This window comes from Euphorbia lathyris, chromosome 6 (assembly GCF_963576675.1).
Source record: "Euphorbia lathyris chromosome 6, ddEupLath1.1, whole genome shotgun sequence".
NCBI classification, from domain to species: domain Eukaryota; kingdom Viridiplantae; phylum Streptophyta; class Magnoliopsida; order Malpighiales; family Euphorbiaceae; genus Euphorbia; species Euphorbia lathyris.
Window position 1 is genome coordinate 22,886,087 of NC_088915.1, and position 71,094 is coordinate 22,957,180.

Consider the following 71,094-nt stretch of genomic DNA (forward strand, 5'->3'; position numbering starts at 1 on the left):
CATGCTTGCAATTGCTGCTCATTTTGATTATGAGATTTGGCAAATGGATGTGAAAACAGCTTTCCTAAATGGAAACCTGCTTGAGGATGTATACATGATGCAGCCTGAAGGTTTCATATCGAAGGATGCAAACAAAGTTTGCAAACTTCAGAGATCCATTTATGGACTCAAGCAAGCATCTAGAAGCTGGAATAAGCGTTTTGACGAAACCATAAAACAATTTGGTTTCGAACAAAATTGCGAAGAAGCTTGCATTTACAAGAAAGCAAGTGGGAGCTCTATAGCATTTCTCATACTATATGTGGACGATAGACTGTTAATGGGAAATGACATTGCTCTATTACAGTCGGTGAAAGTATGGTTATCCGGTAACTTCTCAATGAAAGACCTTGGTGAAGCAGCTTATATACTTGGTATAAAGATCTATAGAGATAGATCGCGAAGACTGCTTGGTCTTTCACAGGCTACATACATTGAAAAGGTACTAAATCGGTTTAGCATGCTTGAATCGAAACGAGGTAACTTACCCATGGTACATGGAGTAAAGTTAAACAATCATCAATGTCCTAAAACTGATGATGACAAACGACGTATGGCTGTAGTCCCGTACGCCAACGCGATCGGTTCGATTATGTATGCTATGCTATGCACTAGACTTGACGTAGCATTCGCGTTATCTGTAACGAGTCGTTACCAAGGGAATCCGGGAGACGAGCATTGGATTGCCGTCAAGAATATTCTTAAGTACTTGAGGACTAAAGATATGTTCCTAGTGTACGGAGAAGGAGATCTGAAAATTGAAGGATTTTCAGACGCTAGTCATCTCACGGATGAGAATGATTTTAAATCCCAATCAGGATACCTGTTTATCTTGAATGGGGGCGCGGTCAGTTGGAAAAGTTCCAAGCAGGGAAGCGTAGCTTTCTCTACGACCGAGTCAGAGTACATCGCTGCTGCGGAAGCAGCAAAGGAAGCAGTTTGGATTAGAAAGTTCATTACAGAACTAGGTGTGGTGCCTGACATTGTCAATCCCATTACTCTGTACTGTGATAACAATGGAGCCATTACGCAAGCAAAGGAACCACGGTCTCATAATGCATCCAAGCACTACCTAAAGCGATACCACATCATTAGAGAGATTGTGGCTAGAGGAGATGTGAGAATAGAAAGAGTACCTACAGAGGACAATGTTGTAGATCCATTGACAAAGCCTTTAACCCAGAAAGTACATGATCATCATTTAACTTCTACTGGGATAAGTTTTAGAAACAATTGGCATTAGTCCAAGTGGGAGTATGTTGGGGTTTGGTGTCCTATAGACAATTGTTCAGGATACAAACTTAATGTAAATGAATTGTTCTTTATATCATTTGTTTTAATGAGATATATGTTTTATAACTATATAAAGGCAATCCATTTTATGAACTGAATAAAGTCTAATAAAAGGAAATCCGTAAGTTTGTTTAAAGTGATTATAAAGTGTTCATACAAGCATGAAGTGAGACTAAACTTTATGATAAACTAATAAACTTAAAACCACCCCAAGTCAAGTAATATGTTTAGGATTGACATATCACTGTTGAGACTTGTATGTAACAATGTCTTCTGTCCGACAGAAAGCTGATCTCACAAGCTTCATATATATACAGATATATGGACAGTTACATAGATCCGATGAAAGGAGTTCATTAGGATTGGGGATCCGATTTGAGATAACAGGATGGGTAGATTCATCCTTGTCACCTGTTCATCTCATTGGTATTAATAGGTATAAGTAATCCTCAGACTCAAAGGAATGTTAATTGGTCATCCTGAATTATTGAATGTGAGACTTTGATCCTGCGGTCCCACGATCCTTAACAGAGATGACTCTGGGGTGTGAACTGCAAAGGTTGGGTGTCACAGGAAGTAATGTCAGGGTAGTTATACATTGGATTGAGCATTTATCACTCCCGATTAATGGGAGATATATCCAAGGATCGCTTGTGGAAGACTCGACTCTAAATCCTTGCAAGGTGATAGCTTAAGACTTGAAATACAAATTTCACTTAACCTATCTATTTGAGTTGACTCGGCCTGAACAAGTAAAACGAACGTCTCGCTATATGTGACTTGACATCATCCATAGTCATAAGATTCAGTTCAAGGATATAGTTGATAAAGGATCGAATTATACTGTAACTAATACGGAAGGGTTAACGGCAGAATCAACCTGTCTTCTTAACGGACTCTAGGGGAATGATTACAGACTTGCCGATAACATGCTCAGTACATCATTCTGTTATGCAAGGATTAAATATAATTCTTAAAGAAATTAATTTAATAGTTGCATACGACCAGAAGTAGTAAGAACTTAATGGATCACACATAAGACTTGGAACCAAAAGAGAGGTGGATGTCATTAATAGATGGAAGCCCAATTGAGCCCAGTAAGGCCCATTATCATAGAGGGGGCCGAAATTTATATATAGAAATATGGAAATTATTTTAATTCTATTAATCCTAATTTGATTAGGTTTGTGAATTAAATTAATTAAAGGATAAATAAGTTAGGAGTTATAATTAGATTATAAATGCTCCTATTATTATCCAATTAAGTTATTGATTATTATCCTAAATATATTAGATATATAGTAAGATAATAATTGGGAATTACATTCCGAATTAAATTCTTATTAAGTAACCTATTCCTATCTAACTAGGGTTTAGATACAAGTGACTATATATACCCCCTCTTTATGTGAATTTCGACTAAGCCTCTTACATCCCTCTATGTGATTTTCGAAACCTACATTAAGAGAGAGAAAGTGAATTCGCATCCCCAAGTTCGTGGACAAGAATTCATACGGCTTCCGTCAATTGATTAATCTCATTCATCTCTTTTCTCTTTGATCTTATGTTGATTTATTAGAGGCAATCTATCTTGGTTGCATCTCATACGGTTGATTCTAACTTGAACTTATTGTGTTTTATTTGTGCTTTGAAAACTCGGAGAAGAGTTGTGGGTACTTCATTAACAACGGTAGATAAGTTCATCAAAAGGTATTTCTTCTTATCCCTCTTTATATGAAATAACGATTAGCGGATCCTATGGTTAAATGGAAGTAGGCTAAAATTTTTATATTTCCGCTGCTATACCTTAGCTTAATTTCCAACAGGATGGTGGCTGGGGACTTTAATGACATTGCCCTTATGAGTGATCAGAGAGGAGGGGGTAATCATTATGTGAACCGGTGCCTTAATCACAAGCAGAATATGGATTTATGCGGGCTGTCGGACCTGGGAGCCGCTGGTCATAAGTTTACCTGGAAAAGGAATAGCGTGTTTGTTCGATTGGACAAGGTTTACGCTAATGTTGCTGCAATCTATAGATTCCCCGAGGTCAATGTGCTTAATCTCCCTTTCCGTCATTCTGACCATTGTCCTATCCTCGTTAAGCCGGTTAAATGTAATCGGCTTAAAGGGAATAGACCTTTTAGGTATCTTACTGCTTGGGATTCTCATCCTGAGTTTAAGAATTTTGTCAAAGACAATTGGCATCCTCACTCTGATGTTCTCCGTGCTGTTGAGGGGTTCGGGAGGAATGTGGAAGGATGGAATAAAAACATCTTTGGCCATATTATCAAAAGGAAAAACAAACTTTTGAGAAGGATGGAAGGCATTCAACGTTGTTTGGAGGTCCGCTTTGACCATAGTCTAAACTGTCATCTTAGATCCCTCCAAAACGAGTTAGAAGCAGTTCTTAGATAGGAAGAGCTTCTTTGGTTCCAGAAATCTAGGAAGGCTTGGATTAAGGACGGGGACCGGAATACCAGGTTTTTCCACCTTTCAACGATTATCAGGAGACCGAGGAATATGATCGATGCCATCAAAGACTCCAATGGTGTTTGGACTTTTGAGGAAGAAGATATTCAGTGCCTTGCTCTTGATTTCTACAAAGACCTCTTTAAAGAGGAAGCGGTGGACTTGATGAGTGCCCACTCTGGGATTTCCTTTCCTAGGTTGGGGGAGGAAGTTATGAAGGAAGCTTTCCAGCCTATTGACCTGAAAGAAATTGATCTGGCTTTCTCCAGTATCGGTTCTACTAAGGCTCCAGGGATCGATGGTATCCCTGCTAGCTTCTACTATAAACACTAGGATACTGTGAAGGGAGGCATTTACAACTTTGTGTTAGGTGTTTTTGGTGGTTCCAATGATATTAGGCTGGTTAATAAAACCCTCCTAGTTCTGATCCCTAAAGTTGATAAGCCTTCCTCCTTTCTTCAGATGAGGCCTATCAGTCTTTGCAATGTGCTTTATAAAGCTATCACTAAGATTGTGGCTAATAGAATCCGGCGGATCCTCCCGAATATTATTAGCCAGAATCAAGGGAGTTTTGTTCCGGGTAGGCAAATGATGGATAATGTTGTTATTGCCCAGGAGATGGTCCACTCCATGAAGATGAAGAAAGGAAGGAAAGGGATCGTGGCTCTCAAACTGGACCTGGAGAAAGCTTATGATCACTTAAGCTGGAGCTTTCTTCTGGATAGTCTGTTTAAAGCTGGTATCCCGGAAAACTGGAGGAAGTTAATTGAGAATTGCATTTCCTCTCCTGTTTTCCAGGTTATGATCAATGGAGATATGTCGGATGAGTTCTCTCCCTCCAGGGGAATTCGCCAAGGAGATCCTATGAGCCCATTCCTGTTTGTTATTGCTATGGAAAGATTGTCGCACCTGATCCAAGAGGCGGTGAGCAAGGGAATCCTCCACCCTGTTTCCATGAATAAGCATTGCCCTCCTATTACCCACTTGTTCTTTGCTGATGATGTGATGTTGTTCGTTGATGGTACTGAGGAGCAAATTAGTGTGGTGATGGATATCCTTAATTGCTTCTGTATTGCGTCTGGCTAGAAGATTAATATCCAGAAGTCTCGAATGCTTTGCTCTAAGAACATGGACAATGGCATGTGCAGAAGGCTTAGTGATCTCTCCGGCATCCCCCTTACTCAGTCTTTGGGGAAGTATCTTGGGGTTCCTCTTCATAGTGATAGGGTCTCCAAAGCCTCTTTTAAAGATACTTTGGATAAAACTAACGGTTTGTGTGCTAGTTGGAAAGCCAATTCTCTTTCTCTAGCAGGCCATCTTACTTTAATCCAGTCTGTCAACTGCGCAGCTCCGAACCATATCATGCAAGCCTGTAGACTCCCTGAGCCGGTTCTCAACGAGCTTGATAAGATTAACCGGCGTTTCCTTTGGGGAGAGTCTGGAGAAGGGAAAAAGATTCACCTGGTCCCTTGGAAGGAGGTCTGCCAGCCGAAAAGCAGGGGGGTCTTGGCATCAGATAAGCTAAAGACAACAATAAAGTCCTTTTAATGAAGCTTCTCTGGAGAATGTTGCAATGCCCTTCCTCTCTTTGGGTTCGTCTTCTCTGTGGCAAGTATCAGAAAGATAAAAATTTTGGTGGCCCGAAGGAGAGAGTTGTCAGTTGTTCCTTCCTCTGGAAAGGGCTTAGCGCTGTGTTTGCTGAGTTCTACATGGGGGTTGGCCTGGAGGTGGGTAATGGTAAGTCCATCAGTTTCTGGTTTGATACTTGGATTGGTGACAAACCGCTTATAGAAGTGTGTAACTCCTCCCCGCCTAGTTACATCCGTTGCTGGAAAATTGCCGATGTGGTGAACTCGGAGGGTGACTGGATCTGGTCGAAGTTTGATACCTTCTTTAACCTGGAGACCCTCCTTAAAATTAGAGGAGTTAAGATTAGTAATCAAGAGGAAGACAAGGACAGGCATTGATGGGCCCTGACCAACAATAGTGCTTATTCTTGTAAATCTGCCAATGAAGCCTTTACCCCTAACAGGGCCGATCCTCCCTCGGATATTTGGAAATCCATTTGGGCCATTAAAATCCCTTACCGTATTAGGAGTTTCCTTTGGCTAGGAGTCAAGAACAGGCTGCTCACTAACTCGGATAGACACAGACGGCACTTGGCGGATTCAAGGGCCTGCAGTAGATGCAGAGGCCATGTTGAAACCTTGTGCCATGCTCTGAGGGATTGCCCCAAGAGTAAAGAGGTGTGGAAAAAGATTCTCCCTCACCATTCTCTCCCTTCCTTCATGGCTCATTCTGAGGTTGACTGGTTCTCTGATGGAGCTAGTGGGAAGTTATTGGCCAACATGGAGCATGGTGATATTTTCTTTGCTATCTGTCACCAAATTTGGAAGTGGAGCAACGAGGAGATCTTTGCTGATAAAACTGTCCTTATTCCTGATTTACTTGATTTCTTCTCGAAAAAGCTCTCTATTATTACTGAGAGCTTCAAAGGGGATCCCCTGGTTAGATCTACCCAGAAAAGAGAGGTCCATCTTGTTGGTTGGAGCAAACCAAGAGAAGGGATAGTAAAGGTGAATATGGATGGTTCCTGCCTTAGCAATGGTAAAATTACTGCCGGAGGAGTTCTTCGGGATGCGGGTGGCGCCTGGTGTAGACACCGAGTCGGAGGACCTGTGACGAAAACCTATGACAAAGCGGTCAAAGCGGTTGGTTCCGGAAGAATTTTGAAAGAAAAAGAGAAAAATGTATAATAAGACAAAGAAGGACAAGAAAGGTCAATGGGAATCGCGGTCAGCAAGTAGACGGCTCGTGAGCGCCCAGCGACGTGGTGCGAACGCCTAGCAGCAGCCGACGTGTGTCCGACGACAGTCGGACGCACGCCTAGAAGCGCGGGGCGTGTGCTCAGCGTCCGCGGGACGCGCATGTCCGGCGGCGCGCGCTCGACGATCATTGGGCACGCGCGTCCGATAGAGCGGACGCAGGCCCGACGCCGTTGGGCGAGCGCCCGACAGCCATTGGGCGAGCGCCCGACAGCCGTTGGGCGAATGTCCAACGCTCGTTGGGCGAACGCCCAACGTCAGTTGGGCATACGGCCAACAATAGTTGGGCGTTCGCCCAACTAATGTTGGGCGTTCGCCCAACCTCTTTTGGGCAACGCCCAACCTTAGTTGGGCATCGCCCAAAAGACTCCGGGATCCGTGCCTATTTAAGGCACGGATCCCCATGCATTTAGAGGAGGAGGGGGATTTTTGGAGACTTTCTCACTCTAGACATTTTTAGAGAGAGAAATTGATTTTTTTTAGAAAAATATTTTTTTTCTCAAAAAGTTCGAATTTCCCAAAAGTTAAATTTTTACTAAAAAAGATGAAAAACACAAAAAACCGGAAAATCACGATTTGTAGAATCAACCGACTTCGACCGTCAATACCGAACTTGAGGTGTTATCCGAGGACTAGACTCGTTTTATTTTATTTAATTTATTTCCTTTATTTATTTATGTCATAATTTTATTTATTTAGTTATTTATTTATTTGTCACGTTTTATTTAATTTCCCGTATTTATTTATTTTTTATCCCGTGTTAAAAATTCGGTTTTGTTTTAAAATAAAAAACCTCGTTTTGGTATCCCAATACGAACCGTGATCCGATTAAAAGGTAGTTCGGGTATTAAAAACGTTGTAATTATAAGTTTTAAAAAGATATTTCCAAATAACGTTTTAAAATAAAAACGTCGTTTTAGGAAACTCCGTTATAGACTATGATCCATTTTTGGTAGTTCGGAGATCCAAAACGATCGAATTAGACTTAATTTAAAGCTTTTGAACGAATCTGGAAAGTTTTGGACTGCTGCTGTAATTCTCCCTTTTCTGTCACTAATAGCAGACTGGCGACGGATTTTCCATCGGTAATCTGCTGAAAAACGAAAATTCATCTTTTTAGTCCATTTTCTCAACCTTTTTTTATTTGATTCTTATATATATAAGTATGTAATTATGTAATATGATTATAAAAATCATTTTTGGGGTCATATAACTATTAATTATCTATTATGTAGTTATTTATTCCATATTTGAAATTTAATTTGTTTTGATTCATTATTTGTACATATGTATATATATTTTTGGGTTATCAAAATGTGGGGTTTAGCTATTATTTGGGGAGGGTGTTTTCTATATACTTATTTTATCAATTTTTTGCATTTATGGTCTTCTATTACTTTTACATAGTTTTAGTTAGGATGAAAATGTATTATATTTTGTATTCTTTTTCATTTTCTTTATTATATCATATAATATTTCTCACTTATTTTTATATATAAATATATCCTTATTTTTAGATAAAATCATATATATATATGTATTTCTATTTTATTTTTGTATACATGTATATACTCCAAATGAGTTTTACTTGGTGAATTTTGGTTTAATTGGTTCATTGGTGTAATTATGTGTGAATAAAGAGTTGATTGAGTGAAAAAGGGAAAATAAAATCACAAAAAGAGACTTTAATTTGTTTATTTAAACTTAAGTTTTCTAGATATTCTTAAAGTGTAAATAACGTTTTCTTGACTTTTTTAAACCATTTCCAAAATATCACGTGTTGAAACCTTAATCCGTTCCAACGACGGATTAGGCGAACCTTGTAATTAAAATCGCTTTCATTGTAAATAATAGAGTTTTGAATCGTTTTCTTAAACCGTTTGTACAAAATAATTGACTTGTATGCCTAACCACGTTTTTTTGGGATTAAAATTCTTTACTCCACATCTTCAAACGCTCAAGTCGTTCCAACGGCGATTCGAGTCGATGCCATGTAAATCAACGGGGTTTTGAAACGTACTTAAATCGTTCCAACAGCGATTAAGGTACGAGCCATGTAAATAAACTCGTTTTCGGGGAGTGAGTTTAGCGTAGAGTTAGCATATGAATCGAAGCACAAGATACACTGTAAAATAAATCAATTCTTCCTTCTCCCCCTCTCTCTTTTATCTATTTAGCATCAATGTAAATGGGTGATTCTTTACCAAAATGGCTTTCAATAATATATGCTCAAAACGGTTTCAAAACGAGAAAGAAAAGGTTTCAAATGAATTTTAAACTTAAAGAAATATGCGATTAGTCCGTTATCGCCTAACACGCTGAGTAGGAGGCCGGTGGTTCATAACCGGGCGATGTCGGGGTGCCTAGTAGCCTTTCTCCGGAAAGGAGCTAGCCTTCTCGGCTCGTACCTAAGTTTCCCGAACCCTCACCGGTCTCCCGCAAGGGATCGGTGTTCATTTTCCCATTCGTGGGTGGCGACTCTTCCATACTCCGAGCTCCGGTCCTGCCGAGCAGCTTGATTCCACGATTGGTTGCTTTCGGCGCCAATCACCGCTTACGTCGCCATGAGGTGTCCACCCCCCGGTCCGCCCGGGAGATTAGGCCGCGGCACCTCGTCTAACAAGTGGCGACTCTGCTGGGGAAGCGAGAAATTTGATTCCGGAAGGCGTGTATTAAGCCCTTAACGGGGACGAATCGTATTATTTCTTTTCGTATGCATTCATGTGCATTATTGCAAACCTTTTGGGTAATTTCCGCGAAACCTCTAGCGAGAGTCCATTCGTTGCTCGAAAGAGGCTAGTGTAAGTTCCCCCTTACAGTAAGGCACCAAAGGGTCCCCATCCATTCGTTAGGGGCGAATTTGTGCGGTCCTGTGAGGTCCCGCGCTCAGCCGTGTCAGCATATAGTAGCCTTAGAAGTTGCCATAGGATTGCCCGTTACTATTTTTGATGTGATAAATGAATCAGTTTGTGTTTTCAAATCGCCATGATGCATGTCTAAATCCTAAAATAGATAAAGAAAATGAAACGATACGTTAATATATACTCTTAAACCGATGTACAAACTACCCAAAAATATCAAAACGATTCGAACTAAAGACGACTTAGTCATCTCGTATGAATGAACTTGTGCGACCCGCCTGGTCCCTTTCCGTGTCCCGAAGAAGGTACATGTTCAGGAAATACGTTATGATGTAAGCACGTATTAGTATGAATCAGTTTGGCATTAAGGATAGTTATATCTCGATTCAAAAGACTATATTAACAGCAGCCATTATTCACATTCTTTAAATAGGTTGGGATAAATCGAAATTATGACGAAACGAAAACGAAGAACATTTCTGTTTCGAATGACCCCGCTGTAACGTAAAGAGTTTCGCAAACGTGGCCCGTCCCTTCCGAATAAAAGACGAGCTCTTACGTTATGCCTTGTGTCGTTCTTAAGAGAAATGGACATGTCCGCAAAAGTGACTAAGAAAAATAAAAGCAAAATAAACGAACGACCAAAATCATTCCGTATCTACGATATATGTTAATCCCGAGAGTAGTTAAAGAAAATAAACCAATGCCGTTAAATACGTGCCTCGAACGAGTATATATGCCATTTTAAATCATAAAGCCGAATTAAGCCAAACCGCGTAATTGCGCCATATGGACGAGACTGTTGGTTTGACTAATGGCTCGATCATTTCGACCGTTACCAAAACTGCAAGAAATATGGCCCGATGCGCGTTTGCTTAACTCGTGCCTAAATGAAAAAGAACGGTGATATCCCTGCTTCGAATAAAGCATACAATTCAACGAAACGTTGATTTTCTATAACCACACTAGGATGGTATATCCCGTAAATTGGAAGAAATAAAGAGTTGTTAATAGCCGAAAGATCATCGTGCGCTCGAATAAGACTCGCCGTCTTTTCACGTAGCCAAAACGAGCAAACGGATTCTCAACGCTAAGAACAAACACGTTACGCAATGAGTCTGTTCTCTAAAATTCAAAAGTGATTCCATCACTAAATAAACATGTGGTTACGTCTCTCGATAGATCCAAAAGATCCCGTTGTAATCCAAAAATCGAGACACGAACCCACACGAATAAAAGGGAACGAGTCATTGTCAAAAACGAACGGTTGAACCAAAAGAATAGCTCGTACCACGTCTAAAAACCGAGATGCGCTCAAAGGGAGTCAAAACCCGAACTAATGCGTCTCGCAAAATGACAAAAGACGAGTTATTCTGAAAGGACAATCCAACTTGGTCGATATCTTAGTCACTGAACGTTGATACGTCAAAAACGAATTGTATTGTATGATGAATGATTTACTTTTCCGTAATAATCGACGACATCACGCGTCCCTTGGACCGCAATGTGAGCCCCAAACCAAAATCCTAGGAAAGAGACTTGGACCATCGATTGCGTGGAGGAATAAGGGTGGAAGAGAGATGCTGTGATACATGTAATTAGACTGACGTTTGTTCTTCTTATCTTATATATCCGTAAATAAACGCACACACCACAAATCATGCATATAAAACCATGCATACATACTAATAGATGCCATTCGCGCAGACGTCATCATTAAGCGGTTGTGGTTCCGAGAGAGCAGTCGGCTAGTTAGGCAGTTTGATCAGTTACAGATTGACAGTTCCGAATCGGCAATTGTGGCTTCTGATTCATCTTCATCCGGGTATACTCATTCTTTCGTCAGTATGTCTGCGATCGACGAAAAAGTGGCCGGATTGGAAAACTCTGTGAACAACATTAATGAGCAGTTAGCCGCGATAGTGGCCCAGATAGCTAAGTTGGCCATGAAGGATGACAAGAGTGGCAGTAAGCACACTGAGAATGAGGTGAACGACGGTCCTCGCTTTGGGAATGAGGATGACTATCAAGATTATATCCGAAAACAGCTGGAGAAAGAGAAAGCTAAGGAAGAGGAGTGGAAGCAGCATATCACTCAAGAGGTGCAGGATCTGCGTGGGGGAAGTTCCGGAAGTCAGGACTTTTATAATTTGAAGAATTGTTTGTCGTCGACTGCTTTGCCTTTGAAATTCCGGCTCCCTGACATGAAAAAATTCGATGGAACTGGGGATCCTACTGCCCACATGAATCAGTATGTTGCTGTGATGAAGCACACGATCCTGACTGAGGATCAAGTCTTGGGGCTGTTTAACACTTATCTAGAAGGGGCTGCCCTCATCTGGTTTCATGCGTTGCCGATGGTGACGAAGAGAGATTGGAAGGAGTTGGCAAAGTCATTTATCGCTCAGTATAGCTTCAACACCATGCTTGAGGTTACTTTGAAAGAGCTAGAGAGCACTAAGCAGTAGGCTGGGGAATATTTTTCTGATTTTGTAAGAAGATGGAGGACCAAGGCCGCGGTTATGAAGCAGAAGCCGCTTGAGCAGGATCAGATCCGAATGGTAGTCGGTAACACATTGCCGTATATTAAGAATGAGCTGCGGTATATGCCTTTTACTGATTTCAATCAGATGTATAGTCGTGCCTTGACGGTTGAGGGGGACGGAGAACCAAAGAAAGCTTATACCAAGTGGACGAAGTCTGGATATAGTGTCGGAGGGCCAAGTGCGAGTACAGAATCTGCAGCAGTGAAAGTGCTTGATCTTAATGCTATCGAAAAGAGGCGGTTCGCAAATTTGATCAGACCTACACAAAAGTTTTCGAACGATTGCAGAAAAAAGGATTGTTGAAAGCCCTTACTCCTTATAACAAGGCTCCGCCCACTCTGTAGATACAGGCTAGAGGATATTGCGAGTTCCACAGTAATTATAGGCATATTATTGAGAACTGTGAGAGGTTGAAGCACGAGATCCAAGATTTAATTGAGGAAAAGAAGATAGCTGATCCTTCGTCAGCGAACCCTTCCACTAGGCGTAATCCATTGCCTAATCATAGGGTGAGCATGATCGGAGTTGGTCTGAAAGAAAGGGTAGTGATGGAATCCTTCGAGGATGGCGAAGAGGAGTTGTTGGACTCCGAGGAGAAGAGCAATGTGGGAAATGGTTTATATGTGTCCTTCCTTGGCAAGGAATTGGAAGGCGAACCGATGGATGAAGGGTTGGACGGTGGAGCACCGTATGATGAAGATAGTGCTGAAGAGACTGAAGAAGGGTCATCTCGGACTATTGTGCCAGAATTGGGTCTGTTTAGTGGTAGGGGGAATCCCGATGTGCACTTGCGTGAATATATGCACGATATGTTTGTTGAATCCTTTGGGGTGGACGAGATTGCTCAGTGGTTCCACCATTCGCTGATAGGCGAGCCTTTGGGGTGGTTCTACTTATTACCCGACTCTTGTAAGCATAATTGGGACCGATTATCAGATTTATTCTTAGAAAAGTACCAAAGAGCTGAGGACAGGACAGCAGAGCACTTCGCGATGCAGATCGGACCTATCAAGCGTCCGCTACCGAGGGTCAGTAAGTCTAATGGCAACAAAGATCCGATGGAACACCTTCACTTCTACCTGTCGGCCATGGGGCCTTTGGGTTTTAAGGAAGAAGAGATCACCAGCTTGTTCTGTAATTCATTGATGGGTGAGCCGTTGATGTGGTATATGTCACTTCTGATGTATGTTAAGACCGATTGGGCGGCAATGACGAAGAGGTTTATCAAAGAGTATACGGTATGGATGCTGGCGGAGCAAACCCCGGACTCACCCACTTATGAAACACCCGAGGCAGTGTTGGCAATGCCTAGATATGGTGGATACCAGGATCCTGTTGAGCATGCGAGGTTATTCCGCAACCATATGTATGACGCTGGGTTCCCGCAATGTGAATTACATGAACATTTCCCGGAAACCCTAATGGGAGAAGCCTTGTTGTGGCACCAAGGCCTATCAGAGGAGGAAATGGGTCATTGGATACCGCTTATGAGTGCTTTTATGGCGAGATATGAGATGTATGTTCTATGGACAGGATCCCTGGAAGATCTGGATAGGATCAGGCAATTCCCCGAGGAACCATTCGTGGATTATGCTAGGAGGTGGAGGCACCGCTATGAGCAGTGTCATGAATCAATGAGTGATAAGGTGCAGCTTATGTGCATACAGAGAGGTGCAATTCCGTTGGCGGCAAGAAGGATGAGTAGAGTATCCCTCAGGGATTATGATGATTTGATAGGCTGGGCTTTGTATGGATCAGCGGATCCCTTTTATTTGAATCCGAACGTTCCTCACATTATGGATCTAATGATTGTGGACATTTGGGAAAGTTCTTCGGACGAGGAGGATGCTAATCAGAGGATTCCTATCAATATTTGGGATGAATCTGGTGATGAACCGGAAATCGCCGTCATGACAAGATCTGGTCGAGTGGCCGAGGGAAAGGCACCTATAGTCGAGACTGAGATAGGGGAAGGATCGGCCCCCAAGCCAGATGACCAAGTTCTCGAGCAGTTGAAGAAGACACAAGCTAAGTCTACGGTGTGGGAAGTTTTATGCCATTCCAAGTACCATCGTGAAAATCCGATGAAAGAGCTGCAGAATTTGGTTATTTCTACCGATACTGAGCCGACAGCGTTAGTAGGGGCGATTATGGCCCGGAAGAAAACCGAAATCACATTTACTGACGAGGATCTCCCAGAGGAGGGGAAGGCTCACAACAAGCCTTTATACATCCGAGCTAAAATTAACGGGAAGAAGACTAGCTGTGTGATGGTCGATGATGGATCGGCCATTAATGTTTGCCCGCTGAAACTCTTGTCTAAGTTGGGAGTAGAAAGATGAGACCTGACGGCCTCGGAAACTGTGATCAGGGCTTATGATGATAGCTGTAGGCACATCGAAGGAGTTTTTAAGGCCAAGCTGAAAGTGGGGCCGCATGAGGAAGAAACAGAGTTCACAGTGCTGGATATCCCGGTAACCTTTGCTGTATTGTTGGGACGTCCATGGTTCCACAAATTGGGAGGTGTGCCCTCCACGCTCCACCAAATGATCAAATTCCCCTTCGGGGAGGAGATAGTGACGATCAGAGCGGAAAAATTGAGCTCGGTGGTGGCATTGGGAATCGAGCCTCAGCTTTTCTCCGGATTCCAAGTTTCCGGGATCTACGAGTCTAGCATGACCACCGATGTGGTAAAGATGATGAAGGGAGGCTTCATCCCTAGTATGGGCTTGGGAGCACACCATCAAGGGTTGCCAGAATTTCCAGACTTCAAGAGTCAGAAAACCCAGAGGGGTTTGGGATATGAGCAGGGAAGTCCGTCCAACACAAGTAGTGAAGGAAAGGTGGGCCTAAGTAAGTATTTCGTGAATGAGGGGCATGGAAAGGTTTATTCAGGGACCCCCGAGTCATGGACTAGCACCGAAGGAAAGATTCTGCCAGGTTTTGAGATCTTCAATGATGTTACTGACTGGGGCAAAGGAAAGGCAAGCTGCTTCGTCGAGGAGATTATGATGTTAGATTTGAATGCCGAGGAGCAGGTCGTTACTATTGAAGCAACTGCGGGAGCGATGGATGAACCCGGTACCTCCAAAGCTTATGAGAAACCCGGGAACCCTGATGATGAAAATTGTATTACTGCTTTATTTGAATCCGATGATGTACTCGCCAACACTATCAATGAAATGAATTCTGATTTTGCTTACTTGCTTGATGTTGATCGTGATCATTCCATGCATTCTCATTCATATAACATGCCTACATTTGAAATCAATGCAATAGAAATGTCAACTTTCAATCTTGGCACGGATGAAAATCCTAAACTTATACAAATTGATCAAGAATTAACTATTGAAGAGAGGAAAGAATTTGAGAGAATAATTAAAAAATACGAAATAGTGTTTGCTTGGACATACGAAGACATGCCAGGAATTGATCAATCAATCGTAACTCACTGTATTCCAACCTATCCCGATGCGAAGCCCGTAAAGCAGAAACTCCGACGCATGAGACCGAAATGGGCAGATAAGATCAGAGAAGAAGTGAAGAAGCAGTTAGAAGCAGGGTTCATTGAAGTAATCGACTATCCCCCTTGGGTCGCAAATGTAGTGCCCATCGCAAAAAAGGACGGCAAAGTAAGAATGTGCGTCGATTATAGAGATCTTAACAAGGCATGCCCCAAAGATGAATTCGCGTTGCCTCATATTGACGTATTAATCGACAGTGCAACATCGAGCGTCTTAGACACGAATGTGGACGGTTTCATGGGCTACATGCAAGTTCAGATAGCCGAGAAACACAAAGCAAAAACCTCGTTCACAACTGAGTGGGGAACATACTGCTACAGAGTGATGCCGTTTGGTTTGAAAAATGCCGGGGCAACTTACTAGCGAATGGCTACAGCACTGTTTCATGATATGATACATAAGGAGGTAGAAGTTTATGTGGGTGACATGATGGTCAAGTCGGAGACAAGAGAGGGGCATTTCGCTGCAGTCGAGAAGTTTTTGGCCTGAATTGCAGAATTCAAACTAAGGTTAAACCCAAAGAAGTGCTTCTTCGGCGTTTCATCAGGGAAAATTTTAGGCTATGTAATCGGAAACAAGGGAATTGAGGTAGATCCCGACAAAGTGAAGGCCATACGAGAAATGCCGGCACCAAAGAATGAGAAAGAAGTAAGGGGGTTTCTGGGGCAGGTTCAGTATATCAGCCGATTCATAGCAAGACTCACCGCGATCTGCGAGCCGATCTTTAAGTTGCTACGAAAAGATCAACCCACGATTTGGAATGATAAGTGTCAGCAAGCCTTAGAGAACGTCCGGAACTACTTATCTAATCCACCAGTTCTGAGACCGCCTAAACTTGGAAAACCGCTTCTCCTCTATGTAGCGATCGAGGAGCGATCTATTGGGGCAATGTTGGCCCAAGAAGAAGACACCGGTGTGGAGCACGTGGTATATTATCTGAGTAAGAAGTTCCTAGAGTACGAGCTTAAGTATAACATGATTGAAAAAACGTGCGTGGCAGTAGTATGGCTAACAAAGAAACTACGACACTATTTTCAATCGTATAAAGTGATCATTATTTCCCAGATGGATCCTGTGAAGTATCTGTACCGAACTCCGTCTTTAACAGGGAAACTAGCCCGATGGTTGTTGCTTTTGTCCGAGTTTGATATTGAATATGTAATGAAGAAGGTTATCAAGGGGAGGGCCGTAGCAGAATTTCTGGCCAATCAACCTCTGAACGCAGAAGAGGAAGAGATAAACTATGATTTCCCCGATGAGCACTTAAACGCAATAGAAGTTATAGCGTGGAAAATGTTCTTTGATGGAGCAGTTAATTCGAATGGAGCCGGAGTAGGAGTGCTACTTATCTCACCAGAGGGAGAAAGGATCCCGATGGCAAAAAAGTTATCCTTCCCTCTCACCAATAATATGGCCGAATACGAAGCGTGCATCTATGGGTTGGAGTCATTAGCGGCACTAGGAGCATCATATGCTGAAATCTGGGGCGACTCAAAGCTGATCATCGAACAGACACAAGGAAACTGGGAAGTGAGGGAAGAAAGGTTACGTCCATACCTAGACCAGCTAGAAGGGTTGGCACAAAGATTCAAGGAATGTCGTTTTTATCATATTCCGCGAGCACAAAACCAGGCAGCAGATGCTTTGGCCACTTTGGTGTCAGTTTGGGACAACCCTCGGAACCTTGCCTCGAAGCCGTTGGTATTGAAGAGATCTCACAAACTATGCTACGAAGATGTAATGCTGTTAGGGGCAGATGAAAAGCCGTGGTATTTCGATATCGTAAACTTCATGAAGAGTGGAACATACCCGGAAGAGTCGAAACTTAGGGATCAAGCTGTGATTAGAAGGTTAGCTCAGCAGTTCGTCATCCACAATGACTTGCTTTACAAAAGGCACACCGATGGTTTACAACTGAGGTGCTTGGATGCGGGAGAAGCCCGCGAGGCAATGGAATCAGTACACTTGAGAATTTGTGGGGCCCATATGGGAGGAGCGGTGTTAGCAAAGAAAATCATAAGGCAAGGCTTCTACTGGCTCACCATGGAAAGAGATTGTAACGAATATGCGAAGAAATGCCACGATTGTCAAGTCCATGGGGATTATAGTCATCTACCAGCCATGGAATTGCATGTGTTAGCACCTATTTGGCCATTTGCGGCTTGGGGCATTGATATCATCGGGGAGGTGAGGCCTAATGCTTCGAATGGGCACAAATTTATTGCAGTCGCCATTGATTACTTCACCAAGTGGGTAGAGGCAGAGTCGTTTAGCAAGTTGGGATCCAAGCAGATGAGAAAGTTCATTGAAAAACACTTGATCACCAAGTTCGGAGTGCCTCATCACATGATTACGGATAACGGGGTCCAGTTTCAGGGGGAGGTAAGAAGTCTCTTCCAGGAGTACGGTATTGAGCATCACAGATCTTCTCCTTATCGACCACAAGCTAATGGTGCGGTAGAAGCAGCTAATAAGAACCTTAAAAGGATTCTCGTAAAAACAGTAGAATCACATCGGAATTGGCTAGAGCAGCTCCCACTCGCGTTATGGGCTTATCGCACGACAATTAGAACCTCGACTGGGGCAACGCCGTTCTCCTTGGTATACGGTGCAGAAGCCGTTCTCCCGATTGAGATTGAAAAGCGATCGTTGAGAATCGCAGTGGAAGCGGAGATTCCCGAGACGGAGTGGGTGAAGAAGCGATGTGAACAGTTAGCGTTAGTAGACGAGAAAAGGATGGAAGCCCTTTACCATGTGCAGTTATATCAAAGAAGGATGGCCCGAGCCTTCAATAAAAAGGTCAAGGCCAGCCCTATCAAAGAGGGAGACTTGGTGCTGAAACAGATCCGAGTGACGCACACCGACCCTAGGGGCAAGTTTAAGCCTAACTGGGAAGGACCGTTCTTCATGAAGAAAATCCTGAGCAAAGGGGCGGTGAAGCTTACCACCGTGGACGGCATGGAGTTCTCCGAACCTACCAATCTGGATAGGCTTAAGAAATACTTTTCGTAAAAAAAAAAAAAGAAAGAAAGAAAAATTCCCGATAGGTTGAAAATCCGCAAAGGGCGACCTATGCAACAATCAGGGACATCCCAATGGGTGAAAACCCGAAAGGGCACTCATTTGAAAATTCCGGGATAGTAAAAGGAGAGATGGAAAATCGCTGGGATCTGAAAATCGAAAAGGCAGGTCCGGGTAACGATAGTTATATCTTGAGCAATTACAAAAATAATGTATAAGAGGCTAAGTATTTCTGTTGTTTGTAAATAAATAAAGGCATGAATATATTTGAAGAGAATGATTGGGATCGTTATAATTTACTGAATGCAAGATAATACGAATCATGAGTTATACATTTCTTACCTTTCTTTTCACAATAAAAAGCCTACGTACTATCCACCCCACTCCCTATACACAAGCTATACATCGGGGTAATTCTAATAAAAGCTACGAAGCTATACATGACAAGCCTAATAAGGAGGGAAATCCTAGTGGGCCTCAAAGTCCCTCAGATGTGACGCCCGCTCCGCAGATAGGGTCTCCTCGGCGACTCGAAGTCTCTCCTCGGCAGCAAGGCGCCCCGCGGTCTCCTCTCGCACTTTCTCCTCAACGGCAAGGCGTCCCGTGGTCTCTGCCCGCATCACCCCAGACCAGTAGTCGTTCCTCTCCCGGTAAACCTGGCCAACCCTGGCATCGGCCTCCTGCACTGACTCACTCCGTCTCCGCTCATGTGTATAAAGATCACTCTGAAAAAAAAAGAGAAAAGAAAAAAACAGATATAAAAAAAAAGAAGAAATACAGGCAAGAATAGAAATCATACATACATATATGCATACATTCCACTACACTAAAATAAAATGGGGATACTTACCAGATGGTCAGCACAACGCAAGCTGAGTCGATCTCTGAGGTAACCAGATAGCCCCACATAATCGGTGCACGTCTCCCTCGAAGTCTGGAGAGCGTCTGAGGGATCATACGGTATCCTCGACGTAAAGGCAGGAGGAGCCATCTCGACACCAGCATAGGCCACTCCGGACTCGTCATAGCAAACGGTCGCGAAATCCCTCCCAAAGTCAGGGACGGGTATGCCTAGAGGGGACCTCTCCGATCGGGCGGCGCCGGAGGACTCGCCGACATAATAGGGCGGCTCGCTCGCAGACGTCCGAGCTCGGGCACCATCAAAGAAATCTGATATGTGAGCACTCCTCCAGGAACCCTCCTGCAAATAGAGGCACAATAAATACCACTGACCATCTCGTAAATAAAAATAAATAGGTTGGACCACTCACCGGAACCTCCTCCCGACCAAAGACTGCAGCAACGGCCTCCGCCGAAAACACGTCCGCCACGGGGTCCACCTCCATCGCCACCGCTAGGGCATCCCTCGCGCTCAATAATGTCGATAAATAGAGAACGCAGCCCCCGGCATGAACCCATACATCTCTACCAGCAAAGCGGCGAGTCAAATCCCGACGAATGACCGATAAGGGCATGGTCCGCACCGCAAACATGGAGACGGGGATCTCGCCTGGTGTCCAATGCGAGGCACTAACCCCGATGATGCCCCGGTCGCCCAAGTACCATGCCCGCACGCAAGGGCCGGTAAGCACGCTCTGCTGCTCCTGGATCAGGGTGACGTACGCGTAATCGGGCCGAAGTCAAGGTCGTCCCACCTGAATCTAATCTGAAAACACAAAGAAAAAGCCAGGTCTGATCAAACAAAAATCTAGCGTGGTTAGAAGATATTTACCTGCCCCAAGGTCCGTGAATCAATCCAATCTAGGAGCTGTGCCACCGTCTGCCTCTCCTCGGTACCTAGACCAAACCCGCTCCACCGAGCCATAAGTGGGGGCCTCGCGACCCGTGGCCTGCGCCGACGCTCGCTGGGAAGAATCCGCCTCTCGTAGGCCCAAACCTGCTTGTAAAAACGAAGGTTACGAACAGAAGGCGCGAAGAAGATGAAAAGGGCAAGTTAAGGATGAACCACGTACAAGAAGAGCAAAAGTGTAACCGTCGAAGTCCTTGCGCTTTCGGCAAGTCAGATCCAAAAACTTGTATAGGTAAGCTAGACCCGCTCCTGCCCAATCGTAAAATGCCACCGCGTCCAAATCACTGAAGGCCTGAATAAGACCCGTATGTATCGTCCCGCTCTTGGTGCGGAAGATCGTCTCGCCTAAAGCATATACCAGGAAGCTGCGGACAGCCAGATCAGTGTCGTCGGTCCCACAAAAGTCCCTATGACTCAAAAGCCCCGATGTAGTGATGAACTTTACCGGGGTGGATTTGACACCCGTGTAAACTCCCGGTCCGATCAAAGCAGCCAACCTAGCACGGTCAACCCGTGGACGCATCGTATTAAAGGAGAAGGGAACCGGAGTACCACTCCCCTGCAGCCCGGTCAGTAAAGAGAAGTCGCGGGGTGAGATCGTCATCTCCCCGAATGAGAGGTGGAAGGTGTGGGTCGAGTCAACCCATCTCTCGCATAAGGCCCGTAGGCCGAAACGGTCGCACACCCCGTTGGCGCGGGGCAGCGCTAAAATAAAGGGCTCAAAGTCCAACTCTCGCACACGGGCTCTCGCCGCGGCGCCTAGCATGGAATACCACACATGAATATCTGCCGTAGTCCCGAAAATGTCGATGAACTGGAAAGAACGGAACAGGTAAGTTTAAATGTTGTTCCTAGGCTTGTATCTGATGAAAGCACGTTAATCTAGCTATTCTTTCGGTCAAATCTAACCTAGAGACATCTTGTCAATTTGGACCGTCATTTTGTGAAATCTCTCCCTTAGGGTTGTTTGCATAGGATTTGATTAATTCATTATTCTTTGATCTACTCTCGTCCGCATTGGCAAAGAGAATTATTCAAGTTTTTACTATTCACGTGCATTAGTCAAGTTTTCACTATTCACGTGCATTATTCGAGTTTTTACTATTCACGTGCATTAGTCAAGTTTTTACTATTCACGTGCATTATTCGAGTTTTTACTATTCACGTGCATTATTCGAGTTTTACTATTCACGTGCATTAGTCAAGTTTTTACTATTCTCGTGCATTAGTCAAGTTTTTACTATTCACATGCATTATTCGAGTTTTACTATTCACGTGCATTAGTCAAGTTTTTACTATTCACGTGCATTATTCGAGTTTTACTATTCACGTGCATTAGTCAAGTTTTTACTATTCACGTGCATTAGTCAAGTTTTTACTATTCACGTGCATTAGTCAAGTTTTTACTATTCACGTGCATTAGTCAAGTTTTTACTATTCACGTGCATTATTCAAGTTTTTACTATTCACGTGCATTATTCACGTTTTTACTATTCGCGTGTACTATTCACGTTTTTACTATTCACGTTTTCACTATTCACGTTTTTTTGTTTACTATTGGCAGGCATTGTTCGTAGTTTTACTATTCACATGCATATAATTCGTATTCTTCCAAAAAGACAAATAAAGTGTTACTTGCAAGCAAAGAAATTCATGTTTTCTACCTAAGGTCTTCTAAGGCAACCTAGGGGTTAGCATGCAAATCATGTTCAAAGTAGGGATACTAAAGCCTAGAAATTTAGTCAAAAGACGAGGAAGTAAGAAAGTACTTACCTGGTTACAGCGGGTCCGGCTCAGATGTGATGTCGGGTCCTGAAAAAGGTCCACTGTAGTAAGGTTCACGAAACCCTCCTCCATGCCCTTCGTGCCATCATGTTGATCCAAATCCATCCCGAGAATAATCCAAATCAGAAGTTAGAGAGAGAGAGAAGAGAGAGAAGGTGTGGGGTTGAAATGAAACCCCACCACCTTATATAGAAAAGGGGAATGACATTCCCGTAAATATTGAAAATGTACGATGTGACATAAAGGTAAAAAGTTAATAATTAATTACCAGGTGCATAGACCTCCGATTTGCAGTACGTTTCAGCCTGCGCTTCTGCCAGACAGTGACCAATAATATCGAGATAGAACTTCAGACGACAGCCAATTTTTACAGAACAGCGGCACCAGTCAAAATACAGACGACAGTCAATAGAAAAATAATTGTTAGTTTGAATCATTCCGGACTAAAAAGACGTTCCTATCGAACCATTCAAACCTCCAAGACACTAGCTCCAATGAGAAAATACAGACAACAGTGTTTTAAAAGAATTCAGAATTGTTAGAAAGAACATTTGCTTTTGAGCCGTTTTACCCGCGGTCGTGGACCAGGGTTGCTTTTGAGCCATTTTACCCACAGTCGTAGACTAGGGTCGCTTTTGAGCCATTTTACCCACGGTCGTAGACCGGGGTCGCTTTTAAGCCCTTTTACCCACAGTCGTAGACTAGGGTCGCTTTTGAGCCATTTTACCCACGGTCGTAGACCGGGGTCGCTTTTGAGCCATTTTACCCACAGTCGTAGACTAGGGTCGCTTTTGAGCTATTTTACCCACGGTCGTAGACCGGGGTCGCTTTTGAGCCATTTTACCCACAGTCGTAGACTAGGGTCGCTTTTGAGCCCTTTTACCCACGGTCGTAGACTAGGGTCGCTTTTGAGCCATTTTACCCACAATCGTAGACTAGGGTCGCTTTTGAGCCCTTTTACCCACAGTCGTAGACTAGGGTCGCTTTTGAGCCCTTTTACCTACAGTCGTAGACCGGGGTCGCTTTTGAGCCATTTTACCCACAGTCGTAGACTAGGGACGCTTTTGAGCCATTTTACCCACGGTCGTAGACCGGGGTCGCTTTTGAGCCATTTTACCCACAGTCGTAGACTAGGGACGCTTTTGAGCTATTTTACCCACGGTCGTAGACCGGGGTCGCTTTTGAGCCATTTTACCCACGGTCGTAGACCGGGGTTACTTTTGAGTCATTTTACCCACAGTCGTAGACTAGGGTTGCTTTTGAGCCATCTTTCCCGCGGTCGTAGACCAGGGTTGCTTTTGAGCCATTCTACTCGCAGTCGTGCACCAGGGTTGCTTTTGAGCCATTTTTACTCGCAGTCAACTTAGGCTAGGGTCCGTAAGAAGAACATCCGCCGGCAGCCGATCCAAAGGCAAGGACGGAAAGAATCGAAAACGACGTCGGAACGCGCAGCGCAACGGTCAGGTATTATTCCTCCCACTCTTTACGTGTCTCTTACTTTAATATGTTTTACATTGCATGTGTTGCGTTAGCAAAAAACGTTTTCAAAACACACACATCACTGTCAAAATAGGAAAGTAGGGGCAACTGTAGACACCGAGTCGGAGGACCTGTGATGAAAACCTATGACAAAGCGGTCAAAGCGGTTGGTTCCGGAAAAATTTTGAAAGAAAAAGAGAAAAATGTATAATAGGACAAAGAAGGACAAGAAAGGTCAATGGGAATCGCGGTCGTCAAGTAGACGGCTCGTGAGCGCCCAGCGACGTGGTGCGAACGCCTAGCGGCAGGCGACGTGTGTCCGACGACAGTCGGACGCACGCCCGGGAGCGCGGGGCGTGCGCTCAGCGTCCGCGGGACGCGCATGTCCGGCGGCGCGCGCTCGGCGATCGTTGGGCACGCGCGCCCGACGGGCGTCGGGCACACACACCCGACAGCCGTTGGGCGAGCGCCCGATAGCCGTTGGGCGAACGTCCAACGCTCGTTGGGCAAACGCCCAACGTCAGTTGGGCGTTCGCCCAAAAGACTCCGGGATCCGTGCCTATTTAAGGCACGGATCCCCATGCATTTAGAGGAGGAGGGGGATTTTTGGAGACTTTCACACTCTAGACATTTTTAGAGAGAGAAAGTGATTTTTTTTGAGAAAAATATTTTTTTTTCTCAAAAAGTCCGAATTTCCCAAAAGTTAAATTTTTACTAAAAAAGACGAAAAACACAAAAAACCGGAAAATCACGATTTGTGGAATCAACCGACTTCGACCGTCAATACCGAACTTGAGGTATTATCCCAGTTCTAGACTCGTTTTATTTTATTTAATTTATTTCCTTTATTTATTTATGTCATAATTTTATTTATTTAGTTATTTATTTATTTGTCACGTTTTATTTAATTTCCCGTATTTATTTATTTTTTATCCCGTGTTAAAAATTCGGTTTTGTTTTAAAATAAAAAATCTCGTTTTGGTATCCCAATACGAACCGTGATCCGATTAAAAGGTAGTTCGGGTATTAAAAACGTTGTAATTATAAGTTTTAAAAAGATATTTCCAAATAACGTTTTAAAATAAAAACGTCATTTTAGGAAACTCCGTTATAGACTATGATCCATTTTTGGTAGTTCGGAGATCCAAAACGATCGAATTAGACTTAATTTAAAGCTTTTGAACGAATCTGGAAAGTTTTAGACTGCTGCTGTAATTCTCCCTTTTCTGTCACTAATAGCAGATTGGCGACGGATTTTCCGTCGGTAATCTGCTGGAAAACGAAAATTCATCTTTTTAGCCCATTTTCTCAACCTTTTGGTATTTGATTCTTATATATATAAGTATGTAATTATGTAATATGATTATAAAAATCAGTTTTGGGGTCATATAACTATTAATTATCTATTATGTAGGTATTTATTCCATATTTGAAATTTAATTTGTTTTGATTCATTATTTGTACATATGTATATATATTTTTGGGTTATCAAAATGTGGGGTTTAGCTATTATTTGGGGAGGGTGTTTTCTATATACTTATTATATCAATTTTTTGCATTTATGGTCTTCCATTACTTTTACATAGTTTTAGTTAGGATGAAAATGTATTATATTTTGTATTCTTTTTCATTTTCTTTATTATATCATTAGTATTTCTCACTTATTTTTATATATAAATATATCCTTATTTTTAGATAAAATTATATATATATATGTATTTTTATTTTATTTTTGTATACATGTATATACTCCAAATGAGTTTTACTTGGTGAATTTTGGTTTAATTGGTTCATTGGTGTAATTATGTGTGAATAAAGAGTTGATTGAGTGAAAAAGGGAAAATAAAATCACAAAAAGAGACTTTAATTTGTTTATTTAAACTTAAGTTTTCTAGATATTCTTAAAGTGTAAATAACGTTTTCTTGACTTTTTTAAACCATTTCCAAAATATCACGTGTTGAAACCTTAATCCGTTCCAACGACGGATTAGGCGAACCTTGTAATTAAAATCGCTTTCATTGTAAATAATAGAGTTTTGAATCGTTTTCTTAAACCGTTTGTACAAAATAATTGACTTGTATGCCTAACCACGTTTTTTTGGGATTAAAATTCTTTACTCCACATCTTCAAACGCTCAAGTCGTTCCAACGGCGATTCGAGTCGATGCCATGTAAATCAACGGGGTTTTGAAACGTACCTAAATCGTTCCAACAACGATTAAGGTACGAGCCATGTAAATAAACTCGTTTTCGGGGAGTGAGTTTAGCGTAGAGTTAACATATGAATCGAAGCACAAGATACACTGTAAAATAAATCAATTCTTCCTTCTCCCCCTCTCTCTTTTATCTATTTAGCATCAATGTAAATGGGTGATTCTTTACCAAAATGGCTTTCAATAATATATGCTCAAAACGGTTTCAAAACGAGAAAGAAAAGGTTTCAAATGAATTTTAAACTTAAAGAAATATGCGATTAGTCCGTTATCGCCTAACACGCTGAGTAGGAGGCCGGTGGTTCATAACCGGGCGATGTCGGGGTGCCTAGTAGCCTTTCTCCGGAAAGGAGCTAGCCTTCTCGGCTCGTACCTAAGTTTCCCGAACCCTCACCGGTCTCCCGCAAGGGATCGGTGTTCATTTTCCCATTCGTGGGTGGCGACTCTTCCATACTCCGAGCTCCGGTCCTGCCGAGCAGCTTGATTCCACGATTGGTTGCTTTCGGTGCCAATCACCGCTTACGTCGCCATGAGGTGTCCACCCCCCGGTCCGCCCGGGAGATTAGGCCGCGACACCTCGTCTAACACCTGGCTGGCTGGTTTCACCCATAACCTGGGGATGGGTTCTTCCTTTTCAGCGGAACTTTGGGGTATTATCTCAAGTATCAAGCTTGCTATTAGCCTGAGTGTTAGGAGGTTATCTATGCAGTCTGATAACTTGGAGGTGATCAACAGGATTTCAGATAACCAGGCTATTTGTCTTAACATCCAAAATCTTATCAAAGCCATTTTAAGGATTCACTCTTCCTTCGAGTTCTTAAAGTTCAACCACATTTACAGGGAACAGAACCGGGTTGCGGATCGCTTGGCGGCAGCTGGGCATGAGAGGATGTTAGGTGTTTCTACCCTTTCTGTTCCTCCCATCTTTCTCTCATCTCTTCTGTTAGAGGATAGGATTGGGGTCAGCCTTCCTAGGTTGATCCCGGGTTAGTTTTTCTTGTTTTTTTTTTGTTTTCTTGTCCTTTCCTACAAAAAAAAATATATAAATATATAAATTTTATTAATTAATATTAACAGACGTTCCATGCTGGATCGATCTGTGCTATTTTTATAAATCTTAAGCCTATTCCAAGGTGGGTTTTAATAGATCTGGATCGAACTGGGTCTAAAAATAAATTTTCATATCAAAACCCGCTCTAAAGGACACGAGTCTGGGCGGGATGGACGAGTACCAGCACCCATCAACAAGTCTAATTATAATATATACTAAGAAAAATAGTCTTCCAAACCATTCCTACTTATTTGTAAGTTGTAACTAATTCTCATTCAATTTGGTTGGTAACAAACAATCATATGCTTAGCAATTCAATTTTCAGTTAAAAACTTTATTATTTTTGTGTCCGATTATAATTCAATTTAATTAAATTAAATTGTGATATTAAAACCAATTAATTATTTTATAATTTAAAAAAAGACTTAAGTTTTCAATTTAGTTGAATTAATTTTTTATATTAAAACTAATTAATTTTTATAACGTTTAACATTTTAGGGGAGTTTATTTTGAGGGTTTTAAAGAGTTTCATTTTTTTATTGGTGTTTGTTTTATTAATTCAATCATTTCCTTTACCTTTTTAAATTTCTTGCTTATTTTTAATTACTCTAATCTTATTATCCAACCTTCCAAGGTTTTTTATTCCTTTTCCCCTCTTTTACTACAATGAACCTCTATTTTACTTTTTACTTTTTGTTTTAGTTCGTATATTTATTTATTTATACTTTTTTATTCGTAGATTATTTAATTCATACCAAAATGAAGGTCTCTTATATTCTTAATGGCTATGACATGGTTCTTTTTATTGCAAAGAACCAGAAACTAGAAACTATGAGCATTATTTAAGATATGATATGACTAAATTAAACTAAGAAAGTACTTTGGAAAGAGAGAGATTTAGAAAGCCATAACTTTTATTACACAAAAGGTATTTTATAAAGAGAGCTTAAGATGATATTACAAAGTGAGCTAAGGTCTCATTATATAAGGAAAATCTTAGGAACAAGAAAAACAAACGAAAATGAAAGATAATAATAGCATCTTACATTTCTTACACATCACACCACTATTTTGATGAAAGATAAGAATATAATCTTACATTTCTTACACACCACACCATACCATTCTTATTAAGGCTGACATAGTTTGGTTCAGTTCGAGGATTCAAGAATCTCCAGGATTGGATTGAACCTTGGAGATTCCTAAAAATGAATCTCCAGAATTTGATTGGAATTTTCGGTTCGGTCCAATTCGGAGATTCGGAGACTCAGTTCTAATCCAATCCAGTACAGTTATTTGATGAGTCAAATAAATACCTATACTTTTACCAAAAATAAATTAAAAATATAATTTACAAGATAACAAATATATAAATTCTTAATCAAAATAAATAACATGCGTTTACAATACTGATAACATCCGAGAATTACCATTGAGGCGAAACCTAAAGAATCAATGGATACAATGACCTAATGATATAAAACCACAACAAGGGACTACACCTGCTATCTTAGGGATACACCAGCAAGGATCCGACATGTCGCAAGGATATGGATCCGCCACCCAAGACGGATACGCATGCACTACCATATCACCGTTTTCCTAGAAAACAGTGGTATTTAAGAGGCATTAATCAATCTCAATAAATGCATTAACATCCAGACATAAAGAATGTATACTTAATGAACATTCAATGACACTAAATGCAAGACACTTTGATAGTTACAGAAATGTATATAAATACCCCAAGTCCGAGGTATTCAAGGTACACTTTCCAAAAACCATACTTTGTGCTTACTATTTATTTTCTCTAGAATTATTACTAACTTAAGCATCGAAGTGTCCCCAGCCGAACCCAATGACGCCTCATAGGGAAGAGCTCCGGTTGAAGATTTTTTCCAAGTTATCAAATACCAAATATTAATTTCAACCTAAATAAAGTAATTGGTGACTCGAATTGTTAAAGAACAAAATCTAAAATCAGTTGACTTGAGTTTAAAACCATTTGCTTCCTCTAAATGTTGTTTTACATTAAAACGAACTCAACAATCCAACTGAACTATGGATACAAGAGATACTGCAACTTGAGGATCTGAACTAATTTTCTACAAAATCAAATAACAATCATTTAGCTAACACATTATAAAACAAATTCTTATTCATAAATATTCAAATAAGATAATAAATATAGAATATTTTCTAAGTAAATATTACCATCTTCAATAGTTTCGAGATCTTCAAGTTCCTATTCATACTTGAAAGCTTGAGTTGAAGTTCTCAACCAATCTTGGAGTATTATTCAAATTAAAGAAGTATTATTTATAATATAAATGAGATATATTATATGAGTTATTATTTAAATTAAATTATAAAATTATATAAAAGAAAATTAAAACTTCATATATAAAATATAAAATTTAATATGATAAATCTTCAGTTATAGTTTGGTCCAATCTAATCCAATTCGGTTATCGGTCCAGTTCTTTGACAAAAAGTCAACAGTCCATTTCGGTTCAATTCTGGATCTTTTTACTTGGATATTCGGTCCAATCCAGTTTCTCCAAGATCCACGCCCAACCCTAATTATTATATTACAAGATAAACAATACATAAACTTAAACCACAACTTTTGGATAAGTGGCACTTATGTCCCTTCTATAATCTGAATATTTTTCTATATGGTGACTAGGAGTGAGATTGAAGTACTTTCGATCTTTATCATCTGAATCAATGTCGTCATATAAGAGATTCGTACCATGGATGGTCCGCTTCTTTATCCAGGTAGGTCCAGATAGGGGTTTTGGAAATCTTGAAAATAATGTGGTGACACTTAAATTGCTTGAGGGGGGTACTTGAGTTGTTTGAGGTGGTCCTAGTCTGGAAGAAGATGTGTGAGATGGTCCTAATCGTTTGGAGCTGGTTGTGTAGTCATGATGAATGGAGTGTGGGCAGACAATAAGTGAATATTGACTGACTTAGCATAGTATAAGCTAGTGTTAAGAACTGGATGAGTATTAACATTATAACCATTAAGACAACAAATATAATTGTTAAGTGCCATTTTTTCATTGCCTTTGGTTTCATGAATTGGAGTCAGGAATGTATTCCATTCCTAAGCTTCATTTTAAGTTCAAAATTTCCTTTGCATATCCTCGAACTAGTTGATAAAATGACCATTTATGTGTGAAACATAAATGTATCGACCATCAGGCTCAAAACTATGGATATGAATTTTCTTTTTTATAGGAAAATAAGTTGGAGAGATCATCATGGCTTGGTGAAAATAATGTATTGGAGCCTGGAAAACTGTCTTTACCAGTCCATCTTCTCTATTCTAGAAAGAGGAAGAAGTGGGTTGAACATGTTGAGAAATTTGATGTAATTTCTCATATGCATTCAGCTATTCAAGGGGCATCAACTGCGTATGCTCATCTTTGGACATCTGTCGAGGAATTTGAACAATTGTTGGATTGTTATCTTTTTCAGTAATAAAAAACAAGGTTTCGGATGAAGTACCCTATGTTGGCATGTCAATGATATGATTTTGAAGTTGATAAAGTAGTTGGTGATGAATTGTTGTTGCAACAACTATGTGGATTTGTTCAGCGGCAATTAATTGCATTTGGATCTTAAATGTGGAAGGAAGAATAAGATCGTGTAATGAAAGGTTGAAATTTGGTAGAAAAAGTTATAACAATATTACTAGAATTTAATGTTTTTAAAACTATGTCAATGATAACATGTTCAAACTTGAGAAATTTGGTGCCTAACAAGCTTACTATTGCTGTAATTGGAAGACCCTTCCTACCATTAAGAGACGAAATAATCTGTACTACTCCAATATGGAAATGGGAGTATCCTTTTTGCCTCCATTTGAAAATGAAAGAAGTAGGAATTTCTAAGGTGACATATTATTATGTACTAGTCGCCTTAAGAGAACATTTGGTTCATCTTTGAAGTTTGGACATATTCTTTAGCATGTGGTCTTCTAGTGGAGATCAAAGACTTGATATTTCTTGTGATGGAAGAATCATATCTATATATGTTGTAAGGATTGATAAGAGGAAAAATTAATTGAGTGTACTTGAGCATCTTCTAGAACATAAGAGTATTCCACAAGATTTTCAATATTTATAGTCTTGGTTTGATCAAATTTTATTTTTTTATTTTTGTTTTGATTCTTATACTTATTTATTTATACTTTATTTATCTCTAAACTAATTTTACTTTTGATTCTTATACTTATTTATTTTTACTTTTTTACCCTAAAAAATAATATTAACCGAATATTTTTCTTTTATCATATTATTCAGTTTTAGTATTTATTTAATTATTTTAAAATGATTATTTTAAAAAAAAATATAATGTTTATATATATTTTTATTAGTTTTGTTTTAGTTTTCTCTATTTCACCTTCTTTTAATTTTAACTTGTATTATGCATGTGCGTTGCATGGGTATATTTAATATTTTAATACATAACTAATTATTAATTTAAACAAAAATTATTTTAAAAATTAGATTACAAAAAGTTGGTTTCATAATTAAAAAATATTAGATAAAATGATTTTGCTTTCCTATAAATCATTATTCTTTTCAGCTATGTTCAAAACATATATATCATGAAAAAGAACACAAAAAAGTTATAATAAGTCTATCAGAATCTATGATAGGATGTTAATTATCGATTTCAACTTTTAATTCAATTGGTTTATGACAACGTCTACGTCTACATCTAATGATAAATGATGTATATATTATAATCTGTCCGATTTCTCGGTTCGAGATTCGTTAGACACCATTTAGGTGGATTCTCTTTTAATTATAGTTTGAGGCCCTTAACCACTTAAACCAACCTTAACTTTTATATATATATATATATATATATATATATATATATATATATATATATATATATATATAATTATAATATTTTATATGAAAATAACTTTAAGATTGAAAGTTGTAGCTCTTCTTATATATTAAACATATTAATTTTTTTTTTGAAGTACAATATGTTTTATGCCAAATTTGTCACCGGTTTTTTTTTTTGGTAATATACACTGAAATTCAAAATTTAAAATTTATGTACAATTTTTTTAATCACTTATTCAAATTATATCAAGTATAAAAACCCTATGGCACTAAAAAAAAGTTCTTTGTATTATTTTTACACGCCATTTCAATCAATTAAAAAGTTACTTTTGACATTTACAAGATAAAGATGAAGACTTATATTTTGACACATTAAAAACTAAATTGATAAAATAATAATATTATTGTCTTATATGATTTTTAGGTAAAGAATCCATTTTTTTTCCTAATAAGCAAATAATATCAATTTTTTTCCTCATAAGCAAATAATAATACAATGGCCATGTTTGGTATTAACTAGTTAAAGTTTTTTTTATGATGAAAATGTATATATCTTCATTAGATACGAAAAGAACCAGTACAACAAGAAATGAAAAAGGTAAAAAACCTTACAAAATCCACAATGGGACGAAAATGACTACAAAGAGCATAAAAATCCATAAAAGGTACAAAACCAACAAAAAAAACAAAAAAAACATATACTTCATTGAAATCCAAATCCGCAGAAAAGCAACCGCAATCGAATCTTCATCATTTAGGCCCTTCCGAACATTCGGATCTGAGTCATTTCGTTTGTTGCATCCACGTAGATATATTGATCCATGTATAAAATAACTCGTTTCCGCTCTTGCTAAATCCGAAAAAGGTATAAACAGTAGAATAATGGAGAACAGATACAATTCAAACGGATAAAGAGATCTAATAAAATATATAAACACTGATCGGAAAAAAACAATAAAATTTTTACAATAAACCTAACCCGTTGAGAGGAGGAAGAAGAAGCTTCCTTCTTCCTCCTTAATGTAGATACACAAAAGAGAGAAAAAATTTGAAGACAGGAAGCAAGGAGGAGCGACCGTTTTTTTCTTCAGAGAGAGCAGTTCTCTTTGTTTTCCAATTAACTAGTTAAACTTTTAATATTGGTGTTTGGTGAAAATAGATTTCAAATCGTTTTTTGATTCAAACCTCTAATTTTGAAAAAGCTAATTTTATGGGAGCATCTTTAATGGTTGGAAGGTTTTTAACCCTACAACCATGCCACCTCACCATAAAAAAACACTTTCAAATTATAAAATATTTCAACAAAAAATCATCTTTAGTGGTTCGACAATAACACATTATTTTAACGAGTCTCATGCACCATATTATATTATATTTTATTTACTTAACTTCAATTAATCCTTTTGTATTAATACTTCATCTGTTCCATTATATAAGTTGTTTTAGAATGTAATTTTTCGATGCAAGCATTGAATTTTTATCTTAATTTTTAATGTATTCTATATGTTTTTTTTTACATTCTAAGGCTTATATAATACAACTTTTTTTATTAAAAAACACCAACATTTGGATTTAAAGTACATAACTATAATATAAGATTTTTCTTTTTCTAGGTATAAACTAGTAGCCACAAATTTTTTTTCTATAGTCACAAAATTGTTATTAATAAAATGATTAAAATGTGACATTGAAATGAAAGCTTAAGAGTTTTGGTTTAGAAGCTTGAAACCTTAAATTAAATCCAATACTTTCTTGGCCATGAAAAGAAAAACACAGTGACAGGGAAACAAACAAAGAATTGTGATTACTACAAGCAGCTGCTAATCAAAAGTAGAGCTCTGAATACAACAACAACATTCATCATTTAAGCAAATATCAATTTCTATTACTTTTCTGAATTCAATATACAGTCTAGTTAGATCTATACAAAGTAAATGACACAATACATAATATAATAAGAGGAAACAAAGAATTGGGCCAAAAATTGGTTGCTCTACTCAACACCCAAATATCTTACATTTCATAGGGTCGAGTTTGTTGAGGCGTATACAGCATAGCATATTCTCAGGCAAGTCTTCCGCCTTGTTCCCCTGAATTGTCAGCCCAAAGTCTAAGGTGCACAGGTTCAGCCTGTTTTGAAAGGCTTCTAATCCCTTTCTAGCCACGTAGCTGAATCTGTGCACGTCGATGTCCACCTCCAAGTAATTTTCTCCCTGTAACAAGGTATATAGATATAATCACTACTACAATCATAAAATTTGAGAAACTACCATATTGATAGAAGAGCGGAATTACCAGATAGAATTCATGCTGAGGCTGTGAGAGAACAGGTTTTTCTTTGTAAGAATTTACAAGCTTCCTCTCAGCAGAGCTTAATTGCAGATCATCAGTGTTTGCTAGCCGTCGCAAAATCGTTAATCTATTTCTGAATGCTGCAACTGTATCAACTGGAAAGCCTCCGACTCTCTCAACCTCATCATTAATTAACCTCTGGAAATAATCACTTAGTAAGATTAAGGCATAAACCATTAAACATACCAAAAGTGGAGGTATATTTAGCTTACACTGATACTCTCTTGAAAACGAGAGGGAAGCTCCTTAGAGTAACCTTCCGACACCCTAAAATACATTATCAAATTCATCCCTTCTCCATCACTTTCGTTTTGGAAAAGTGCCGCAGGATACAAAGGTATATGTTGTGATTACAAAGAACAATATAAGCAAAGCTAGTAAATATATGTGAACCAATGATTTGAAAACCGGACTGGATCGGCCCGTTGAACCGGTTCAACCGCAAACTGGCCATACATCCAGTTCGGTCAATACATATTTAGGGTCAATCTCATTAACCTCTTAAGAACAGGATTAAACCGGTGAACTAGTATCAAACCAGTAAACCATATTGAATCAGGTTATTGAAATAATTCAATTTGTAATTCAAAAATCATGGCTGTAAAATATATAGAAAGTTGGAAGGTGGAAAGTGGGTCCTTTTTTAACTTCAGCCCTGTGGGATACATGATATTTGCATTCCTTCACCCCCACTACTGTTTCCTTAGCTCATTTCAATATATTAATTCTTATTCTTTCCAAATTTGTCAGGTAAGTTATGTCTCTATTTTATTCATAAAAATCAAACTTGAATAAATTGAATTTAACTACATTAATTAATTAGATTTTCCAAATAAGAGTTTTCCAATTTGTGAGGTAAGTTATGTCTCTATTTTATGATTCAAATAAGAGTTTTCCAAATCTGGCTTCAAATAATAATGTTATTACAGTTTTCCAAAGTTTTGAATTCAAAATTCTGACTAAAATAAATACCACATGTTTTATGCATTGTTTTTGTAAAACATTAATTTCACTAAAAGTGTTTCTCGCCAATTAATGATACATTTACGTTGAACGAGTCGATTTTAATTTTAAATCAACAAATAGGTTTCTTATTCTCTAGCTAAACTAGAAGGAATTAATCGCGGTATTAACGAGCTAAATCCGTAGGAATAGTGAAATCCCAATTGTTAAAGGGATGAACCCTAACCAAGATTTCAAAAAGAGATAATATTTGATTGCTAAAAATTAATTGATTACAAAGAAATAGATAAATTTATGTAATGAGATTACAATAAAGAGCAAATGCATACAATTAAATGGAAAAAGTAAGAACCTGGATATTTAACCTCAACTCTAAAGACACACGCACCTAAGATTGCATTCTTGGCATCCCCATTCATAGAAAACCCATCTGGACCAAAAAAAGATACAAAAATCACATAAGTAAATCCACAAACCTTCACAAACACTGTAGAACTCATCCGAATCATGTGACCTAGCATCAAAGAATTCTGCAGTTCCTGTTCAAGAAATTAATCGAACTATTAGCCAAGAAAAAAAAAGATTTTTTTTGTTCGGGAAATAGAAAAAGAAAAGAAAACCTTGGAAAGAAGGATTCTTGTAAGATCGATCTGGATGGGCACTTTCAATTTTATCGGAGTACGTGTGAATTCTCACTATCCTTCTCCTGCTCTGCATCGGTCCACAAAGGCAAGCTCCCATGTTGCTGAATATCTATCTCCCACTGGAAAATTGAAGCTGGGAGAGGGTAACAATGGAAGTCGAAGAAGTAAACAAGTGGACGATGGATATTTATACAGTTGTGTTCTGTTCCCCTTGCACGTGGAAATGATGGTAGCACGTGGAGTCCACACAAGGATAAGGAAATAAAATTAGGGAAGTTAATTAAGGCGTGGAACCCACCCACCCACAAAAAATTAAAATTAAAAATAAAATCCGATTCAACTCTTTGGCTGGCTATTTAAATGGGGGTGGGGGTTGAGTTTGAGAGGCACATGTCTTTCGATAAAATTGATAATGGCTTCTTCTCCTTATTGCTGAACATCAATTTTACAGAGACTACTGGAGGAAAACTCAGCAGAGATTCTCTTGTGTTGTGTGGCTCAAACTCAGGAAAGAAAGATGGTGGATAATGAGAAGACACTCATCCTCCGATAAAATTGATAAAGCCAGATTCGCCATTTCCAATTTTATCGGAGTATGAGTGTTTTCTCCTTATTGCTGAATATCAACTCTATAGAAAAGATTCTCCTTGATCGCTTTTCTTGCAACCTGCATTCACTTTTCTTGAAGCACGGAAACCAGCAACTCAGATGAGTTTATGTAAGAACTGTGCACGTTTCTGTATGGGGTAGGAAAGGCGTGACACCGTATTTTTTATCAGTTTTATTAGAAGATATGTGCTTTCTCCTGTTGCTGAATACCAACTCTGCGAATCCAACGCATCACTTCTCTTGTAACCTACAGAGAAAGAAAGATAGTGGATAATGAGAAGGTCTCCTTATTGCTGATTACCAATTCTAATGGAGAAAAACTCAGCAATCGAAAAGAAGAAGAGACTCTCTTGTGTTTTGTGGCTCATCCTACGATGGCTTTTCTTGCAACCTGCACTGATTTTTCTTTCTATGAAGCGCAGAAACGGTATTCTTAACTGACTCTTTGATTCAAAAACTTCTAATTTAACAGATCTTTAATGATCTAATGTTTATCTACTTTTATGTTTTTCTTCTTATGAATGGCACTACTCTGTTTTGCTTTTTATTCTTCTTCTCAATTGCATGCCAACTGCTTCTGTTTTGTTTTCTTTTGAATCTTGGTTGCATGATGATGACAATTTTTTTTTTTTTGAATGAGCGAGCTCAGTCAAGAACTATGTAGTTTCTGTATCTTTTCTCAATTTGCATATCACAGTTTTTTAATGGGTTGTTTTTGTGCAAGGAAGGCATTTGTTCGGGGAATTGTGGCAATTAATAACTCCTACCGAAGGTCCTCTTTATTTTTATGGAAGCTAGAAATCAAATTAATTTTGAGATCTTTCCTAAAGAGAAACAATGGAAAATAATTGTACAAAAATCTGACAAACCTTTTTTACAAACCTTTTTCAAACATTTTGGAGGCCTCATTCTTCATATTTTGTTGTGTTTGATATGACAATAAGTTAAACTCATGGATGTGATTGTTTTGATGTTAGGTAACTCATGGTAATGTAATAATAAATTTGCATATCTGTGCCTGTTTCTCAAACAAGATTCACCAGTTTATGGACAACTTAGTAATGGTTAAGCATTTATACTTCCACAAACTATTCAGTGTATATACCAGATACTCCAACCTTTGAATAGTTAGCAGACAATAACAAAGGGGAGAAGCTAACATTAACTGGGCTAGGAGAAGCCATACCTTAGGATAATAATAGACCACCAGCTGCATATTAACAATGAAACTGACTGCAAAATCAACCAACTGAGGGCAATAGCTAAAACTCCCAGTTACTGTTATTGTCCACCTATGTTGCACGGAAACTCTTTTTCATTAGCGTTTCCCCGTTTCGTATCCATTTCCGTTTCTTTTCCGTTTCCATTACCGTTTTCTAGCTAATTTTTCTTAGAAATAACGTTTCCCAGTATCCGTTTCCTGTTTCCGTGCATCATAGTTGTCTACGGCTGACACCTAGTGAGCAACAGATTAAAAGGTTATTAAACAAAAGCAGATACAAAAGTGATGTACTCAAAATGGAGTGTACATTAGTACTAACTTTTGGATTTGGCACAACTTAAAGTGATCTATTAAGAAAGAGTTCAATTTAAGCGATGAGACCCCACTAGTACAGAAATAGCCTATAGCTATGCCTTATTAGCCACGGTTGTCAATAGGTAAGTTTCGTTTTTGTTTTTCATTTATTGTTCGTGTTGGTGCTTTCTTTTGCTGGGTTTGCTTGTCATTCGTGTTTGATGGGTTTGTGATTGATAGAGTTCTGTCCTAAATGGAGTCGATACTTTTGTAGGCTATAGGTGGTAGTAGAAGAGGGAGCATGTTTGCTGCAAATGTTGATAGAGTTCTTCCCTAAAATGGGTTTGCGGTTGATAGAGTTCTTCCTTTTTGTTAATTAATTGTTCAATATGTAAAATGAGTTTGAAGTACTACTGCTCTTTTTCTTATCTATGAACCAACTCTGAAAATTGCTTGCCTAACATGTTAATCGGTGATTTACATTTTAATGACTCAATTATTCTTTGGAATTGGGATTGGTATATATTGCTTTTAAGTTGGAGCTTTGGTTTCTGCAACCAATAAAGCAGAACCACCTATATCAGTTAGTTCAGCAGGAACAGGATCCGCGAATCTGATTCCATCAAGTGTGGCATAGGTTGAGATTCATTTGACACTTTGATAATGCATTTGGTATCATTTTAACAAGAGAAAATTTTCGTATTTTAACAAGAGAATTTTTGTATTTTGCAGTGGCTGTACCTCAAGCTCTGAGAGCATCATTGGCTCAGTTTTTGGAAAAACCCAAGGAAAGGTAAGGTGGACAGTAGGCGAATGAATATGTTTTTTGGATACAATCATGTGCACATTGAGAACTTGCCCAAGGTTTGATATGGTTTTTGTTTTTGTCACTCTTTAAAGTGGTTATACTGTGTTAAAGGATTCTGTTTCTGAATTATGTGTGAACTGTCTGATTCCAGCTTCCATAGTTTGCTGCTAAATGAATACATCCCTACTTCCTATTAGCAATCGAAAAAGTTAGAAGAGTCTAAAAATGAGCTTGAAATTTAAATCTAAAATTTTGGTTGAGCTTTTCATTCAAGTGTTTGTTTAGGTGATATTTAAGTCTAAAATTATTGATGGCATGGCTTATATTAATTTATAAGTGACCTTGAAATCCCATGAAATCAAACATTAAAGTCCTTCAAATCCCACGAATTGCTGCACTTTTGGAAGTAATACATGGAGGCTAGGTAAGTTTTCTTTTGATTTTGGATAAGATATTGGATAATTTTTAATTAGGCTAAGCTAATAATGTTTTTAATTATTCAAAATGTAAGGCATTGTTCCAAGTGGATTGTTGTTCCCATTTATGCAATGGGGTGGAAGAACCCATTTTGTGTTCATTATCTGTAACCTTGCTGCGGTAGGTTTGTTCTTTATTCCTTTCTGAAAATTCTTATTTTATTTAAGTAAATAGATACCTTTAGTGTTTAGCTCATCATATCTTCAATGGTTAATTGATGGTTACATTGATTCAATTATTCCCTTAACTTTTTGTAGGTTCAGGAATTGCCATAAGTTTTTATAACCTTTCTTGTTTGGTCTCTAGCTAAGGTTGACTTTGATCTTCATGCTATTGTCTTATGTCTAATTTGGGTCGTGTTTCATCAGTCCATAGGTGCTATAGGTCCAGCGATGGCAAGCTGATAGGTTATAATACTGATTGTGAGGCTTCGATAACTGCTATCAAGGACGCTTTGAAAGGTACAAAAATCAACTCATCTCTTCAACATTGAAAACATTTCGAACTTTTTGAAGTCGATTGCAGCCATACATATTTGTCATATTGTATTACAGAACACGGACATAACAACAATGACAGAGAATCCTTCAATTCTCCACTATATGGAAGACAATTCTGCTGGCTGGCGTGGGAGGAGCAGGAAGAGCACTTGCATTTGGTGGGAAAAGTAGAGGAGCCCGCATTATCATTTTCGACATTGATTTTGGTATGTACATGTCATCAACTATTAATTAGTATATTAAGAAACTAAATCATCTAACTTTTTTTCTATCATCTGAAAAGAGAACGAAGGGCCTGTCAGATGTTGTTTCAGGCGAAGCTCAGTCTTTCGAGAATCTCAATCAATTCAAACCAGAGAAAGGAGCTTTCTTTGCAAATGCAACACCATTAGGAATGCATCCAAATGCAGATACAATTCTTAAAAAAAAAACGGTTTCTAATTATGTTTTTATTATGTGATTGACATAGAAGTATCAAGGAATGCATGTGACAAGGCCTCTTTCCTTGTACAGAAACCAGCCTTCTGCACTTGCAGCAGAGCCAATCTCAACTACCTAGTTTTGACTTCCCAATCTCTACCAAGAAATCACCTTCAGTTATTATAGGAACATGGTATTGCCCTTTTGTGTTTATAAGAGAAAATGCAAGAATTAGGGAGCAAATGAGACAGTCAATATTATACAAAATGACACTTGAGCAACAATGGGAAGAAATTTACACATGGTATGTAAAGTAATATTTTGATATTCTCCACAGGAAACTAAAGCATGGACAATCCTAACAGGTTAGCCTGTTCTATTAATTTTTGCCAACACTATTTTGATTAGTTCATAAATTTGGTAACCTCTATCTTAACTATTCTTCTTCTTCTTGCCTTTTAAGGTGGCGTATAATGATTTTGTTGCAGCTGCTTAGTTTAGCTGCAGCAAGGGAAAAAGGACTTGTAAGTTGATTGCTCTTGACTGTGAAATTTACATTTGGAGGTTCTATTATTATTTTGGCTCCCTTAGATGTTTATTGTTTGCCACATTTAACTCTTATCTGAACCATTTTCTTGTATTTGCAGATTTCATTATGGCTGACCTAGACGTTTTCTTCTTTGGAGTGTGCAGCCTTTCATTTTGGGCGCATCAGAAGCTGGAATGCTATTAAGTTGATGCGTTAATAATGCCTATGCTTGCTGAAGTACTCTTAGCGTATTTGGTAAACTACTAATACTTGATTTTGAAGCAAGAGATAGGCAGGATAAGAGGATATATTAGTTGAATTGAGTTAATGTTTCAATGTATTTGTGCATCACACAAAGTTGGTTATCTATGCATAATTGGTTTTTAGATTTACTAATCCTAAACAACTCTATTTAGGAAATTTGTGATAATAGTGTTTGGACGATCATTTTGCTTATTCAAGATTTAATTAATGCTTCACTAATACAACAGGATCTATCAAGATTTAATTAATGCTTCACTTATTCAATCTCGATTTAATTAATCTCGTTTACCATCAATTACAAATAGAGTAGGTTCAATTTGAACCTATTCCTGTAAAATTGCTAAAAAAATAACATTAGGGTCGGTTTGTTGAATTTGCTCAAGAGTAAACAAGTAAACGATTTTTAAGCGATGAAGTCCCTTCAAAATGCTCAAGAGTAAACGAGTATTAATGTGAAATTGAATTTGCATTGCAGGTTTGATTTGATACTGACTACATTTCCTTTATAAAAGCATTTACAAAATTTGCTTAAAAGATAGACTGGAAGAAAGGAACTTTGACAACTGGCCCATTAGAGCTTCAAATGTCCTCTTAACAAGTACACTTGTGAAAAAGCATTTCCAGAAATCTATATTATCAATCCTCACAAACACATTCTTCAATTTGAGAATTTAGGGAACATGGCATAGCAAAAAATAAAAAAACACTATGCCTTTGTTGGAGCTGGTCTGGTCACTGGCTAGGCTACCCCCATTAAGAGTAACCGAATTTTCTATTTCCAATTGCAAAAAAATTACAACCAAAACCTTAAAATACAGAAGCTATGAGACCTGAATGATATATATATGTAGAAAGGAAGAGTTAGGGCATACCATGAAGGCTTGGTGTCCCAAACAGAGTCGCATTAAGATAGGTACCCATATCATTAATTACGCTATTGGATCTCAGCGTAAGAGAGAGAGAGGAAACAACAAAGATAAAGTTCTGAAGCAACACTCTTGGCCGGGAACTGTGATAGACGACCTAAAACTAAAACAAGCTGAGCTTTTGTGTGGTTAAGCTCGACCGATCAGAAAATTGACCAGCTCGAGTTCAATGTTCTATTCGTGACCCGCTCACTAGCTGTTCATGAGCTTATTAACTAGCTTGTTCACGAGCGAACAACTCGTTAATTAAGTTCATGAATTTCGTTTGCAAACAATTCATTTTATATTGATTTAATTTCTTTAACACAAAGCTACGTAGTTTTGGAACCTACAAAAGTAAATTTTACACAAAGCTACATTGTTTTACATTTTTCAATTTATAGAAATATTATTATTAACATAATAATCAAACCAAACGTGTTCATGAACATTTTAATCGAGCTTACTCATGATCTTATTCATGAATATACAATTGAGTCTGCTCGCGAGTTTTCGAACCGAGTTTCGCCGTGTTCAAACTCGGCTCGTTTATAAATCGAGCCGCATATGGTTGAGCGTTTATCGAGTTGAACACCGAGCGACTCTGCTTATTTACATCCCAACCTACAACTGGGAACACTCCCTTTTTGTCTCTTTTTAGCAAGTTCGTTTGTTGTCATTCTATGCACCAAACACTAAATCTTAGTTTTAATATACTAATACCGTTTTGATTTATACTTAAGGTTACAAAATTAAAAGAAAGAGGTGACGTTTAGTTTTACACCAATAATGACGGGAATGTGTTGTTATTCAATAAAACCTAGTTTTTGTTAGAATTTTAATTAGAAATATTATTTACTCTCATTCTTAACTATTATATGTACATAAACCCACGTCAAACAACTCTTTATATGGTTCCATGGGTTACTTTGTCCTAAGGTTTGGCATTGTAGTCAGGTTTTGGCCGTTTTAATCTGGTTTTTCGGTGATTCTCATATTCTCTAGGGTATTTTCTTCCATCGATATGGGTAGAGGAGATTGTCTGTTACCATGGACGACGGAATGGAGAGTATATCGCGTATATCGCGTAAGTTCAAACTTTTAGAAGCGAATGAAGGAATCTTAAATGTGGAAATGCAATAAGAAGGAGGAGATATACAAAGAAAATTAGTAGGAAGATTGTTGTCATTAAAACCTTTGAATCTAAAATCTTTAGCCAATGCTTTCAACTCTATTTGGAACAAAAATAAGGGATTCAAGGTTAACAATTATGGGAAGACACTCATCTTTGGTTGATTTTGAATCGATCTAAGATAAAGAAAGAGTCACGAAAGATTCGTCTTGGCAATATGATCGACATCACGTAATTTTGTCTTTGATTAAATGAGATGCTCAACTCTTTAATATAAATCTAAACAACAATGATTTTTAGGTTCATTTCAGAGACCAATGATTTTTAGGTTCATTTCAGAGACCACCAGCTGCATATTTACAATGAAACTGACTGCAAAATCAACCAACTGAGGGCAATAGCTAAAACTCCCAGTTACTGTTATTGTCCACCTATATTGCACGGAAACTCTTTTTCATTAGCGTTTCCCCGTTTCGTATCCATTTCCGTTTCTTTTCCGTTTCCATTACCGTTTTCTAGCTAAAACTTCTAATTTAAAAGATCTTTAATGATCTAATGTTTATCTACTTTTATGTGAAGATGGTGGATAATGAGAAGGCACCCATCTTCCGATAAAATTGATAAAGCCTTCGCTTTTACCAATTTTATCGGAATATGAGTGTTTTCTCTTTATTGCTGAATATCAACTCTATAGAAAAGATTCTCCTTGATCGCTTTTCTTGCAACTGCACCGACTTTCCTTGAAGCACGGCAACCGCAACTCAGATGAGTTTATGTAAGAACTGTGCACGTTTCTGTATGGGGTAGGCGTATTTTTTATTCGAAACACACCGTAGATATGTGCTTTCTCCTTATTGCGAATCCGACGATCGCTTCTCTTGTAACCTACAGGAAAAGAAAGATAGTGGATAATGAGAAGGTCTCCTTATTGCTGATTACCAATTCTAATGGAGAAAAATTCAGCAATCGAAAAGAAGAAGAGACTCTCTTGTGTTGTGTGGCTCATCCGACGATAGCTTTTCTTGCAACCTTCACTGACTTTTCTTTCTAGGAAGCGCGGAAACGGGAACGACACCATGTCAATAGGTATGTTTCGTTTTTGTTTTTCATTCATTGTTCGTGTTGGTGCTTTCTTTTGCTGGGTTTGCTTGTCATTCGTGTTTGATGGGTTTGTGGTTGATAGAGTTCTGCCCTAAATGCAGTCGGTACTTTTCTAGGCTATAGGTAAATGGGTTTGCGGTTGATAGAGTTCTTCCTTTTCGTTAATTAATTGTTCAGTATGTAAAATGAGTTTGAAGTACTACTGCTCTTTTTCTTATCTATGAACCAACTCTGAAAATTGCTTGCCTAACATGTTAATCGGTGATTTACATTTTAATGACTCAATTATTCTTTAGAATTGAGATTGGTATATATTGCTTTTAAGTTGGGGCTTTGGTATCTGCAACCAATAAAGCAGAACCACCTAAATCAGTTAGTTCAGTAGGAACAGGATCCGCGAATCTGATTCAGTTAGTTCAGTAGGAACAGGAACCACCTAAATCATTTGACACTTTGATAATGCATTTGGTATCATTTTAACAAGAGAAAATTTTTGTATTTTAACAAGAGAATTTTTGTATTTTGCAGTGGCTGTATCTCAAGCTCGGAGAGCATCATTGGCTCAGTTTTTGGAAAAACCCAAGGAAAGAAGGTGGACAGTAGACGAATGAATATGTTTTTTGGATACAATCATGTGCACATTGAGAACTTGCCCAAGGTTTGATATGGTTTTTGTTTTTGTCACTCTTTAAAGTGGTTATACTGTGTTAAAGGATTCTGTTTCTGAATCATGTGTGAACTGTCCGATTCCAGCTTCCATAGTTTGCTGCTAAATGAATACATCCCTACTTCCTATTAGCAATCGAAAAGTTAGAAGAGTCTAAAAATGAACTTGAAATTTAAATCTAAAATTTTGGTTGAGCTTTTCATTTAAGTGTTTGTTTAGGTGGTATTTAAGTCTAAAATTATTGATGGCATGGCTTATATTAATTTATAAGTGACCTTGAAATCCCATGAAATCAAACATTAAAGTCTTTCAAATCCCACGAATTGCTTCACTTTTGGAAGTAATACATGGAGGCTAGGTAAGTTTTCTTTTGATTTTGGATAAGATCTTGGATAATTTTTAATTAGGCTAAGCTAATAATGTTTTTAATTATTGAAAATGTAAGCCATTGTTCCAAGTGGATTGTTGTTCCCATTCATGCAATGGGTGGAAGAACCCATTTTGTGTTCATTATCTGTAACCTTGCTGAGGTAGGTTTGTACTTTATTCCTTTCTGAAATTTTTTATTTTATTTAAGTAAATAGATAATTTTGGTGTTTAGCTCATCATATCTTCAATGGTTAATTGATGGTTACATCGATTCAATTATTCCCTTAATTTTTTGTAGGTTCAGGAATTGCCATAAGTTTTTATAACCTTTCTTGTTTGGTCTCTAGCTAAGGTTGACTTTGATCTTCATGCTATTGTCTTATGTCTAATTTGGGTCGTGTTTCATCAGTCCATAGGTGCTATTAACACCATTGCTCGGAGGTCCAGCGATGGCAAGCTGATAGGTTATAATACTGATTGTGAGGCTTCGATAACTGCTATCAAGGACGCTTTGAAAGGTATAAAAATCAACTCATCTCTTCAACATTGAAAACATTTCGAGCTTTTTGAAGTCGATTGCAGCCATACATATTTGTGCTGGCTGGCATGGGAGGAGCAGGAAGAGCACTTGCATTTGGTGGGAAAAGTAGAGGAGCACGCATTATCATTTTCGACATTGATTTCGGTATGTACATGTCATCAACTATTAATTAGTATATTAAGAAACTAAATCATCTAACTTTTTTTCTATCATCTGAAAAGAGAACGAAGGGCCTATCAGATGTTGTTGTTTTAGGCGAAGCTCAGTCTTTCGAGAATCTCAATCAATTCAAACCAGAGAAAGGAGCTTTCTTTGCAAATGCAACACCATTAGGAATGCATCCAAATACAGATACAATTCTTAAAAAAAAAACGGTTTCTAATTATGTTTTATAAGAGAAAATGGTATTGCCCTTTTGTGTTTATAAGAGAAAATGCAAGAATTAGGGAGCAAATGAGACAGTCAATATTATACAAAATGACACTTGAGCAACAATGGGAAGAAATTTACACATGGTATGTAAAGTAATATTTTGATATTCTCCACAGGAAACTAAAGCATGGACAATCCTAACAGGTTAGCCTGTTCTATTAATTTATGCCAACACTATTTTGATTAGTTCATAAATTTGGTAACTTCTATCTTAACTATTCTTCTTCTTTTTCTTGCCTTTTAAGGTGGCGTATAAGGACTTGTAAGTTGATTGCTCTTGATTGTGAAATTTACATTTGGAGGTTCTAGGATTATTTTGGCTCCCTTAGATGTTTATTGTTTGCCACATTTAACTCTTATCTGAACCATTTTCTTGTATTTGCAGATTTCATTATGGCTGCCCTAGACGTTTTCTCCTTTGGAATGTGCAGCCTTTCATTTTGGGCGCATCGGGAGCTGGAATTCTATTAAGTTGATGCGTTAATAATGCCTATGCTTGCTGAAGTACTCTTAGCGTATTTGGTAAACTACTATAACACTTGATTTTGAAGCAAGAGATAGGCAGGATAAGAGGATATATTAGTTGAATTGAGTTAATGTTTCAATGTATTTGTGCATCTCACAAACTTGGTTATCTATGCATAATTGGTTTGTAGATTTACTAATTGTAAACAACTCTATTTATGAAATTTGTGATAATAGTGTTTGCACGATCATTTTGCTTATTCAAGATTTAATTAATGCTTCACTAATACAACAGGATCAATCTCGATTATGGTAAATAACTGAGAGTAATTAATCTCGTTTACCATCAATTACAAATAGAGTAGGTTCAATTTGAACCTACTGTTGTAAAATTGCTAAAAAAATAACACTGGGTCGGTTTGTTGAATTTGCTCAAGAGTAAATGAGTAATCGATTTTTAAGTGATGAGGTCCCTTCAAAATGCTCAAGAGTAAACGAGTATTAATGTGAAATTGAATTTGCATTGCAGGTTTGATTTGATACTGACTACATTTCCTCTATAAAAGAATTTACAAAATCTATCTATAATATATTAAAAGCATGATATTATTGTTGCTGATGTGGCGTGTTTTTAGAGTTTTAGCTGACATGGCTGATTTATAGAGCATTCACGTTTCATTTTCATAATTTTTCTCTTTCATTTACTAAATTTAAAATTGTGTTTATTATTTTGTTAAGTATTTAAAAAACTAACCGTTGTCCTTATTTCCACGATCTCCATTATTTCACTCCTCCTGATTACTAAAACCACCATCTTCTGTTGGTTTTTTAGGCTCCCTTCTAAATCACTTCCTCTCATCCAATCTATGTGAAATAGTTACATCTCCTTCTGTTTTATTTCCGGCCGATTTAGCATGGGTGATTTTGCTTTTCATCTTTTATTTTTGCATCTGTCCTTCAGATATGCATGAATTTTCAATTCTTAGTAGTTGAATCTGATTAGGCTTTTCTTGATCGATGATTGCAGGTAAGAATTTAAATTTAAAACAACCATATTTAATCCTACACAAATCCTTATTAATTCAAATAAACTGCTCACATTCTCTCTTTACTAATCCATTTTTGCTACTTTTTCCCGTGTTTTGCCGAGATGAAGATTTGCGGCATCTGCTGCTTAATAAACTGCTCTCTTCTCATTACTAATGCATCTCTGTTCAGATGGAATTCAATTATTGGGTTCAATCAGGTATTTCAAAAATGATTTTTCTATTGAATTTTCATCTAGCTGTGATATGTCCTAGATCAGAAAGTTAACTCTACCATCTAACTGATGTGGCACTTTGTTTGATCGAGTTGACTAAATAGAGGTGTGTTGTGATTCAAGTTCAAATTCTAATTGTTTTGAAGGGATTTACTATTTTGGTTACGCCAAATTTTAATGCTCTTTCAACCTCTTCTTAGAGGCCAAAAGGCAAAGCAATGATATGATATCTGTTTTGTTTATTTTTTTGTTAACTAAGTGACAATTTTTTAAACCTTATGCTATCTATCTATACTCTATACTAAATCTGTAGACAGATTTGACACATGGCATGTTTATAATCTTTCTTGCTGATGTGTCATGATTGTAGTCTCCTATATTTCTAAGAACTACCTAGATTTTTTTGAAAGACTTACATATGTATGTTTGAAGTGTTTACAAAATTGCAACATTATGTACGTCTCTATCCAACTCTCCCACGATCACCGCCCTCTCTCAACCCATTTTCAAAAATGCTCTGATCTCTCTCCCCTAATTAACTGCCATCTCTCTCGAATCATCTGAAATTGTCGCCTTACTCTCTTTCTATTGTAGTCATTATGCCCTTTTTTTTGTTCCTGCGGGATTGATTTGGGACTCTTGAAGTGGTGAAGTATCTATGTCCATTTCATAATGAACCATGTGTCTGATTCCCTTTTCTTTTTCTATTATTAAGGAAAAGAACTCAATATTGTTCACTCATTTGGTTTGCTTTAGATATGGTTTATCTCGGTTTTGATCTCTCTATAGGGTGGAAGATTCAATTTCAGATGCGGCTGCGTGTTGGAGGTCTATGTCAACTGTAATTTTCTCACATTAACTGATGGTATTTTTTGCAATGAATATAGGTAGATTTGTGTGGCCACAAGCACTGCCTTTAAGCGAATCTTATTAGAAACCATTACAAGCATGTTCTCCGTAAGAACAACAAAATGCCCTAACAATTTCAAGGCTGGAGGTGGAATGCAGTCGATTTATGCCTTGACACAATTTAGGATTTGCATTTGGAACAAGTTCAAGTGATCCAAGTGACGGAGAGCTTGCAATGGGTGAGATATCTGTGGGAGAGATGAGATCATTTGAAAGAATGGTCATGAAATGTAGAAACAGCTTCCAGATTGCATTGAGAATCTAAACTATAAGATTCTAAACTATTGTTGATTGCAGGATCAACAACCGTATCTTGGAATTTTTTTGGTCCATCTCCTCCTCACATGATATCTTCACTGCATTACACGTTGCCATCCCTCCTTGATTTAGCGATTAACTTTACATAAAAACTGTAATTCTGTTTCCTAATACTTTAGATTCCTTACTTAACTTAATTGTGGTGAGTTTTCAGTTTTATTTTGCTGAATTTTTGTAATTGGGGTTTTGAGAATATTTTTTTTTCTTTTCTTTTTACAGTGTTGCTCAATCAATTTGGATGGAGTGTTGATGGTACTTGGATTAGAGGAAATGGAATTTGAAGGTAATACCAATTACTGAGGTTTGTTTTGGTTCATAACTGTTAGAATAACCAAATGGTTATTATTCTGTTTTAGGAAACAAATCAACCTACTAAAACTTGTCTGGCAAATGAAATAGTTATTGATAATCGAATGGTTATTATTCTGTTTTAGGAAACAAATCAACCTACTAATTACAAATAACTCTACAACAATATTTCCTAAAACAGAATAATAACCATTCGATTATTCTAACAATAACTATTTCATTTGCCAGACAAGTTTTTATTTCTATCCCTTCTTCAAAACAGATTCATTAGAAAAGGTCCTAGATGGAAAATAGAAAATTTGATGTGTCATCATACTTATTGCATTTTGTTTATGGGTTTCTGTTTTCAGTATTTATTTGTTTATCTTACTTTGCTATGGGTTTCGATTGCATTTTTATTTTTAGCTTTTGAGATCAGTTGATTGTAGTTGGTCCAAACTATACTGTTATTTTTTTTGTTGTTGTTGTTTAAACCTTTATATCTAACCCTTGAAGCTTCAAACAATTTCAAATTTTTGTCTTTTGGTCTATTTTATGTTTTTCCTTCTTTCATTGTTCTTCACAATGTGTTCTAAGATGTGCTCCATTGACATGAAGCATAATTGAAGATTGAATTTTGTCCTGCTTCTGCCCTAACTTCTTGCTTTTGCTTTTGAAGTATTTTGTTTTGGGTTATTATTTGTTGCTGTAGCTTCAACCTAAATTAGGTTACTTGCAGAGCCTTAATTTTATCATGCTATATCATGCTATACCATGCCATTAGCCACTTGAGGTAATCAGACAGAAGAAATCATGTCTCATCTGACAAATAATTAAAATATTGAAGGATTTAACTGTGCTTATTACTTGAGAAGTGAGATTTTAGAGAAAATTGAGAAGAAAGATATTTTATGGTATACAATTCTGTGCCATTAATGTGAGTATTGGTTCTAAACATGGATTTAGAACAAACGAAAGAAACACCAAAGACAATGGTGGAGAAACTCAAAACGGAAAAAATTCATGAAAATAGCTATAAAAAAGCTGGAGTCTTCAGTGTACAGCTAAATAATCTGGATGGTGTGATGACTGATCAACGAACAAACTTCTATTCAAACACTATGTTAACTAAAACAAAACTTATTATTCAACTTTTCTTTGTCTCACTCTCTTTAAAACTTAATTCATTTGTTTGTAGATTTCACCAGGAGTTAACATTTGTGTGTAATGATGAATAAAATGAGAAGTTTTGTAGGTAAATGTGATGACTACCCATTCAATTTTAAATGTATTATTTTGTTATTATTACAATATAAATATACTTATTAAAAAAATTATATTACCAATATTGTGTTAATTAACATTTTATTTTCTTTAGTTTGAGTATTTAATTAGAATTAATATACAACATTTAAAAATATGATTTACTACAAAAATTAGTTAATCATGTAACCCGTGCATTGCACGGGTGTTGATGCTAGTTGTGTCTAAAGAGGATGAGTTCTGGATGCCTATGTTGGGAATTTGATGATGGAGGAGGAGATCCATGGGGTTCTGATGCAGAATCAGTGGAAGAAGAAAATGGTGCAGGTTTACTATACTTTTCTACTTTCTCTTGTGAAGGAGAAATTGCCTGTTTTTCCTGAAAAATCTCAAATTATTCTTAGGATATAAATCACAAGTTGCAAACATGTACTTTGATTTCTTACCAAGCAATCTTTATCAAGGCAATAGAAAGTATTAGTTATATTTGATTGAACTGGACCAATTGCTACTCATCCTGGTTTGATGATGAAATTTGCTCATAGTGTTGTACTTTCTCCTATTAATCTCATAAAAATAAAGATAATGTGGAATTCTTATGTGTTTTTGTACATCCATGGGGTATTACGTATAAAGGCAATGTTAATAACTGTATTAATTTTTGGCTTAATGCATCATTTGCCCCCTAAACTTGTCCAAAAATGTTGATTGGCCCCCTAAACTTTCAAAGTGTCCTGATAGCTCCCTGAACTTGTATAAAATGTTCAGTTAGCCCCCTGAACTTGCGTAAAATGTAATCATTTGATCACTCGGTCGCAAAAAAGTAAGTTAAATGCGGAAGCTGTATTGTACGAGTCTTAAAAAAAATAAAACGACCAAAATCGAGGTATGGAGTTCTAATATTAGAGAAGACAAGTTGTATAGTTGAGCAAGTAATAACTTCATTTTTAATTTAATTTTTAATTATGTAGTAACATTTTAAGACTCGGACAATACATATTCCGCATTTAACTTACTTTTTTACGACTGAGTGATCAAATGATTACATTTTACGCAAGTTCAGGGGGCTAACTAAACATTTTTTGCAAGTTCAGAGAGCTATCGGGACGCTTTGAAAGTTCAGGGGGCCAATCAAGCTTTTTGGACAAGTTCAGGGGGCAAATGATGTATTAAGCCTTAATTTTTATTGTTTCTTTCCCTTTTGTGTTCGTTAATAAAAAAAATTAGGTTCTAATAGATAGTTTTTAAAAATTCTCCATCAGATACCTTCTTCCCACTTCCTCTGTTTTTGCTGCCTCTATGGTGAGTTTTCTTATTAATTTGCTTTTAAATTTGAGGTTTTTGTATCTGCCTAAGTTTGGGATTCACTTCGGTTCTTCTTCAATTTACTGCATGAAGACAATATAAATGGATTGATGGATTGATTCCGTTGTAAATTATTTACTCTTTCTTAGAAGGAAACAAAAAGCTTTTTTTTTTTTTAGTGTTAGTTTACATTCTATGGTCCGTTTACTGGTGCAGGAAACCTACACATTTACGGTTGGGTATGAGTGACCTTAAAGAAGCCATTGTTGGTGTTGAAGAAAGTGAAGTATGTAGATGAGGATGGTGGCAAAAACTTAACTATGGTTGAAATGGATGCTATCGGTATAATTCGCCACAAGATTTTGTTCAAAGAGCAGAGACAATGCCTTAATATCAAGTTGATATGAATTGTTGTTGACTTATATAGAAAGGAAGAGTTAGGGCATACCATGAAGGCTTGGTGTCCCAAACAGAGTCGCATTCGAGGGAGAGATGGTTAAGATAGGTACCCATATCATCCATTACACCATTTTCATCGGAGAATTGTGATTTGAAATCCCTCCAAAAACTAGAGTTTTGTCTCCAATTCTGCTGGATTTGAGATTGTCCGAGGATACAACACTCTTGGTCGGGAACCGCGATAGACGGCCTAAAACTAAAACAAGCCGAGCTTTTGTATGGTTAAGCTCGACCGATCAGAAAATTGACAAGCTCGAGTTCAATGTTCTATTCATGACCCGCTCACTAGCTGTTCATGAGCTTATCAACTAGCTTGTTCAAGAGCGAACAACTCGTTAATTAAGTTTATGAATTTCATTGCAAACAATTCATTTTATATTGATTTAATTTCTTTAACACAAAACTACGCAACTTTGGAACCTATAAAAGTAAATTTTACACAAAGCTATGATAGGGGTATTTTACCCCTATCTTTTAGCGTGATTTACGGGATGATTTCGGGTAAAATAAATAAGTTTAATTGCAAAAAATAAAGTGTTTTTGATAAATAAAGAAATAAAAATAAATTTCGTACTTTTAGTTTATTTTCCTCGTTTTTGATTAGTTTAGGAAATAAAAATGTCAAGCTAACTCGGCTCTCAAGATTTGTATTTCAGGTACGAGAAAGGAGCAAAAATCCACTCAATACGCAGGGCGTATTATCCTGTACGCGGGGCGTAAAACATAGTGCCAGAAATAATTGCCTTATCCGCAGGCACCATGTGGAACTGACTCAGCATACGCGGGACGTATGACACACTACGCGGGGCGTATGACACATGTCGGCAATAATTGGCCTAATCCTGAAAGTCAGACTGCATTGTCTCCCAGAGTCAACTATACCTACGCGGGGCGTACCACTATATACGCGGGGCGTAAAAGGCAGTTCTTCAACATAAAAAGATCAGAGACTCTTTTACGCGGGGCGTACTTCAGCTACGCACGGCGTAAAGTCACCAATTCAAGCGATAAAACTCCAGAGACTCAAACACGCAGGGCATACCACCCTTTACGCAGGGCGTACTTGAGTCAACAAGACAATGAATTGGTCCACATGCAGAAGATTTCTGACGGAATGGGCATTTACGCGGGGCGTAGACCAATTCACGTGGGGCGTATCATGGGATTTCTGCACCAAATAATGTTGCTCCATACTTGTGCTTTATGAAATTACAAACCTACCCTTGCTTGATGTCTATAAATAAGAAGCTCTTGAACTTCATTTGACACCAATTACATACTAGAGAGCTATACTATACTCTTTTCCTTCCTTGTAATTTAGATTCAGATTTTGTAGTTAAACTCTCCTCCTCGAGAGCTTGTTCGGTTGTTCCGGCGTTCCATCGAAGTTCCGCTCCATCATTCGTCACCAAGCTCGAGAGTTCCACCTCCACGACCTAGGAGACGGCTTTGAGTCCGGTTAGCTAGTTCCAAGGGCGGATTCTCCCTTTTTACTTGCTAATTAGCTTGTACTCTTCCTATGTACTAGGCTTGGTTGTATTTCATCTAAATACTTTCCATATTTATAATTTATGGTTTATAATCTCTATTTCCCTTTACGTGTTAATGTTTATTGCTTGTTTTGATATTGATAATTGATTATTGTGTAGGAGCACGCGATTACCGCCGCCATCCGGGCTATCTTTAGGGAATTATATAGGTGTTGCCTTACCGGAAGTGACAAACCGGAAACCGTAGGAATTGACAAGCCACGGAACTTACGGGCCCTAATTTCTAGTTCCCCCGCATTAGACACGCCTTGACTAGGAATCACGTAGTCTAAGTACTTCACGGGTCGGTCTTACTACACTTGGTCGTCTTTGCAAGAGTAAACCATTATCCGTATACATTTAGAGTCGTTATTTATCGTGGTTATAACTTATCATACACACCCCGCTTCGTAGAGTTTTAGCTGCACGAATCTGAGTCGCCAATAGTTAGGAATAGTGTGTAGTTGTGTCTTACTTTACCCCAAAGTAATCACCGCTTAAATAACATACGAAACCGAGTCGTCTAATACTTGTAATTATAAATCCCGTGGATTCGATACCCGGTCTTAACCGGATTATTACTTGATACGACGGGGTACACTTGCCCCTAAGTAGTCGTAGCGTCTAAGTAGAGTCAAGAGCAATTTATAAAGACCGCATCCGCAGACATAACACATTCACCGCAATACACATTTAGTCGTCGTAAGAAACTCTACCACTAGACTTTACGCCCCATCAAGCTACGTTGTTTTACATTTTTCAGTTTATAGAAATATTATTATTAACATAATAATCAAACCAAGCGTGTTCATGAACATTTTAATCGAGCTTACTCATGAGCTTGTTCATGAACATACAATTGAGCCTGCTCGTGGGTGTTAGAACAGAATTTCGTCGTGTTCAAACTCGGCTCGTTTATAAATCAAGCCGCACATGGTTGAGCGTTTATCGAGCCAAACACCGAGCGGCTCTGCTTATATGTGCCCGTGGTATAAAGACCACCATAAGGAATAGAGATATGGAGGAAGCAATACGGAAAAATACGGAAACAAAATATTGTGGTTACAAATTCCAGGTGAAGGTTCTAGAAATCAGAGAATTAGGGGGTTGGGTGGTAAATGGTGTTGCTGGAGAGAGAGGAAAGCACAGTCATGGATTGGTTGAATACCCTCAGGGATATCGACAGATGAGCGGACTAAGTCCTGCTTCCAAAAAAATTGTGCGTGAAATGATTGCAGCTCAATCAAAGCCGTGTGCTATATTTGCAGCGATTAAAGAAAAACACCCTAAGGATAACCTGACCCAAAGACATGTGTATAATTACAAGGAAAAAATAAGGATCGGGAGTTTTGAGGGTCGGGATGTAATCAGTCAGTTTTATCGGCTAGCTCTAGATATGGATTACATATATTGGACGCAAGCGGATATAGTTAGCAATGTTGTGACTCACCTTTTTATGGCACATCCTACTTCGATCACCTTGTTCCGATCTTACTACTTGTTTATTGGCATGGATTTAACATATAAAACAAACAAGTATAAAATGTCATTTTTTGAGATCATTGGGATGCCGCCTTCTAATAAGAACTTCTTGATTGCCTATGCAATTATGAAGGATGAGACTTTATGAAGGGTAGCTATATGTGGGGTTTACAGAAATTGAGGCTTTTGCTCGAAGATGATGTTCATCCGCCAGCCATTTCTATTGACCGGGAGTTAGGATTGATGAGACCGGTTAGAGAGGTTTTTCCAGAAATCCATCATTTGTTGTGTACGTGGCATATCAATAAGAATGTGGAGGATAGAGTAGAAAACTGACTGGAATGAAGGAATATGAGGAAAATTTTAAGAATATAAATGGAAAAAAATAATTGAAGTGCCGAAAGTTACCGGATATGAGGAGGCTGTGAGAATAATGAAGACTACTAATGCCAAATGGCCTCATGTGATACAGTATATGGAGACGACATGACTAGTGCATAAGGAGAAGTTCTGCCGAGCGTGGACAAACAACGTTTTACACTTAGAAAACACAACATGTAGAGTAGAGAGTGCACATGCACAGTTGAAGCAGTGGTTGAATTCATCTACAGGAGCACTCGATACGATATGGGCGAAGGTGCACAAAGATATTAAGACTCAGATTGATGCGATCAAGTAAGACATTTTTTCTGTTATTAAATTTAATCTTTTTAATTGTAATAAACTAGTTTTTTAATGTTTTATTGTATATAACCAGATACTCACTTGAGGACTCGATACGAAGATCTGCGGTGTCTTATTACGGATTTCCCTTCAGTTACCTCGACTTACATGTTTCACATCACTATATGAGTCTATTGTATGATGAGCGGGTGCGTATGCTCGGATTGAGTGTGGATGTGTTTAGCGATTGCGGGTGTGTGTGTTGCCCGTGACTCATGGTATTCCCTGTGTGTGTGAAATAAAAAAAACATATGGATTCGAATACGCCGATTAGTGTGGACCGCATTCACCCTTTTTAGAGAACTCTTGTGTTTGATGGTCTGAGTGACAAACCAACTACTGCTCCCCTCCTTGGTGATGGGTCCGAGGATCACCGATTTTTTTCACTCTCTTATGGAAAAGGTCGACAAGTTAGATCCTGCAATTATGTGTAGCATATCTGTCTACATCCATGATCAAATTAACCCAGACCAAGGCAGTTATAAAGAACCCGATGTTAAAGATACAGTTAGGGGTAGACCAAAGGGGAGTTCATCTACGAAGTGCAATCCGAGTGCATGGGAGTATAGTCAGAGTGGACATGATCGTGCTTGGTCTTCTAGTTCAAGGAGTAATCGTAGCTGAGGCCGAAACTCATCATCCTCTGTACATAACAATGCGATGTCGGGTATTTATTATTTTCGTAATAAATAAGTTAATGTTAAAGTAAATATATTATCACTGACGAAATTCATATATTCATATTTGCAGCCGAATTTAATACGGATATCAATGGATACTATTATTTACATAATGTCCAGGGACTCATCGTACCATTTATTACTGGATATCTAGATGTTGTATCAGATGGTAACTGTAGATTTCGTGTTTTAGCTGGCGCCATAACAAATAATCAGGAGGAGTGGAAGCTGGTAAGAACACTTAGAGAAAATAAGGTGTGGCCCCACCGTGATCTGTATGAGGCAGTGTTCTGGAACTGAGTAGATGATGCACTGATGCGTATCAGATGGCCAGGAGCGGCGTGTGGTGAATCCCACTGGATGGCGAGTCCGGATGACTTATATACTGCTGCCTCTGTTTTGAATGCAGCGATATTCCTTTTTACTGGGCCACGATTAGGATGTTGTACTATACTGCCGATGCGTTCAGACGATGGAAGACCACCAGAGCGAGAGATTGTCATTTGTCATTTGGGGAGTTATCGATATTACATACGTCTTTATTTAAGACCTGGTTTTTCAGTCCCACCCATTCCCGTCCATTGGCATAGATATCGTGATCCTAGTGTTAAACACTTGGACAATATTTATGCTGACAAGAGAGCGGTTTGGAATAGATTATATTGATGTGGATGATTTTGTGTTTTAATTGACAATATTTAACATTATATGAATCTTTCTAAAATAGTTAATTTAGTGGGTTACTAAACCCAGCCCCATTTTCACACTTCCAGCCCCGAAAAAAGACCTAACCGCCCTTTGAACAAAAACTGAAAATTTGAATCCCTCCCAAACTCTCTCAAACTCATTTTCAACCGAATCAAAGACAAAACGTTTGATGGAAGACAATCCGTTATCACCGAGAGTAGACGGGAGTGATGTTACGTCCGAAGTCGAGGTATGTTTCCGAATTAACTTCCTTGCATTTCTGTAATTTGAATTGGAGAAAAAAATCTGGTTCGGCACTCGGGCATGTGAGCATCACGCCCCACCACATGGTCGGGCGTATGAGTATCACGTCCCACCATGTGGTGGGGCGTGATAGCCACACGCCTCACCATGAGGTGGGGCGTGATGTTCATACGCCCCACCATGATGTGGGGCGTGATGCTCATACGCCCCACCTCATGGTGAGGCGTGATACTCACACGCCCGAGCATATTTGGGGCTGTTTTTCGGGTTTAAACACCGAAACGCTATAGAAAAGTCACGTTCTGATACAAAATGTTCGTTATTAATCATTTACAGGAGGTTTCGTGGGAAGAATTTGACGGAAACGGCATAGATTACAGCTCGCAGTTTTTTCCCAAACAAACATTTCAAACATATCATGAAGCTGTTAACTGGGCAAAACAGACGGCAATTGGGATCGGGTTTGAGTTAACAACAGCGTCGCATAAGACGGGGCGCAAGTCAAAGTGGATATTGGTTAAATGTGCTCGTGGTGTTAAGAATTATAAAAGGAAAAAGGATGTGGATATGGATGTTATACTACGGAAGAATACAAAAACAAAGTACTGTGGTTGCAAATTCCAGATAAAGGTTATGGAAATCGGCGAATTGGGCGGTTGGGTGGTGAATGGGATTCCTGGAGATAGAGGACAGCACTGTCATCAGTTGGTTGTATGTCGTCAGGGCTACAGAAAGATGAGCGGACTAAGCCCGGCTTCCAAAAAACTCGTTCGTGAAATGAGTTCAGCTCAAGCTAAGCCTTGTGCTATTTTTGCTGCAATCAAAGAAAAACATCCGGAGGATTGCCCGACACAAAGGCATATCTATAACTACAGGGAGAAAATCAGGACTGAGAGCTTTGAGGGTCGGGATGTAATCGGTCAGTTTTATCGGCTTGCTATAGATAAGGACTATATACATTGGACGCAAGCGGTGCCGGGCAGCAATGTTGTGACTCACTTATTTATGGCACATCCAACATCGATCACACTGTTCCGATCTTATTACTTGTTTGTTGGTATGGATTCAACATATAAAACAAACAAGTATAAGATGCCATTCTTCGAAATCATTGGTATGACGCCTTCTAACAAAAACTTTTGATCGCCTATGCAATCATGAAGGATGAAACCGAGGGTAGTTATATGTGGGTGTTACAAAAATTGAAGCTTTTGCTCCAACCTGATGTGCATCCGACAGTCATTGCTACAGACCGGGAGTTAGGACTGATGCGGCCGGTTCGTGAGGTATTTCCTCATTCTCATCATTTATTGTGCACATGGCATATTAATAAAGATGTGGAGGATAGAGTTGGCAAGTTGAGTGGAATGAAGAAGTTTGGTGAAATTTTTAAAAATTTCAAATGGAAACGTATTATTGAAGCCCCGACAGAAGCTGAATATGAGGCGGCAGTGGTAGCTATGAAGAATACTACTGGCAACTGGCCTGGTGTGATTCAGTACGTGGAGACCACGTGGCTAGTGCATAAAGAGAAGTTTTGTCGAGCATGGACGAACAAGGTGTTGCACTTAGGAAACACCACAACCTGTCGAGTGGAGAGTTCACATGCACAGTTGAAACAGTGGTTGAATTCATCTACTGGTGCACTTGATACAGTGTGGGCGAAGGTGCACAAGGACATTGAGGCTCAGATCGAGGCGATCAAGTAAGACATTTATTCTGTTATTTGCTTTAATCTTTTAAAATTTAATACATTAGTTTTATAATCCGTCATTGTATATAATCAGATACTCACTCGAGGACTCGAGAAGAAGATCTGCGGTGAATCACTGTGGAGAACCTTTCACGTATCTCGACTTACACGTTTCACATTACTGCTTGGCTGTACTAAATGATGAGCTCAAGCGTATGCACGCATTGAGTATGGATGTGGTAACTGAATGCGGATCCGTGTTGCCCATGACTCATGGCATTCCGTGTGCATGTGAGCTGAAAACATATATTGACACAAATGAATCGGTCCGTGTTGACCGCATCCATCCTTTTTGGAGATCTCTTGCGTTTGAAGGGTTGAGTGACATACCAGTTACTGCTCCAGTATATGCTGACGGGTCTGAGGATCACCGATTTTTTCAATCTCTTGTGGAAAAGGTTGAAAAATTAGATCCTTCAATGGTGCGTAGCATATCGATGTACATTCATGATCAGATAAACCCGGAACAAAGTGGCTTTAAAGAACCTGAGGTCAAAGACACTGTTAGGGGGTAGACCAAGGGGAAATTCATCAACAAATCGAAATCCGAGTGCATGGGAGTACAATCAGTCACCACGAGGTCGAGCACGGTCCTCGGGTTCGAGGAGTAGTCGTAGCCGAGGACGTTCTTCATCCTCATCTGTGCATAATAGCCAGATGCCGGGTATATTTTATTTCATTTATATATATGTTGAAGTTAAAGTAAATACTCACTCCATTCTCAAATAAGTGTTGTTTTAGATAATTGTTTTTGTTCTTTTTTAAGTGTCGTTTTCGTTTTTCAATAAAATTTAGTATAGTTTTTTGGTCTAAGCATTTAAATTTTATCTTGATTTATGTGTGTTTTAAGCTTTCAAAGTTTTTTCTCCAACCATTATAGGAGAGAGAATTTTTATTTAGTTAATCCATGTAAATTTATTAATTTAAGTGCATATTAATTGTGTTTCTTAATTTGTGTGAAAAACTCTAAAACGACATTTATTTGAGAATGGATGGAGTATATTTTTATTGATAAATTTCATATATTAATATTTTCAGTCGGATTTGATGCGGATATCGCCAGTTACCACCATTTACATCGGGTTCAAGGTCTCATCGTACCATTTATTACTGGATTCCATGATGTTGTAGAGGATGGTAACTGTGGATTTCGTGTTTTAGCCGATGCAATCACCTATAACCAAGAGGAGTGGAAGCTGATGAGAGTGCTTATAGAGATTGAGATGCGGGCAAACCGTGATCTGTATGCGCCAGTGTACGGGAACGGATTTGATGCTGCCCTCACACGTATTAAATGGGCAGGAGCGGGTTGTGGTGAGTCCCACTGGATGGTGAGTCCGGATGACTTATTTGCTGCTGCATCTGTATTGAACGCAGTAATTTTCCTCTTTACTACAGAACAATTAGGATGTTGCACTATACTGCCGATGCGTTCGGACGATGGAAGACCACCTGAGCGAGAGATTGTGATTTGTCATTTGGGGAGTTATCGTCATTACATACGTCTTTATTTACATCCTTCGTTTCCAGTGCCTCCCATTGCCACCCAATGGCGATTATTTTCTCATCAGAGTGTTCGTCATTTGGAGAATTTATACGCTGAAAGGAGAGAGGCTTGGACTAGATTATATTAGTTTTATTTGTTGTGATTAATAATATTTATTAATTAACTTAAATTATTTTTTGGTTTTAAGTACAATTCTGTAGTTACGGGTTTAACCGCATATTTACGGGTTTAACGGACTATTTACGGGTTTAACAGACTATTTACGGGTTTGACGAACTATTTACGGGATAAAAAAGCTATTTTTTTGCGGATTCGACACGCGGGCGTGTGGCCATCACGCCTCACCTCGCGGTCGGACGTGATAGCCCCACGCCTCACCGCGTGGTCGGCCGTGATGGCCACACGGTGAGGCGTGGGGCTATCACGTCCGACCGCGAGGTGAGGCGTGATGGCCACACGCCCGCGTGTCGAATCCGCAAAAAAAAATAGCTTTTCCCCTCCCAAAACCCATGAAAGGGCATTTTCGTCCTTTCACGGGGCTAGAGGTGGGAAAATGGGGCTGGGTTTAACAACACCCTTAATTTATTTATCAACTTATATTATTTTTATGTGTTGTTAATTTTGATTATAATGTTATTAATTTTAATTAATAGGAAGGGGAAAAAATGAGGGGCGCGAGGATATTATGCCTCACCATGTGGTGAGGCGTATGGATAGCACGCCTCACCACAAGGTGAGATGTGCTAGCCATATGCCTCATCATGTAGTGAGGCGTAATATTCTCACGTCCACGTGCCGAGAGAGGAAAAAATAACCCCCTTTTCCCACCTCAACACTTGAAAGGCATTTTCGTCCTTACCGATGGCTAAGGGTGGGAAAAGGGGCTAAGTTTAACAACACGCATTATAAATTAGATCGGATCAGGCTCGGGTCGGACCCAATGGATTTTTACTTAAAAATGCTTAGGCTGGGTTCGGGCTTAAAAATCAAATTCTAAGCCCAACTCATGTAAGCTCACCTATATATATAATTTTTTTTAGGGAATATATGTATAATTTTTAATAATAAAAAATTAAATTTATATTTAAAAATAAATGTTAATATATAAATATATAAATTTTATTAATTAATATTCATAGACGGACCAGACTCTGTGCTATTTTTATAAAGGCCTAATATAGAAACAACCCCTGAACTTGTTCAAATGTTGCAACTGCCCCCCTCAATTTTCAATTATAACAACTTACCCCTTAAACTTGTCCAATTGTAAAATATAATCCCAAATTGGAATTTTTTTACTCCGTACTTGAAGCAACCGTAAGAACGTTTTCCCCGGATTCTTATCACGCCAAAGATTTGATTATCGCACTCCACGAGCGTTGCAGATTTTGTATTTCACGTGTTTCTTCAATTGTGGTCCATGTCATCAATTTGAGGTTATGTTTTACAATTGGACAAGTTTGAGGGGTTATGTTTTACAATTGGACAAGTTTGAGGGGTAAGTTGTTACAATTGAAAGTTGGAGGGGGCAGTTGCAACATTTGGACAAGTTCAGGGAGTTATTTGTGTATTAGGCTTTTTATAAATCTTAAGCCTATTTAAAAGTGGGCTTTAACGGATCTGGACCGAACTGGAACTAAAAATAAATTTTCATATCAAAATCAGGTCCAAAGGACACGAGTCTGGGCGGGACGGACGGATACCCGCATCCATGAAGAACTCTAATCTATCTATCTATCTATTACATATACTAAAGCAGGATACTATAACTGACATGTCGTGATTTTAGAGTTTTTGCATACGTGTCTTTATTTTAGAATTACTAGCAATTAGCAACTGTATTTTCATTTAATAAATTTAAAATTACATTTATTATTTTTTGTAACTATATTATTTTCTAGGAACTTCCTTTTACTGTACCAAACCACTATCTAAACCACTCCATCTCATTTCCCCTTTTTCTGGATGATGGATTAACTTTCCAAATTTCTACTCACCTGTTCTCCTTTCCATACAGTTTCTTCTTCTCACGACTGTTTAACGTTTTATGTCTCATACCCGCACGTCCTACTTTCTCTTCTCCAAATGCCTGCATTATTATACCTATATCTATGTAGATCAGATTTTCGATCTCAAAGTTTCACGGAAGAACCACCACCGGGTATCTTCCTCTGTTCCGATTTCTAATTGTTCATGGGTTTTTCCTTTGATTTTGCTTCGATTCATGTGTATGTTTGGTTTGTAATTTCAAGATTCAATTTCCGATCTTCCACTTTAGCATCAGTGATTTTCTTTTTCATCTTTTCTTTTTGCCTTCCCTTATAAATTTCTGATCTTCCATTTTAGCTTATGTTTTCATTGGTGCCTTATATTTATCATTTGTAATCTGTAGAGCACACAATTTGTTTGCTCTTCTCTCTTTCTCTTTTGAGGTTTGCAAGTTTAAGATTTTACGTACATAAACAAGCTCACAAACAAAGTTCGTGAATAAATAAACAATATGCTTACAAAGACTTCGTCTATTACTCATTTATTATATTTGTGAACGAACTTATTTAATAGCAAATGAAATAATATTAAGTTTAGATATTTGTGAACTAACACAAAACAATATAGTTTTCTACAAAACTAAAATTTATTCATAAATGTTCTAATTGAGCCTGCTCGCGAGCTTTCGAGCCGAGCTTTGGCCTGCTCAAGCTTGGCTCGTTTATGAACCGAGCCAGTAAATCGTGTTCACGAACGGCTCGTTTACAAATCGAACCGAATTGAGCCGAGCTTTTATCGAGCCGATCACCGAGCCGCTCATGAGCAGCTCTGTTCATTTAGAGCGCTAGTGACAAGGAAACTAATATTACTTTCAGAGATTTTTGTTGTGTTTGTTAACTTTCCTGTGTCGGGTAAACTTCATTGATTAAATGATTATGGATAATCAGTTTTGGAGCATTGCTGGGAATATTTGATGTTGTTGAAATGTTGGGAAAATATGCTTATCTGAATTGGGCTACTGTCTTGCAGCTCTTGCTCTGCTTGGTTCCTGCTTACAAGAACAATAGGTGATTAACGAGATTTTAACAGCTTTGTCGTCTGATCCGTCGATTTCGATTACTGGTTGAGGGATTCTGCTCTATTATCCTCTACTTTCAATCAAAATGATCTCAATAAAAGGATTATTGACCATCTTCAGCAGCTTTTTACATGGAAATTAAGCTACAACACATGCATTGATCATATTAATTAAAGTTTATATTAATTAAGGAGAATGATCAAGATTATTTTTTATAATTATTTTCATGTATGCTATCTGTTGAATTAAGTTTATATTAATAATTAAGGAGAATACTCAAGATTATTTCTTATAATTATTTTTACGTATATTACTGTTTTAGTATATCAGTATCATCAATCATCTTTGTTATTTCAATCGCGTTTGTATTTGGTTTTTTAGGCAAAAAAATAATTAAGCCTGTGAACTTTACCAGTTTTAAAAATCAAGCTTCTAATCAATTATTTTTTCATATTGAACCATTGATCATTTATGGATTCGACTTTTATTTAACTTTTCCATCGAGTTTGGGTGGCACAAATCGTTAGGGTAATTTGGCTTATTGACGTGGATAAATCAAAATAAGAGACAAATTAATTTTTAGTAGATTTTTCCAAACTTAGTCTTCTCTTTTTCCATTTTGTGATTTTCAGCATTAGAATAGTCAAATTAATATTATTTTCTCCTAAACTCGACGGAAAAGTTAAATAAGGATCAAATTCATAACAAAATCAATAATCAAGGGTTCAATGTGAAAAAATAATTGATCAGATGCTTGATTTTTAAAACAGATAAAATTCACGAGCTTAATTATGCTTTTTGCTTTTTTAGCACATAGATATTGAATAATAAATGTCTAACGACGACATGTTTATGAATGTATAATGAATGAATGTGTTATTAATATTACATAATTTCATGTGTATTCCATGATTGTAATTTGCAAGTGTTTTGTACTTGACGTATTGCTAGCAATCTGTCTCTGATACCAACTAAAGAATCAGGTCTTGCTAGCAATTTGTAAAATCGAGTACAAATAGAAAATTTAAAATAAAATATAGAAAAGTAATTAAAAATTCACTTTTATATTTTAAATTTTCTTTGAAAATAAAATTTTAATATTTATATGTTAAAAAAACCATGCATAGCACGAGTACTCTGCTAATTTATAATATATACTAAGAAAAATAGTCTTCAAAACCATTTCTACTTATTTGTAAGTTATAACTTATTCTCATTCAATTTGGTTGGTAACAAACAAGGCTTAAAGCATTATTTGGCCCGTGATCTATCCAAAATTGTGTTATTTGGCCTCTGACCTATTATTTGGTCACATTTGGCCTTTGATCTATTCCAAATTGGTGAAATTTCACCCAATTTGGATTCAAACTTAACCGAATCATGATCTCATTGATAAGTAATGATATTTTGACACTTAAACTTAATAGATTTTAGTTTAGGATTTATTTTTTATTTTTTTATTTTTTTAATCTAATTAATTATTTCCACATAATGTGGGAAAAAAACTTTGAGAAATATCATGTTTCAAGTTTAAGTGTCAAAATATCATTACTTATCAATGAGATCATGATTCGGTTAAGTTTGAATCCAAATTGAGTGAAAGTTCATCAATTTGGGATAGATCAGGGGCCAAATGTGACCAAATAATAGGTCAGGGACCAAATGACACAATTTGGGATAGATCAGGGGCCACATAATGCATTAAGCCTAACAAACAATCATATGCTTAGCAATTCAATTATCTTAAATTTTCAGTTAAAAACTTTATTATTTTTGTATCCGATTATAATTCAGTTTAATTAAATTAAATTGTGATATTAAAACCAATTAATTATTTTATAATTTAAAAAAAAGACTTAAGTTTTCAAATTAGTTGAATTGATTTTTTATATTAAAACTAATTAATTTTTATAACGTTTAAAATTTTAGGGTCGTTTATTTTGAGGGTTTTAAGGAGTTTCATTTTTTTTTATTGGTGTTTGTTTTATTAATTCAATTATTTCCTTTACCTTTTTAAATTTCTTGTTTATTTTTAACTACTCTAATCTCATTATCCAACCCTCCAAGGTTTTTTATTCATTTTCCCCTCTTTTACTACAATGAACCTCTATTTTACTTTTTAATTTTTGTTTGTTCGTATAATTTTTTTTTTGAAGGTTGGGACGTGATGAAAGGCCAGGAATCCCAACTAGGTTGGCACCCCCAGCACAGCCATCAACCCTTTTATTGATAAAGAAAAGAAAAATTACAGAAGGAGGAAGAAGAAAGAAAATAAGAAGAAAGCAAAAAAATTACAGAAAACGAATATGTGCTACATTGCATAAATCGTCAAACACTAGTGCCTGACAGAAGTGAGGTGTCGAGTGCCACCAGCAACTAGTCGCTGCCGATTGCCCATAACTCGCGAGTCTGTCTGCTGCCTGATTTCCTTCCCTAAATATATGTGTAGCTCGCCAAGTCATTGTCGAGAGCTGATTTAGGCAACATTGCCATTCTCTTCTGATTCTCCATGGAACCTCAGCTTGGTTATTAGTCAACAGAAGCACGGCATAGGCCGAGTCAGACTCGATCCAAATGCTCCGTCAGTTTCTTTCCCACGCAGCTTTCACTGCGAAAGCGATCGCTTTGAGTTCAGCTATGTTGGCGGACGAGTTCTGTATAGGAAAAGCGAAGCAACCAACTACAAAGCCCCTTGAATTTCGAAAAATCCCACCTTCCCCGGCATTACCTGTGGAGCTTGAAGCTCCATCTGTGTTTACCTTTAACCAGTTAACCGGTGGGGCAATCCAACGCAAACAACGTAATCGAGGTCCGGAGGCGGACGAACAGCGGCAACAGCAGTGGCGCGCCCTTCGTTTATCAAATGCATCAGCCTGTATTTTAAATTTTGGATTAAAGAAAGCTCATTCTCAAAAACAGCTCGGTTCCGTATATGCCAGATGAATCAAGTGCAGTTGACCACATCAAAAATCTATCTTTTCCTCCTACTTCGCCTCACCCGTATTTCACGAAGCGTGGTGAAGAAATCAGCAAAGCAAGCATTAATTTAATTTGGAATTTAATTTTCATTGTTTGTTCGTATATTTATTTATTTATACTTTTTTATCCGTAGATTATTTAATTCATACCGAAATGAAGGTCTCTTATATTCTTAATGGCTATGACATGGTTCTTTTTATTGCAAAGAACCAGAAACTAGCACTAGTGGAAAAATGAGCATTTGCATCGACGCATTTGCATCGGCCCTTACAAAACGCGATACAAAAGGTTCATTTGCATCGGCCTTTTATTTGGGGCCGATGCAAAAGGTTCATTTGCATCGGCCCTTATTAAGGACCGATGCAAATAAACGTATTATTTGCATCGGTCCTTTTCAAAGGACCGATACAAATAGTAATTGAACTATTTGCATCGGCCCCTTAAGAAGTAACGATGCAAATAACTGCATTATTTCCATCGGCCGTTTACGAGAGACCGATGCAAATAGTGTTAACATAAATTTAAAAAATCAATAAAAAAAGGAGGAGGGTTTATGTAATTAATTTGGGGTCAATTTATATTTATAAAAAGTTAACTTTGGATTTTAGGGTTAATTTTGTGCAGGCGCCTCCCATCTCCATCTTCTGCTTCTCACAATACCTAAACCCATCTCTCTTCCATGGCTGCTCTCCAATCTGACTACTTCATTCTCCTCTCTGTTCTGGTCTTCCGGAGTTGAGTCTCAAATTCCTGCCTTCAATTTGAAACTAGGAAATTTCTACAATGGCGGCAGCCTCCCTTGTTTTTGTTCGATCTCTCTTCTTATTTCCTCTTCTCTTCTTTCTTTAACCTACGATTCTCGTCTTCCTTTAAGAAGGCGCAAGGAGGACTGTGTTCACCGGATCGAAATCAGACAACGGTTCCTTGGATGGATACGATGTTGTCTTCTACTTATACTGGTATTTCTCCCGTCCTCAATGATTTTGATTCCTTTCGTTTGATTTAGATTTGTGTGTATAAGTCGCGACTCTTTTCTTTTCTCGAATTATTTCTCTTAGGTGTTAGCACTAATTGGATGCTGTCACTAGTTTCAGTGAGATCATTCCTGATAATGTTATCTTCGATGATTTGTTTTTGGATATAATACAACTCTCACCCTGAAACTAATCTATTATTTGCTTTTCTATATGAACTGCAGGTCCTTTGTCTTGTTGCAATGGAGAAACTGGTCTCTCTAAAACCTGAGCACATTTGAGATGAGAAACTATAGGTCGAGCTGTTTCTGGTAGTGCTAAAACTATTGGTGACTTGGCTGAGGGTGGAAGTTCCCCATCTTGGTCATAGACCCTCCAGGAGTTGGTAAAAGAACTTTAATCAGGTATTATTGGATCCTGGAGGTATAAATAAGAAGTAAAATGAAAGTTTATTTTGCAATTCTTTTCTTTCTCATATGATATGATAATGCAGTCATATGCTTATTCGTGATGTATATGTGCATCAGACTTCTCACATATCTTTGTTATTGCATTCTATGAATGGTTTTTGCACATAAATTTGAAGAATCCCTTTTATCCTTAAGAAAGTATAAGCACTATGTTGTGTGTAGTTTAATCATAGCATATTACTCTTCCCCCAACACGGCATCAAGAAGCAGAAGTTTTTATGTTGCAATATGTTCATATCTAATTGCATGTGTTGGTCTCTGTGCACGTGCAGAGAACTAGCCAAAATGCTTGCAGATGACCATGAGTTATAGATACATCAAATAAGACTGGGGTGACGGAGATGTGCCCCATTCTGGAATATGCCGTGCAAGAAGGATGCAAGTGCCAAATGTCCATATGCAACATAATGCGAGTTCATTTTATTTTAAAGTATTGGCTATTTCCAATTGCACAAATAATTTATGTCTATAATTATATTACTCCTAATGAATTATGTAGGTTATGATTGAAACAATAGAGAATCATATGCCAGAGGCCATAATAATTGATGAGATTGGAACAGAGCTTGAAGCATTCGCTGTGAGCACTATAGCTCAGTGTGGAGTTCAGCTAGTTGGAACGGCTAATGGAATGACCATAGACAACATAATTAAAAACCCTTCATTACAGATTCTTGTTGGTGGAATAGAGGTGTAAAGTAAACCTTTTCAAAACAGCAATCTCGTTTCTCCATTAAAAACTACTCTAAAATGATGTTGTCTAGTAACTTTTTTATTTATTTGTGAACAGAGTGTAACTCTTGGAGATGAGGAAGCAAGGAAAAGGAAAGTGCAGAAGACAATTCTTGAGAGGAAAGGGCCTCCAACTTTCACATGTGCTGTTGAGATGATAACTACGATTGAGTGCCCTGTTCATCACAGATTAGATGCTATACTGGGAGGTAGTCTAATGTTTACCTTGTAACTATGATTAAGCTATTGACTATTGACTATTGACCCGTAATTAGTCCTTTGACTATAACTATTGGCAGTAGCGGTTATTTGTTGGTTTATTTCTTTGTGAGTTTCTTTCCGTTTTCTTTTTGGTGCACCTTCATATATTAGTGTTGACCAAATTTTCTTACTCAGAGTTTGACACTAATTACTCCCTGGTTGGTATTTAAACTTAAAATCCAAGCTTAATTTCATAAACCTAAAATTCACTAATATTTATGTGTGTCCACGGTCCTTCTTCCTATTTTCAAGTAATAATAGAAAAACTAAGAACAAGCCCAATTCTCCAAGGTCTGTTCAATTTCCCTAACATTTTTATTCTTTTTTCTTTGTAAGATTACTGTTTTCTTTTTCCAGCAGTTGATTAATAATAGTTCCTACTTGTTTGCTTCATAATTTTCAAATGATTTCATGGAAACTTAGTAATTCCTGCAATGTGAATTCATCCTATTGTTGGACTCCAGGTGATGTGGTGGAGGTGTTTCAAGATTTTTCTTGGAAGACAGCTGCAATTTTGAAGGTTTTAGGCTCAAATCACTTCATGGTTAAGTTAATTGGATATTCAAGGGAACTTTTATTGCGCAAAGTTCACATTAGGGTGCGTCAATTTTGGCAAGATGGTGAATGGATTTTGATTGGAAAGGTGAGTTCATGTTTGTTTCATTTTTGTGTATATTTTCATATTTTGTGCTTGTCTTGGATAATTTAGCTCTTGACTAAAACTAAGAGGATTACATCTAACATATATGGATGATGATGCGCCATTGAACAGATAGCGTGAGATATATATGTCTCATAGATTTGTTAGTATCTGATAATTACAAATAGAGGGGTTAGCTAAAGTCAATCAATTGTATGCAAGTATATGGGCTAAAATCTGGTGTTTGCTGTGGAAACCCCAATTGGTGCCAATTAAAGTTGATTTAAGTGGGAAAAGTCTGAAGTTCGATTGTGTTTTGTGCTTGTTTCTATGGTGCCTAATCTTTTCCTTTTGTTCTGGCTATCATTTTCAGGGATCTCGAAACCAAGAAGCTTCAAAGACGAATAAACTTATAGCTTCGAGTTGTTATCCAAAGATAATTCCAATGCTTCATGCTCAAGCAGCAGAAAATCGTCTCACAGTTGAGAACACTGGTTTACAGAATTCTTGTGCCATGACAGATAGAACACTAAAGAGGTAACTGGTTAATGTTTCTGCTGCGAATGTGAACTATTAATTTATTGTGTGCCTTCTAGTCAAGGTTCAAGATTGTAATATAATGTGTAGAGAATTCCATGTAGCTTTTTTAATCAGAACATGAAGAATCATTTCATGCTTAATTAACTGACCCACCCTCATAATCTCTTTGCTGGGAAATAGATCTATTTTTTTTTTTTTTTGGAGAAGGTTGGTTTCACATTGATAAATGAATATTATAAGTATTCTTTTTTTTTCATATTATTGGTATCTTGTAGAGCTCCATTCAATCCAAATTAAAATTTTTAATTTTTTTTAAATGAAAAAACATCATTTGCATTGGCCCTTTCTGTTGGCCGATGCAATTGGTTGAAGCATTTGCATCGGCCCGTTTAAAGGGCCGATGCAAATGAGTCACATTTGCATCGGCCATCTGTAAAGGCCGACGCAAATGACTATTTTAGCGATGGAATATCCGTTTGAAAAAGAGTCATTTGCGTCGGCCTTTATAAATGGCCG

The 71,094-nt window shown here is 37.9% G+C and overlaps 4 protein-coding genes across 53 annotated transcripts; 3 read left to right on the forward strand and 1 right to left on the reverse strand.

Annotated features, from left to right (window-relative positions):
• Positions 1-33,656: 33,656 nt before the first annotated feature.
• On the reverse strand, positions 33,657-35,927 carry LOC136234249 (uncharacterized). 5 transcript variants are annotated; one of them, XM_066024052.1, is made up of 6 exons: positions 35,729-35,927; positions 35,623-35,647; positions 35,497-35,538; positions 34,358-34,448; positions 34,089-34,283; positions 33,657-34,006 (listed from the first exon to the last, which is right to left on the reverse strand). In XM_066024052.1, exons 1-6 carry the CDS (start codon positions 35,847-35,849, stop codon positions 33,791-33,793), a joined length of 690 nt encoding a protein of 229 aa, XP_065880124.1. In that variant the 5' UTR covers positions 35,850-35,927; the 3' UTR covers positions 33,657-33,790. The 5 variants fall into 5 exon arrangements, 4 of the variants coding, with proteins under 4 accessions (XP_065880124.1, XP_065880125.1, XP_065880123.1 ...); XM_066024053.1 differs by having other exon boundaries at positions 34,358-34,412; positions 35,729-35,926; XM_066024051.1 differs by having other exon boundaries at positions 34,358-34,412; positions 35,497-35,647; positions 35,729-35,922.
• An 89-nt stretch (positions 35,928-36,016) lies between these two features.
• On the forward strand, positions 36,017-41,241 carry LOC136234250 (bifunctional 3-dehydroquinate dehydratase/shikimate dehydrogenase, chloroplastic-like). Of its 16 annotated transcripts, none has more exons than XR_010691136.1 (8): positions 36,017-36,498; positions 36,615-36,788; positions 38,610-38,670; positions 39,531-39,623; positions 39,803-39,868; positions 39,946-40,447; positions 40,546-40,606; positions 40,730-41,234. XR_010691136.1 is itself a non-coding variant. In XM_066024054.1 (5 exons), exons 2-5 carry the CDS (start codon positions 39,503-39,505, stop codon positions 40,266-40,268), a joined length of 516 nt encoding a protein of 171 aa, XP_065880126.1. In that variant the 5' UTR covers positions 36,149-38,514; positions 38,610-39,502; the 3' UTR covers positions 40,269-40,539. The 16 variants fall into 16 exon arrangements, 1 of the variants encoding a protein (XP_065880126.1); XR_010691135.1 differs by having other exon boundaries at positions 39,717-39,868; positions 40,730-41,228; XR_010691134.1 differs by having other exon boundaries at positions 36,148-38,514; positions 38,610-39,623; positions 39,717-39,868; ... (2 more) ...; positions 40,420-40,447; positions 40,730-41,241.
• A 1,450-nt stretch (positions 41,242-42,691) lies between these two features.
• LOC136234251 (uncharacterized) lies at positions 42,692-53,882 on the forward strand. Of its 30 annotated transcripts, none has more exons than XM_066024061.1 (11): positions 42,692-43,715; positions 43,804-43,998; positions 44,542-44,671; positions 45,459-45,734; positions 46,139-46,166; positions 46,268-46,284; positions 46,454-46,544; positions 47,644-47,733; positions 49,195-49,258; positions 51,789-51,828; positions 52,048-52,940. In XM_066024061.1, the coding sequence occupies exons 7-11, from the start codon at positions 46,509-46,511 to the stop codon at positions 52,127-52,129; spliced, it is 312 nt and encodes a 103-aa protein (XP_065880133.1). In that variant the 5' UTR covers positions 42,692-43,715; positions 43,804-43,998; positions 44,542-44,671; positions 45,459-45,734; positions 46,139-46,166; positions 46,268-46,284; positions 46,454-46,508; the 3' UTR covers positions 52,130-52,940. The 30 variants fall into 30 exon arrangements, 9 of the variants coding, with proteins under 9 accessions (XP_065880133.1, XP_065880130.1, XP_065880132.1 ...); XR_010691143.1 differs by lacking the exon at positions 51,789-51,828 and adding an exon at positions 48,538-48,589 and having other exon boundaries at positions 43,059-43,715; positions 45,459-45,567; positions 45,669-45,734; positions 46,408-47,733; XR_010691145.1 differs by lacking the exon at positions 51,789-51,828 and adding an exon at positions 48,538-48,589 and having other exon boundaries at positions 43,059-43,715; positions 45,459-45,567; positions 45,669-45,734; positions 46,454-47,733.
• A 13,708-nt stretch (positions 53,883-67,590) lies between these two features.
• Positions 67,591-70,796, forward strand: LOC136233051 (protein SEEDLING PLASTID DEVELOPMENT 1-like). 2 transcript variants are annotated; one of them, XM_066022590.1, is made up of 7 exons: positions 67,591-67,920; positions 68,160-68,339; positions 68,678-68,814; positions 68,905-69,096; positions 69,196-69,346; positions 69,863-70,041; positions 70,412-70,796. In XM_066022590.1, the coding sequence occupies exons 3-7, from the start codon at positions 68,782-68,784 to the stop codon at positions 70,577-70,579; spliced, it is 723 nt and encodes a 240-aa protein (XP_065878662.1). In that variant the 5' UTR covers positions 67,591-67,920; positions 68,160-68,339; positions 68,678-68,781; the 3' UTR covers positions 70,580-70,796. The 2 variants fall into 2 exon arrangements, with proteins under 2 accessions (XP_065878662.1, XP_065878663.1); XM_066022591.1 differs by lacking the exon at positions 68,678-68,814.
• The last annotated feature ends 298 nt before the right edge of the window (positions 70,797-71,094 follow it).

Excerpts from the sequence above, each read along its gene's own strand:
- LOC136234249 (XM_066024050.1), bottom strand. The coding sequence starts at position 35,849 with ATGGGAGCTTGCCTTTGTGGACCGATGCAGAGCAGGAGAAGGATAGTG. Across the intron at positions 34,284-34,357 it reads GTTTTCAAGAGAGTATCAGT|AGGTTAATTAATGATGAGGT; the intron begins GTAAGCTAAATA and ends GATTATTTCCAG. Across the intron at positions 34,007-34,088 it reads CTCAGCATGAATTCTATCTG|GGAGAAAATTACTTGGAGGT; the intron begins GTAATTCCGCTC and ends ACCTTGTTACAG.
- LOC136234250 (XM_066024054.1), top strand. The coding sequence starts at position 39,503 with ATGTCTAATTTGGGTCGTGTTTCATCAGTCCATAGGTGCTATAGGTCC. Across the intron at positions 39,624-39,716 it reads TATCAAGGACGCTTTGAAAG|AACACGGACATAACAACAAT; the intron begins GTACAAAAATCA and ends ATTGTATTACAG. Across the intron at positions 39,869-39,945 it reads CATTTTCGACATTGATTTTG|AGAACGAAGGGCCTGTCAGA; the intron begins GTATGTACATGT and ends TCATCTGAAAAG.
- LOC136234251 (XM_066024061.1), top strand. The coding sequence starts at position 46,509 with ATGCCTATGCTTGCTGAAGTACTCTTAGCGTATTTG. Across the intron at positions 47,734-49,194 it reads CAATTATTGGGTTCAATCAG|TGTTGCTCAATCAATTTGGA; the intron begins GTATTTCAAAAA and ends TTCTTTTTACAG. Across the intron at positions 51,829-52,047 it reads CTGTTTTTGCTGCCTCTATG|GAAACCTACACATTTACGGT; the intron begins GTGAGTTTTCTT and ends TTACTGGTGCAG.
- LOC136233051 (XM_066022590.1), top strand. The coding sequence starts at position 68,782 with ATGCAAGTGCCAAATGTCCATATGCAACATAAT. Across the intron at positions 68,815-68,904 it reads ATGTCCATATGCAACATAAT|GTTATGATTGAAACAATAGA; the intron begins GCGAGTTCATTT and ends TGAATTATGTAG. Across the intron at positions 69,347-69,862 it reads ATTAGATGCTATACTGGGAG|GTGATGTGGTGGAGGTGTTT; the intron begins GTAGTCTAATGT and ends GTTGGACTCCAG.